Source organism: Nannobrachium achirus (assembly GCF_963921795.1).
Source record: "Nannobrachium achirus genome assembly, chromosome: 14".
NCBI lineage: Eukaryota > Metazoa > Chordata > Actinopteri > Myctophiformes > Myctophidae > Nannobrachium > Nannobrachium achirus.
This window is the reverse complement of record NC_137821.1, coordinates 14,270,058-14,342,146: the sequence shown is the minus strand read 5'-3', so window position 1 is coordinate 14,342,146 and position 72,089 is coordinate 14,270,058. Positions and strand designations below refer to the sequence as shown.

The window sequence follows — 72,089 nt, the reverse complement described above, 5'->3', positions numbered from 1 at the left end:
GCCCTGGGACCCACACTATTGAAAACAGCAGATCTACAAGCTCATGGCACGAAGCTATTTTCACTACTTCTTAAACATTTTGTTTTCTAATTTATGGAATTTCTTTGATTTTTCTTTGATTTCTTCATGAAATTACTGTGGAAAGAAATCATAGAATTTCATGAATAATTCATGAAATTTGAAAATGTTTTGAAATAATAACAATTAAAACCATTACGTAGGAAACATAAATTTAAGGGACCCATAAAAAAACGTGTCCGCGACCCACAAATGGGTCCCGACCCAGTCCTTGGGAAACTGTGACCTAAATGATGCCCAAATAGATATACAGTATATTTTTTTAGAACATTTGCATTTACAAAGGCTAAAAACACAGATCAAGTAAGCAATTTACTCCGAGTGAGAGGACATTATGCTCTCATAATGTCCGCAGTGAGGGTGTTATCGGACGAGGCGCAGCCGAGTCCGATAACACACTCACTCAGGACATTATGAGAGCATAATGTCCGACCCCGAGTGGTAAATAGCTTTTCTACCACTTTTTCCCGTATACATGAAAGAAAACACATAGTTGTAACTTGCAAGGATCTTAAGTTACAATCATTATTGCCTATAAAACGTCCGCGAGACAGCAGATAGTTCCACCAACAACATCTTCTACTCACCAACAGATGGCGCCAACTCCATACTAATCCATGCGTCTAGCTTACAGCTAAGCTAACGTCAGTTAAAAGCACCGTTCCGGCCGTAAATAGAGGCTGTTCGCTTCCAGAAAGGCATAGGTTCAGAGAAAAGGGGCTTTAAAGTTGGCGGATTGCATTGGATCCAAATAAATCGGCGACGATAGTACGCACGTTAGTAAACATAGGACCGCTGCGACCTTCATTTGTTGGTTGGGGGACTACCTCCTGAAGTCCCCGGATGTACACTGAGGCGCATTGATCTCGGACACACAACTTTGCGGCAGTTGTCCTCTCATAACCTCCGGAATTTAGCCAATCAGAATCCAGTATTTGAACACGTGACTCGAAAAAGTGGTAGAATTCATCTTTTGGAAGACTGCTGTGGGTAAATGCCCCCCCCCCCCCCCCCTTCCAAGGTTGGGAACGCCTTCATTAACCCCCGCATCTCCTGTCTCAGCCTGTCGCCCCTCCTGCCCCCCCACCCCCACCCCACCCCCACCTCCATCTTCATCGCCGTAGTGCTCGTCTTCATCAACACCTAAAGTCATCCCTCCATCCTGGACGTCGCCTGTCAGTCAGTCATGGCCCCCCCAGGTAAGGAGCCTGTCGGACCCGCCACCAACCACCCCCACCCCCCGATCTGCGGCGTCCCCACAAATTATGTGGACAGCACTCGCCCGCAAATCAAGTTATATAGCGAGAGGCGTACAGGAGAGACGACCTGATGTGTATAGGCAGGGGCGTCACAAGGGGGGGGAAAGTGGGAGTTACTAGGGCCCAAGGTGTAGGGGCCTTTGGCCTTAATTATTTTATACTTTAGCACAAGCTTGTAGATCTGCTATTTTTGAAAAGTCGTGAAAATGTGTGCAAAATGCAAATCTTTGAATATATGTATTTTTGAGCGGTGGTAGACCGCTCCATAGCATGGCCGTGTGTGTATCCGTGTATGTATCCGTGTATGTATGTATGTATGTATGTGTGTATGTAGCCTGAACTACCACTCAGTGACCAGAGAGGGTGCTCTTGAGTCTAGTCTGAGCATCAACTGCAATACTCTCTCTCTCTCTCTCTCACACACACACGCACACACACACGCACGCACGCACACACACACACACACACACACACACACACACACACAACCACCGCTCAGTTCACACGGGTGTGATTTTTTAAACAAACTTGTAACTCAAATTTTGCTTCTGGGGGGTCCATGGAACTAAATATTTTGAGATGGGGGTCCGTGGCCAAATACATATCATTTTGGGGGTCCTTCACATGAAAAGGTTTGAGCACCACTGACATAGAGATTAAAGAATGGAGGTCCGCACACAGCTCAATGCTCCACAGTGTTTATTTAAAACATAAAGTTAGACGACACCACTGACATAGAAACATAGGGTTTTCAAAGACTCGCACAAAGATTTTTCAAAAATAGCACATCTACAAGCTTGCAGCGCAGCACTCGGTGCCGCGCTGTGAGCTTGTATATCTGCTATCTTTCAATAGTTAAAAAAGCACAAAATAATGCGTTCCCGGTCTAAATGGGTTAAACCCCCTCCTCACCCTATGAAGAACCTTCATGGGGGGCCCGCAGTGAATCCTTGTACCCAGGGCCCAGAATGTGGTGCGACACCCCTGCTGATGTGTAGGTGCGGTGGTGGGCGATAGGCGGGGGTGGAGGGGTGGTGGGGGTTCAAGAGCAGACATGCGGCAGTGGGGGGGGGGGGGGGGGGGGGTCACAAGGGGTAGGAAAGTGGGACTGAGTTACCAGGGCCCAAGGAGGAGGGGCCCTAGTAACTTTAGCTATTGAAAAATAGCAGATATACAAGCTCACAGCGCGGCACCGAGTGCCGCGCTGCGAGCTTGTAGATCTGCTATTTTTGAAAAGTCGTGAAAATGTGCGCAAATCTTTGAATATATGTATTTTTTTAAGTGAACATTTGTAACTCAAATTTTGCTTCTGAGGGGTCCCTGGAACTAAATATTTTGAGATGGGGGGGGGGGGGGTCCTTCACATGAAAAAGTTTGAGCATCACTGACATGGAAACATAGGTTTCTTAGTTGGCACACATTTTCACGATTTTCCAAAAATAGCAGATCTACCAGCTCGCAGCGCGGCACTCGGTGCCGCGCTGTGAGCTTGTATATCTGCTATTTTTCAATAGTTAACATTCATGGGGGGCCCGCAGTGAATCCTTGTACCCAGGGCCCAGAATTTGGTGTGACGCCCCTGAGTGGGGGGGTCAGAGGTGAAGTGCAATAGATAGATAAATTTAACCACGGTATAGACAGTTGGAGAGAAGGAGGAGAGATATAAGACCTGGAGAGAAGGGGGAAGAGGTGATGTACCGACGGGGCGGAGTGAGGAAGGTGACAGCCAACGACGGGAGTGACTATTAAACCCCCACACCAACCCCCTCCCCCCCACTCCCAGATACATTATTCTCATCCTACTGGAAAGTGCAGCCCGCCACCACTACCTCATAACAGTGGTGGAAAAAGTATTACATTTTTACTTAAAGGGGTGCTGTCACCTAAAGGAGTTGAGCGGGGCAGATTACGCTGTGACATGAGCTTCTCTGAAAACGGTCTGAAACAGTCTGAAGCACACAGTGTAATCAAAAACAGCTGACCAGTACAGTAAGTAGTCATACAGTCAGGCTATACAGACAATTCATTTGATTGGCTTATAATTGCGCATCCCCACAATGACATCATAAAAATATTAACTTGTTTTTTTAAGATGATTCTTAAAGTGACAGTAACCCTTTAGGTGACAGGCCCCCTTTAAGTAAAAGTATCAATACTGCAATGTAGAAATACTCTGTTACAAGTAAAAGTCCTGAATTCAAAGTAAAAGTACTGTAAACAAGTATTGGTATTGAAATGTACTGTAAGTACCAAAAATAGGAAGTACTCATTATGAAGAATGTCCCATTTCTTACGTTTTCGAATGTATTTATTGCGACCGAAGGTCGCAGTTTCAAGATTCAAGATTCAATACTTTATTACCATGTCAACAGAGTTGATTGGAATTTGTTTTAGTGCAGCTCTTAAAACATACATAGAACATACATATAAACAGTCAACGCGGGTGGGAATGCATACAATGAGAAACGGCACATCATGTCTCCGTCCGTCCGTCTGCCTCGACGTGTACACTTTTTTACAGTCTATGGGTTTGCCGCTTTGACTTCTCTCACTCTGATGTCAGGGGAACCACACTAACAGAATCCCTTCTATGCCCATATATGGAGATCCCTGATGTCATCAATATTAAGCCCATATCTAACAGGACTTCATATGGGAATGCCCATATCTGTGTGGTTGGTTCACACAGATTGGTTCTACAGACAGGGATCTCCGTATATGAGCATAAAAAGGATTGTATGTACAGTATGATGTCAGATGTCATAGATGTCATGGGGACTTTCACATAACGAATTACTGAGTAAGCGTGGTTGGGGTCTCACAACATATTTCCATATACATTACATGGATCTCCGTATATGGGTACCAGGGGTCTCCATATATGGGTAACTGCCTGGTCCGATATACATCTCTGGCCAGATGGTTACAGCGAGGTCGCTTGTCGCCCTTAGTCGTCTTACTGGTATCCACAAGTTTACCATGAGCCTTTGCATGAGAGGTATCACTTCCTGTTCCTCTTAGCTGTTTCATTCTGACTGGTTGCTGTTGCTGCTGTGACATCTAAATCTCTGCATGGTGATTACTTGGTGCTTTGTTTAGAATGTTATCTAGCTTTCATGTATGGTCACTCTATCTCCACCGATATACAGTACACATTGTGTTCTGGAGGTCCGTGCCACGTGTCAACACTCTAAGATAGAAGCGTACTCTGACAGACCAGTCGACAGCTTTGACACATCCACTTCCATAACAATGGCTGGGTTTCTTGATGCCTTCACTGTGTGGACTCTGTGGAGAGCCTTCTCTCTCTCTCTCTCTCTCTCTCTCTCTCTCTCTCTCTCTCTCTCTCTCTCTCTCTCTCTCTCTCTCTCTCTCTCTCTCTCTCTCTCTCTCTCTCTCTCTCTCTGTCTTTCCTTCTATATCTCTGTGGTTCCCAACGTTTTCTGGATCAAGGCCCAATTTGAAAATGTTGAAAGCGATCACAGCCCCGCCCCCACCAATCGACGGATCCAACTTTTCTTTGATGCAGGCCTTCACGTTTTCAATTTAAAAAGAGTAAGGAATATAAAATAGAAGGCCTGAAAAAGCAATGTGTTAAAATCTGTATCACGTTCAAATATTTTAAAGTTTTTTTTTTACATTAATTTGAATTCATTAACCCATTTAGGCCTATAATTATTTAATGCTTATACTGTTATCTTTGTATCATTGTTTGTTATTTGCATCTCTCTCTCCCTCTTGCTTCTTGATCTTATTCAACCGTCTTATACACGCACAATGTCACAGCTAACTATTGAAAAATAGCAGATATCTGATATTTTTGAAAGATCTTGATTCTTTTGCAAGTATTTGAATAGTATTTGAATTGTTAACTCAAATATTTGCTTCTGGGTGGTCCCTGGAACAACATGTTTTGAGATCGGGGGTTCGTGGGCCAAATACATGTACTTTTGGGGGTCCTTGACATGAAAAGACGGATTTAGAAGACATTTATAGAACCGTGTCAAAAATATTCAAAGACTTGCAAGATTTTTCAAAAATAGCAGATCTACAGGGCCCACCCCCCACATGTCTCTGTCTCTACAGGTAGGTCTATAGATCTACACTATCTGCAATACATCCTACTCTATACTGTAATTGATCTCCCAGGGAAAGGAGAGGCTCTGCAGCGTCTGATTAATAATTAACCAAGCAATCTTCAGCCTGAGAGAGAGAGAGGGAGGGGGAGAGAGAGAGAGAGAGAGAGAGAGAGAGAGAGAGAGAGAGAGAGAGAGAGAGAGAGAGAGAGAGAGAGAGAGAGAGAGGCGGGTAGCCCCCTAACGAGCCACTTCGGTAGTTCAAACGTGGCAGGACAAGCAAAGGCAAAGAAACACAGGCACATGCAGAGAGAGAGAGAGAGAGAGAGAGAGAGACAGAGAGTCAAAACTAGAAATAGAGGGGTAAAAAAACAGTAGGACAAGCTATTCCCATTCCTATTCCTAACTCTTGTCTGAGATCCACTAGCGATACGGCGCATAGGCCTATACCGCTTCAGCCCATCCGTTTTGCTCCGCTGAGAATAGATCTGAGGATAAAAAAAACGAAAGAAATGGTAGTTTCTGAAAAAATAAAAAGCATCTCAAACATGTCAGACGGGGGGGAAAAAGAGAGAGAGAAATGATATCTGATGCACACGCTGCTGAGAAGACCGTCTCCCTGTTACATCTGCACACACAGGCCGTTCTTCACTCCCCCAAATGGATTCTCACGAGACGGCGGCGCTACCCAAAAGCTTGTGCGTGTATAAGACGGTTGAATAAGATCAAGAAGCAAGAGGGAGAGAGAGATGCAAATAACAAACAATGATACAAAGATAACAGTAATATTTTATCCAGATGTGCTTGGTTCTTCTGTCCACGGGCTGTCCCTCAGTTGATGACAACTCCACACATATTGTGCAGCCAAAAAGGTACACTGCTCTCCCAGAACATATTGAAGTGATGACTTATTAATGGTGGAATCTCTCTGTCTGTCTGTCTCTCCAGGTCTGTTCCAGAGGGCCATCGCCCAGAGCGGCACGGCCATCTCCAGCTGGTCGGTGAACTACCAGCCCCTCAAGTACACCAAGATCCTGGCCCGCAAGGTGGGCTGCACCTACACGGAGACGGCCGACCTGGTGGACTGCCTGAGGAGGAAGAACTTCCGGGAGCTGGTGGACCAGGACATCCAGCCGGCCCGCTACCACATCGCCTTCGGACCCGTGGTGGACGGGGACGTGGTGCCCGACGACCCAGAGATCCTCATGCAGCAGGTAGAACATTTTAACCCATTAACACTTGGGATGCTATTATTTTTGTAATTATTTGGCTACAGAGTGCCGCCATTCACTTACGCTTTATTTTGAAGTGCCCCGGATGCCACGATCGTGTCCATGTTGTGGAAATTCACGGTCTCGTAATGGTGATTAGTATGCATATGCATGTTTGGACAAAGCATGCCATTCAGAAGTCAGATTCTTGCAGTTAAAGGGGTAGTTCACCCCCCAAATTACTTTTTTTTCTTCTATTGATTACTCACACAATGGAGACTCAAGTTCAATAATATTGATTGATGACAAAAATGTGATTATGGAAAATTGACCCTGATGGTTTCCCCATCCAGTGCCATGCATTTGGGTCTCCATCCAGGCCCATGCATTTGGGTCCCCATCCGGAATCAATGGGGGTAAATTTACTGTAATCACATTTGTTGTCTTAGGAATGTGACAAATACAAAAAAATATTATTGAACTCAAGTCTCCATGGCGTGAGTAATCAATAGACAAAAAGTCATTTTGGGGGTGAACTACTCCTTTAAGTAAAGGAATGGAGAAAGTAGAGCAAGTGGAGCTTGGAGCAAGTCATTTATGAGAAGAGTGCATTACCCCACTTACCACAGATAACTTGCATAACCGACTCCATAATTACCCCCCAAAATATTAAATGTTCCATTAGAAATGTTCTCCATGGTTTGTTTGTTCGTTCATGCATTCCTTCATTCATTGGTTACAAGTTCCATATTTTTGTTTTTCAGGTGTTGCTAATTGTGAACTGATTTACTGATTTCCAAGAATTAGTAGTACATTGTACGATACAGTGCGCACGTTGATGGTTATTAACTGTCAACAAATTCTGTTGTCATTAACAGTGTTATAGAGCAGTGGTTCTCAACCTGTGGGCCGGGACCCCAAGGGGGTCCCCAAATTATTTTGGGGGGTCCCCAGGTGATTAACTTAATGTCCAACATTGTTTTCCTCACTCAACAGTAAACAAACCAACATATAAAGTTGAAGTTTATAGGTTAAATGCACATTTCTGGAGTGACAATTTAAGGACTTTTTATATTTTTAATACCTCTAAAATGACAAATTAAAAATTTACCAAATTGTTAAATATTAGAGGCAGACATTGTGAAAATAGCTGATCTTCATGCTCACAACGCCTCGCAATAGGGGCTGTTGGGTCAGATGCCATAATGCCAGATGTCATGATAATAGGCGAACATTCAATGAAAATATGCAAACATTTGGTGTAAATGGCCAATCTACAAGCCTGCAACGCGTCACGTTTGCGACTCGTCGGGAGCCTGTAGGTCGGCTATTTTCAGCAAAGAGATTTGGTGAAGAGGGGGTGAAAAGGAGGGGGCCGAGTACAGAGCTCTGAGGGACCCCAGGCAACACATACACAGGGTGTAATTGGTTAAATAAGAGTTCTATGTAAACATTCACCAAAGTGTTACAATGAAACAAACAGGGAATGTCCCGCTTTGGACATTCCCGTAAACAAAACAAATGAGTGAAATAAGTACACGCACCGGAATAAACCCACATTTGTTGTTTGCAACTCATTTAACAATGAAACACGGAGATAAAGGATCCTCCGGGGTTGCTTTCAAGGGTAGCACTTCAGATTGTAGGGCTCTAAATGAGAGCAGTAGATCGTCGAGGGATAAAACCGCAGCCAGCGTGAGACTGTTGTTATTGTCGCTGCTCGGTAATTAGACTAGCACTTTCTCCCTGTTAATTCAACAAAACAACTCCAAATCACAGAGAGATAACCAGAGGTGAACATCAGATATCTGACAGATTTATTTGTGCATGCGTGTGTGTCTGTCTGTCTGTCTGTGTGCGTGCGTGCGTGCGTGTGAGAACACACTGTTAATTGCCACTGCAAACACAACAGAAAAATACCACAACAAAGCAGCAAATGTTTATTTCTTTTCTCGTTATCTTGTTACAGTATGTCTGAGATAAGAATTAGAATTCGTAATATTTTTACTAGACACCAGGGGTCCTTGACAGCAGGCTTCCAGGGCGTCCCCAGCCAAACTATTTAATATAACATCATGCATTGGCCATTTTAAAATATCTGATCTGCAAGCTCACGCGCCGTCGCACAGTGGCGCGTTGTGAGCTTTTTTTTTCTTGAACAAATTTGACAAATTTTTTCTATTTATTTTGATATTTTCACAACACAAATCTTTTATGTGCTACCACCTGGCACAGATTATCTTCAGATGGGGGTCAGCAGCCGAATACAAATTAATTTGGGTGATTTGAACCACTGCAACCGAACATTGACCTGCCTCCCTCTGTCCACCAGGGGGAGTTCCTGAACTATGACATCCTGATCGGGGTGAACCAGGGCGAGGGCCTGAAGTTCGTGGATGACAGTGAAGACAGCGACGGCATCTCGGCCGCAGCGTTCGACTACACCATCTCCAACTTTGTGGACAACCTGTACGGATACCCCGAGGGTGAGGAAACCTTGATGTATTATCTGCTTATTGTAAGTCGCTCTGGATCAAGTGCGTCTGCTAAATGCCTAAATTGTAAATTGTGACGCTCAGTGGAAAAAGTAAGATTTGATATCAATACTGCGTTATAGAAATACTCTGTTACAAGGGAATGTCCGGAATTCAAAAGTATGAAAGTACGTTGGCATCAAAATGCACTTAAAGTAACAAAAGTTAAAATACAACTTTTGGCACGCATAAAATGGGGCTAAAGTGGTTCATGTATGTTGTATAATATTATAATTTAAATCAAAGTGCAAAGTAACTATTAACTTTTCAAATAATTGTAGTGGAGTGAAAAAAGTACCATATTTGGATCCGAGATGTAGTGGAGTAGAAATAAAAGTATTGGAAATTGGAATTATTCAAGTAAAGTACACATAACTCAAAAGTGTTCTTAAGTGCAATACTTGAGTCAATACTTGAGTCAGTATTGAGTCAATACTTGAGTTATTTTACATCACTGGTAACACTTCCTCAGAGCCTGAAACCATTTCTACTTGTGGTGTTGAGTGCTCCCGGCGGCAGGGGGACTGTGATATACCATGATTTATGGTCTTGAAAATCAGCAGATCTACAAGCTCACAACATGGCATGGATGCGAAGCTTTGTGAGTTTGTAGATCTGCTATTTCCGGTGAGCGACACCGCGGCATCTGTGTTGCCACGAACAGCACGTCGCGACAGACCCGTTCAAGAAGTTTTATTGTCGTTCCACACAAGTACAGAACAAAAATGTATAACCCAGGTCATGGTCAAGGCAGAATCAGATAAATCACACCTAAACACTACGATAAAACGCTACATGATACCTACTGTATGGTGCAATAAAGCATTTGCACTTACCCAATAAAATTGCACGTGCTCACTAAAAACGGTGCAATAGCAACCTCAGTAGTAAAAGCAGCAGCATTACAAAATAGTATTTCTACATTGCAGTATTGATACTTAAGTGAACATTTCAGTTCATAGTTGTGAATACAAAGCCCGCCACACCACACACACACACACACACGCACACGCACACACACACACACACACACACACACACACAAGCGGAGCACACACTGGACGCGAACGGCTGCGCAGCGTCGCGTCGCGGTATCGACGCACATGAAGTGCTGCACGGTAACCCCAACTGGATGCGGCGCGCTGCCACCATAGGCTGCCACACAGCACATCCATTTCCCCGGTGGAGAGAACCATGGGAGAACATGTTCAACGCGCGGCAACGCTGGAAAAATAGAACAGTGGCGTATCGGCGCGGCAGGCGAGGCGCCAGAGCCGCGACTGCGCGCGTCTGACGCCGCCGGTGTGGGTCAGTTCCTCCGCGTCCAGTGTGTGTTCCCCTACACACACACACACACACACACATACACACACACACACACACACACACACACACACACACACACACACACACACACACACACACACACACCAGGAGCCATTGTAACATGTACACGGGCAGGGATAACATTATGCAGAGTCCAGTGAAGTGGGTCGTCACAGCACTAGCTGTATAGGTAGGGTAGAGAGCGTGTCTGTTTAAATGTGCATTTTCTTTCTCCACGGTGCGCCTGGATGCTGGCCTTTCAGGCTCTGCTGGGTGGTAACGCTGCCTCTCATTGTAATATGATCCCCCAGGCTGTCTGCTTTGAATGACAGCGACACTTATTATGGATTCCACCAACGTTCTAGGGCCATGGTTCTCAACCTTTTCAGGCCGCGACCCCCAAAATAATCATATTTTAACTGGGGACCAACCCACCCTACGAGCAATAAGAGTTGAGGCATAACGTTTTATACAACACGGTTGTAGATCGTCTATTTTCACAATTTCTGCCTCTAATATTTGACAATTTCGCCAATGTTTAATTTGTCATTTTAGAGCTATTAAAAAGTCCTTACCTTGTCACTGGAAACGTGCATATACCCTCTATACACTTAAAACGTTGTTGGTCTGTTTACTGTTGAGTGAGAAAAGAAAACAATGGTGCAGTTAATTATCTGGGGACCCCACAAAATAATTTGGGGACTAATTTGGGGACTGGGGCAGGCATAGTTTCATTGAGTTTTACCTTTATGGTTTGGTTTAGGTTTAGTTTTTTGGGAAGTTAGGGTTAAGGTTAGGTTTATAGGCATAGTTTTACTGACAGTGTCACATGTACGCACACATGCATGTGACACTGTACACAATACTGTACACAATACACATACACACACAGAGGGAGAGAGAGAGAGAGAAAGAGAGATGAAACACACACTGAGAAAACAGCGTATTGTATTGAGCGGGGAGGAGTAGCTCAGTTAAGTAACAAACCCGAACCAATTCAGAAATGAAATTTCAATGAATTAACAATGGATTAACATGACTGCGTGAGTTGGTTACAGTGGAGCCTGAACCGATTGTCACTTACTCTCGACTTGTCGTCGTGAAATAGAGTTAAACTGAAATCAATCTCAAGACATGGTTATAAATAGCCTGTGTACATGATTCGGTGACAGATGTTTTAAAATGCGGGGGCATTGCATGCATATAGACAGATTTCTCAGAGCGGCGACCATAGCAGCATCGCTTCGCACAGGCTACACGCAGAGCTTTAGAAAAAGTTATATACGTGGAATAAAGCAAAATAAAATGTCATTACTGAAACATTTTGTCAGGCCACGTCCCGATCTACGATTTTATGAAACGGCAGGAAAGGGGAACCTTCCCCCCCCCCCCCCCCCCCCCCCACACACACACACACACACACACACACACACACACACACACAAACAATGTTTCCTTAGCAATCAGCACAACACAATCTTCTTACAATAAATGCACCGAATCTCTACGTGCATCGAGTCGGTCGTATAGGCGCATGTCCTTAACCACCAGAAAAGGCTCTAGCTGTGGCCCAAATTAGCCTTAGCTTGATTTGGCAAATTCCCCAAACATGCCATTTCATTAGTTATCTGTAGTCAGTCCACTTTTCATAGTCAGTTTGCAGTAAATGCCTGGGTACAGAGGCTAGCAACATTCATCAGACATTCCCTGCACATTGGAACGTTTAACACTGTACAAGGGCTTTCCACAACTGCAGATTATCATCATGGTGAATGATCATTTGGAAGCACATGCCCATATGCTTCCAAATGACTGAAATCAGCCGTGGCTACTGAGAACCTTAATCCATGTGCATAGATCAGCTGCTGCTCCTCTGTTTCAGAGTACATTAAAGAGTGATTCAGGCCCTATTGACCGTACATCATTATTGACCTTCTCAATCGTCTAGACTCTCTAGACCTTGAAATCACTTCCACTTTAAATTAAGCAGAAAGAATAACCATTCGGTGGTGTCTTTGGATAAACAACGCTCTGGCGTGATCTGCCGCTGCAGTTCAGCTCTTACAATGAACAGAATAGATTGCAATTAATCTTGACTACAACATTGTTATATTTAAGGTGCATGACTGCGTGCTGTATTTGCTTCGTTGAAACCTCCTCCACTCACCTGCGAAGTTTTCAAGGTTTTTATTATCATTGCAAACATTGCAGGCTGTGAAACGCTTGTAATTACAGCTTCCTCAACATTGTGGATAAAAGATTGATGAATAAAAAAAAAAAAAAATACAGTCAGAATTCTGTAAAAAATTGCAGAGAGAGCAACACAAATAGCAGACGGTGTGTGTAGCTGCCTGGGGCTTCAATCCAAGCTACCTGGAATTGTGTAATTGCAATATTCTCATTCTTTTGCATCACATCAGTTCTCTCCTCTGTCTTTTTTTTATTATTCTCTCTCAGGGGCGTCAATTGGGTATGGCAGGGGTATGCAGCTGCCATACCCTGGGTCCAGGGTGGAAAATAGAAGTTACTTTTAAATATAAATCCATGAATGTTTCTTTGTCTATCTGCGCTGGTTATTATGTTGTTAAATTACAGTAAAATAACTACTAGTAAGACACCCAAGGGTGGAATGCGACCTCAGGGTGACATGCAACCTCGCCCTAAAGGGCGAGGTCGCGCCAATTCTTGACAATCTGGCCAACCACAGCGTTTCTCTGACGATTCTAGTTGTTGTCATTCTGGGGGGAGTTTGTTCATGTTTTTGTGAGGGTATCAACCCTAGGAGCTCAGCACAATCATGGCACACTCACAGAATCAATGTTATGCCCATACATGGAGTTCCCTGACTATGTTATGTCAAAACATGCCCATATGTGGACATTACCAAATATGGGCATTTCCAGATATGTCCTTAATATTGATAACATTGGGACAGGGATCTCCATATATGGGCATGAAACATATGTTAATTAGTAAAGCCAAGCTTAGGTTTGATGCCTTGGGATTTCTATATTTGGACATAAGTGTGTACCCAATAGGTCATCATCTGGAAAGGTAGGGTGTAAATCAGAGTAAAGCAGGCTTTTGAGCTAGTTAGGGTCAGAGATTGATGACATCAGAAATCCCCATATATGGGCATAAAGGGATTTTGCTTTTGTGAATGCCCATCTATGGCATTTTTATTTTATTTTATCCTTTATTAATAAAAATACATGTATGTATCCATATACATATAGAGTTCAATATTGATGTTTTTGGAGAAGGTATGTTGTAAATGTATGCTACTTAGTAAGGGGCCTCGGGTTAGATACTCTTTGTATGGCCTCTGGAGGTCCTTGGCGTCGGTTAGTAGTATGCCCAGCACATAAGATGTGGGACGTCACAAAGCCTGCGGCCATGTATCATTTTCCATCAGGCCTGTTGGTTTTCACGCTCCAGTGCGGCGTTCATGCGCTGCAAGTCAATGGCAGACTTGGCAGTCAGACAGACAGCCATTGACTCCGGCCTAACAATGGCTACTTTCTATGACGGTAGTCCCATATGACATGATGGACTGGACTATCTCCATATATAGTGTTATCCACATTTCGTGTAGCTGCCCTGTACAGGAAGTGATGTCACAACTCGCTGACATCACACTGACATCACAGAGGCTTCGGAAGGACGGTCACGAGGCTTCGGACACTCAAGCGACACGATTCTTCAGAGTATATGCGACCTTCGGTCGCAATAAATGCAAAGTTTAACAAAATGGTCACTTTAACAAGGTATTATAATTATATTCTCCACACTTGTATTCTTCCCATCTTGACAGAATGGTATATTCCCAGGTTCTGCAGGTCAGCTGCACAGGTGCAGGTCAGCTGCACAGGTGAACAACCATTCCAGGCGGCCATATCCAGCCCAAGAAACCGTAGAAACCTGTGTAAAGAACTGACAAAATTCGTTGTTTTTTTCAGACATTGTGAAAATAGACGATCTACATGCTCACAACGCCTCGCAGTGCGAGGCGTTGTGAGCATGTAGATCAGCTATTTTCACAAAAGAACCGTGTTATACAAATGTAATGCCTCTTTTCCATGAGGACTCCCATCTTTGCCATACCCTAGCTTTTGCTGACGCCACTGTGTTCTCTCTCTCTCTCTCTCTCTCCCTCTCTCTCTCTCTGTTGCTTTCTTTCACACAGCTGTACAACTTCACACCTCCACGACCCTCATCTCTCTCTCACTCGCTGCTCTGTTTCCTCTCTCGCTGACAACTCTGCACTCTCATCTCTCCAACTCTTCTTTTTGCCTGTCATCATCATCGTCTCTCTCTCTCTCGTCTGGTGCTTTCCTGCCAACTCTCTCCACTGTTGCCTTCCTTTCCTTTGGTCCGTGCTTTGGTCTCCCTCCCTTCCGTCTGCCTCTCTCTCTCTCTCTCTCCTTCCTTTCCTTTGGTCCGTGCTTTGGTCTCCCTCCCTTCCGTCTGCCTCTCTCTCTCTCTCTCCTTCCTCCTGCTGTTCTCCTTCCTGTAGCCGTCTGATGTTTAACCTCGTCCGCCTTTTCCTGCTGTGACTGTTCTTTTCATTTCATTTCATTTCATCTCTCTCTCTCTCTGTCTCTCTGTCTCTCTGTCTCTCTGTTTTCTCCCCCTTCCTTCTCTGAGGAAGAACACAGAGAAATTAAGGTGCCAACTGGAACCGAAACGTTTTTTTTTCCCCAAAAGAATTATGCCATATAACTATTTTTCGTTCCAGAAAGAACCTTTCAGACCATCATGGTTCTATAAAGCAGTGTCTCCCCTTAACTCTGACAGTGTACAAATTATGGAACCAAATGGACCCGTCAGGGTTCATTTGTTTCCATTTTTACACTGTCAGAGTTACAGACTTGTATGGGTCAATTTAGACCCCCCTAAAGGAACCCACAGTGTCTTTGGAATCCACTTTGAGAACCACTGCTATAAAGAACCGGCTGTTTTCAAAAAGTGTTCTTTGAGGAACCATTTCTGTCCCTCAAAGAATTTGACAAAGAAGGTTCTAGAACTATTTGGAGGAACATGAGTAGGTGATGAATCTTAATGGAACCATGTAAGCATTTTAAAGCAGTCGTTCCCAAACTTTTCAGGTCGAGATCCAGAATAGAGAGATTAGATGTTCGCCCAAACGAAAAGGTTGAGAACCACTGTTTTAAAGAACCATTCAAGAACCATCACGTGGTCTGTGTGTGTGTGTCGCAGGTAAAGACATCCTGAGGGAGACCATCAAGTTCATGTACACGGACTGGGCCGACCGGGACAACGGCGACATGCGCCGCAAGACGCTGCTGGCGCTGTTCACCGACCACCAGTGGGTGGCGCCGGCCGTGGCCACGGCCAAGCTGCACGCCGAGTTCCAGTCTCCCGTCTACTTCTACACCTTCTACCACCACTGCCAGACGGAGACGCGGCCCGAGTGGGCCGACGCCGCGCACGGCGACGAGATCCCCTACGTGTTCGGCGTGCCCATGATCGGCGCCACCGACCTGTTCCCCTGCAACTTCTCCAAGAACGACGTGATGCTGAGCGCCGTGGTGATGACCTACTGGACCAACTTCGCCAAGACCGGGTAGGTGGATGATGTGCTGTAGGTAGAGTTCTTAAATTCTGCCCGAACCCGACCATACTAGAACCCGACCGACATTTCGGGTAGGGTAGGGCCTAAAATGTATGCTAATTAGTCGGGCCGGGTAGGGCCTCGGGCTCAATGAAAAAATAAAATATGTATTTTTATTATTTTATTACTATTACTATATGATAGACCCGACCATACCCGACGTTTTCGGGCCGGGTAGGGCCTAAAATGTATGCTAACTAGTAGGGCCGGGTAGGGCCTCGGGCCTGCCCAGTTGGTGTCAGACCGCCATTCCGAAACACCGCCATTCCGAACATTGACTAGGGTTAGGGTTAGGGTTAGGGTTAGGGGTAGGGTTAGGGGTAGGGTTAGGGTTGGTTAGGGTTAGGGTTAGGGTTAGGGTTAGGGTAAGGGTTAGGGGTAGGGTTAGGGGTAGGGTTAGGGTTAGAAGTCAATGTTCGGAATGGCGGTGTTTCGGAATGGCGGGGTGTAACCGCCCAGTTAGGGTCCAGTTAGGGCCGGGCCTTAATTTTCAGGCCCGTTGAGAACTCTAGCTGTAGGTGGATGTGAAAAATCGTGAAAAGTCTTTGAATATTTTGGACCCGATTCTATGAATGTCTTCTAAATCCTTCTTCTATAAATTCAGTGGTTCTCAAACTTTTTCAAGTCAAGGACCCCCAAAATTAAATGTATTTGGCCGCCGACCCATGTTGTTCCAGGGACCACCCAGAAGCAAATATTTGTGTTACAAATGTTCAGACAAGCTTGCAGCGCGGCACTCAGTGCCACGCTGTGAGCTTGTATATCTGCTATTTTTCAATAGCTAAAGTATACATTTATAAAATAATTCCAGGTCTTAAAGATGCGGTGCCATGATTTTTTCCCCCGTAAAACATGATGATCAGGTATTATGATTATACTAGGAGGAAGATTCTTTTCCAAAAAAGTGTACAGAAAGTGTTAAAATTATGTTTTTATGTGGCCACACCAACCAGTTGGTTGTTAGGTTGGTGGTGACCTAGCTGAAGTTAGCCACACCCACAGTGTTGGGTGTATGGTAAAAGGGAGAGGATGATTTTATAATGTCATTAAATCAGTGTTTTTCGATCAGGCCTTTTGGCTCAGAGGCTTTCAGCTTTCAGGAAGAAACCAAAAAAACACAGGGAAGGCATATTTGCACATTATAACCACACCCGGTGGTCTGTTAGAGTAATGTTAACTCAGACACATACAAAACAGAAATAATGCCAAAATATGGCACCACCTCTTTAAGAGGGTGTTGGCTTTCAGTTCACTTTCTTAAAATACTCCTGGAAAACTAACTCAGCAAAAAAATGCTGCCTTTTTCACAGGGCACCTGTCCTGCAGCAACAGAGAGAGGTTTAAAGGTTCAAAGTTATTTAAAGGGATATGGTATGTTGGAACAGGAGAGGAGGTTTTTACAACCGCGATGATCCGTGTGTAAGCTATGGTCCATAGAGAACAGGCTGGTTTGACCAAACGGGCGATATGGGAAAAGAAGCAGATATATATCCATGTTTCTGCAGCCAGGATGAATACAATTCAACGGGCACCAGAAGTCCACGGATGTAGTATTCCGTGAGGCAGGGGTCTTCAACAGGGGGTCCGGGACCCCTAGGGGGTCCTCAGAGATACTACAGGGGGTCCTCCAAATCTTTGAGTGATAGAAAGTTTTTTTTGCTCCTTTTTTTATATTAACAACTTCCATCATTCTGAGAACTTTAGCCAAAAATAGCAGATCTACAAGCTCACAACGCCTCGCAGCGCGAGGCGTTGTGAGCTTGTAGATCGGCTATTTTTGGCAAAGAGCTTTGGTGTAGAGGGGAAAAAGAGCAGGCTAAGTACAGAGTCAAATTCAAGTTTATTAGGTAATGACGGCTCAAGTGGTTAAATATCTGAACACACAAATTGACATGAATCCAAACTACATCGACGATTGTGCTGTCAAAAGATGAAACTATTTGGAATCTATTGACAGGTTGTGGGGGGTCCCTGCTTCATCTCTCTCTCAACTTAGGGGTCCTTGGCCTGAAAACGTTGAAGACCCCTGCCGTGAGGAATTATGGGAAACTGAGTTAACTTAACTCAACTTAACTTGTATTTTAATCTCAAATAACATGATATGTCTTCATTAAATGGTTGTACCATGGATGGTACTGCATGTGTCCTAATCCCGGAGCTGAATAAGTGTCAAAGTCAGGCCTTCGCCAAGGTTACAAGTGGGTAGGAGCCAAGGTTACAAGTGGGTAGGAGCCAAGGTTACAAGTGGGTAGGAGCCAAGAAACATGTTTTATTTTTCTCTCACTTCCCACATATAAGTGTGCGCACGAAAATAAACCAGCAAACACTAACCACTTGAACAGCATCCCTATTCCGGGGGAAGGTTCACCAAAAATAGCCGATCTACACGCGTTGTGAGCTTGTAGATCGTCTGTTTTTGGTGAAGAGAGTTTAGGTAGATGGAAAAATAACTCATCAAGTACAGTGCAAATCATGTCTGTTTTACTAAGTGTAGAGGGTCTAAGTGGTTAAGATTTAGGATTTCAAAGGTTCCTGACCGGACCACCCCCCTCTTATCTCCTTCCAGGGACCCCAACCTGCCGGTGCCACAGGACACCAAGTTCATCCACACCAAGCCCAACCGCTTCGAGGAGGTCATCTGGACCAAGTTCAACTCCAAGGACAAGCAGTACCTCCACATCGGCCTGAAGCCCCGCGTCCGGGACAACTACCGGGCCAACAAGGTAGCCTTCTGGCTGGAGCTGGTGCCGCACCTGCACAGCCTCAACGAGGACGTGCCCACCACCCGCCTCACCCCCGGCGGCGTGGGCCCCACCCACAGACCCTGGCCCAAAATCCGCCCCACCGCCCACCCGTACCCCACCTTCCCCTCGGACCCGGAGGGGGAGGGCTCGGAGCGGCCGCACCAGAACCTGTTCCCCGGCGACACGCGCGACTACTCCACGGAGCTGAGCGTGACGGTGGCGGTGGGCGCCTCGCTGCTCTTCCTCAACATCCTGGCGTTCGCCGCGCTCTACTACAAGCGCGACAAGCGCCACGAGATGCGCCGGCACCGGCTGTCGCCGCACCGCGGGCACCACGGCGGCGGGCACCCCGGCGCCAACGACCTGGCGCACAGCCAGGAGGAGGAGATCATGTCGCTGCAGATGAAGCACTCGTCGGAGCACGACGCCCACCACGACATGGAGCCGCTGCGGCCGCACGACATCCTGCGGCCCGCCTGCCCGCCCGACTACACGCTGGCGCTGCGCCGCGCGCCCGACGACGTGCCCCTGATGACGCCCAACACCATCACCATGATCCCCAGCACCATCACCGGCATGCAGCCCCTGCACGCCTTCAACACCTACCCCTCCTCCACCACCGGCCACAACAACACCCTGCCCCACCCCCACTCCACCACCAGGGTATAGGGGGCAGCGGGTTCTCTCAAGACTTTTTACATTTCAAAAAGGATCTCCCCCTTAACTCTGACAGTGTACAAATGGAACCGAATGGGCCCGTCAGGGTCCATTCGGTTCCATCTGTATGCTGTTAGAGTTACAGACTTGTATGGGTCAATTTAGACCCCCATAAAGGAACCCACAAAGTCCCTGGAATCCACTTTGAGAACCACTGGTAGAGGGAACGGCCTCGCACAGCGCCTCCCCCCCAGCCTAGGGACCCGCCAGGAGTGGCTTTAGCCACCGGACGACAACAACAAGGGTCTTTGGGCTCTTTGTTCCATTCTCTTACTCTCTCGTTTCTCCCCCCCAACCCCCCTAGAAAACAAAAACTCAACGGCAACAAACACCCAACCACCCGCTGTCAAAACTTCAGCAGTTCCCCTCCGTCGTCGTGTGGCGCGACGGAACTGCGTTGCAGCGGGGGTGGCCATTTGTGTTGACGGTGAAGAGGCGGGGAGGTGGTGGGGTTGACGACTTGGATATTTTTCCAAGGACGCTGTTTTCAAACCGAGGAGGACGCGCGGCGGCGGCGGTCCTCGAACTGCCCGTACGTGGGACGATGGCGTATCTATCGCCCTGCTCTCTGTGTCAGAACCCCCTCCACCCCCTCTCCGCCGCCTCTCTCTTTAGATACTCTGTCATGGTCCTTGTTTTACTCGGTGTGCTTCTATCCGTCTCTTTTCTACATCCCCCTCGGACCTCCCCACCCCCCCCCAGCTGTGTTCCCCCTCATTCACTCCCTCCGTTCTGAGGAGTCATAAACTGATGAGTCAAGTGTTTTTTTGGGGGGGGGGGGGGGGGGGGGGGGGGGAGTGAGCACGGTATAAGCATATACTGTAGCTGTACGTTGATAATATACAATACTGTCATTCTACCAGCATTCTTTGGTGCCAAGTACGTACCGCTGTGTTTGTTCCCCCACCCCAGGTGTGTGTGTGTGAGGGGGGATTGAAGAGAATTCTAGAATATTCCTATTTACTGTCAACTAACACATGCTGTGTCGTCATATGACAAAAGTGCCAAATCGGCTGCTGTTGTTGCGTCTTATCTTTGCTTTTTGTTTGGGTTTTTCATTTTTCTCCGGGCGTTTGTTTGATTGTTGCTTTTTTAATTTTTTTGTGGAACATTTCTTTTCTTCTTTTTTTTCGTTTTGTTTGCTGAAAACATAGATATATAGAAATGATATTATATATAGTTATATATAAATGTGTACAAATGGAGAAAGTATATAAATGGGGTTTCTCAGTGGGGATCTATGCATGAATTATTTTTAAAAAATGACGACGACGGGGGGCAAAAGGACACTGTATCTGTCAATGCACGTTTCCCAATCTAATCGACTCATATCTGTCTCCACTTTGACCATCTTTCTTTGTTACCCCCCTCTCCCCCCATGCCCACACACTCTGCAACAAGAATGCCGGAAAACCTCAACATCACCCAGCAAAACCTCTCCCTTGATCAATCATGAAAAAAAGTCACTGACACAACTTACATGACTTACGATGACGGCGACACCCATGAATACTATGAGTACTCGCCACTTGAACCCTGATGGCGTTCCAATTGGCATAGTCATAGTAGGCCAACATTCAGCAAACATAGCAGGTCTAGAAGCTTACAACACATAACGTGAGCTTATTCATCTCCTGTTTTCGGCAAAGAGTTTTTTAAGTAGAGGGAAAAAAGAGTGGGCAAAGTATAGACCCCTGGGCGGTCGACAGAGTATATTGGGTTCAAGTTGAATCTCTCTTTCTCTCTCTCCGTCTCTCTCTCACTCACACACACACACACACACACAACTCAGAGGTACCAGCCTCTCGATGTCGCGCCCCATCAGCCCATCCCAGCTCTCCTCTCTCGCTGCTTCTCCATAAACATCTTTGGGTTTTTAGGGTACGTGAAAGTATCAAAGCTGCAGACTGCTTGCCTGTACAGAATTATTTTTGTATCTCAGTCAACAAGCAAAACACAGGCAGCTTCTACTCACTTCTCACCGCACGCACCCCTGTTCCCAACACATGCATATTCTGTTTGATGTGTGAAACGCGTGCTGCGAGCATGTGTTCGCGTAGCGTTGGTGTGGACGTGTGCGTGTGTGCGTGCGTGCGTGCATATTCGCACCTATGCATGTGCGTGAGGCGGGCAAGCAAGTCGGCACCGACTGATTCACATAGGCAGAGTTAAGCTTAAGCACTTTAAGCCCAGCATCGGTAGGCCACTGTGGGGAAAGATTTTACTGAGAGTAGCGCTCACAGCGTTGTGAGCTTGTCGATCGGCGTGTTTCAGCGAAAGCTTTTGGGGTTTTAAGCAGGTTAAGTAAAGAGTGAACCGGGTGAGATAACAGAGAGAGAGAGAGACAGAGAGAGAGAGAGGGAGAGAGAAGCAGACGCCACATTTCCAGGGATCTCGCTCACGTCGCAAACACAGGTCTGCAAAACAAGAGCCCCCTACAGTAAGAATACTTAGACCCCCTGCTCCCCCCTACAGTAACCATGGAGAGTCACACTGTGTCCCACCACACCCGACCACCACACAATGTCTGACCTCAAGCAGCTCCGCTCTCATTAAAAAGGCTTAGCCCACTAAAACTAGTGACCTTTTTGTTGTATATTATTGAACTGTAAGCACACTGGGGGCCAGTGGGGGGGGGGGCGACTGGCAGTCCTCCAGAACAGAGGCCTGCCGCGCAGGGCTGGAAGATTCAAAAGATCAAATAAAACAGACAAATCAAATCAAACAAAAGGGGGAGCGGAACTCCTATACAGGGTAGTAGCAACAACACGGTCCACAACTGTCTTTTTTTGTTGTTGTTGTTGTTGTTGTTTGGGTCAGAATGCTTCGGCCTCCTGCTTGCACGAGCGCACACGCGCACACACACATGCACACACTCACAGATTCTCTACTGAGGAGAACGGACATGGATATAATGCGAGCGACGCGTCGGCCGCCCAACATTGATCGACCCCCCCCCCCCCCCAACCCCATTAAAACTGTTAATGCTGTTGACTGAACCCCCCACGGCAGCACATGGTAGCCTAATACATCCAACATGGGACAAGTTAGTTATAAACGGTGCTGTTTGCTTGTGTTCTAGCTTTAGCCTGTTTGATTGTTTGTTTTCTATTTTATTACTTGCCTGAAGGGCCCGGGAATGGGAGCGTTGCGCCTGTGGCTGCTCCTGGCAGGTGTTTTATAAGCCTACTGGAAAGGGAAATGTGCACAAACGTATAACACAAAAAACAAAGTGACTGTCTGACTAAAGATTGATGTCGGTAAAGGAGACGAGGTGCGCTTCGTGGGACCGGTGCCGTAGGATGGACAATAGACACGTCACTGGAAGAGAGAATGTGGCAGGAAAAACCGGGAAAAGACTCACAGCCTTAATCATCAAAAACAAATACAAAAGGGGACTGTGGCTGGCCATTTGCAAACGAGGACATTAAAAGGCATGGCAATCTTACTGTCCTCAATGTTTGCCAGGAGTCTAAACCACCTGCTTGTCTGTCCTACTAAGGGTCTCTGTGCCCCCCAAAACCATTTTATACTCATTCTTGTGAATACAAAGGCAGTGGGAAGCTGTGAAGTGAACTTCACCAACACCAACACAGCTAAATATGACACCTCCAGATGTGAAAACAGCAGCGAACGGTATTTTCTTTGGTCTGTTCCTTTTCCTTGTCTATTTTATAAGCTTAACACAAGAGGGAGCTGATAGTGACAGACTTCAACTACAGCCCCGCTTCCTCTGTGAATGGATATTATGTGAAGGATAAACCACACATGGCTGAAAGGAGAGAGACAGACACACAACAACTAAAGGATCAAAACTGTACATTTTTAAGTGTAAGAAACAGACAAAAATATTTGTAAATATTAAGTTTCTTGTTTTTATTTGTTTTTTTTGTTTCTTTTGGAGTGAATGAATGAACTACTTACTTTTGTGACAACAGAAAGACAACAGGTGCAGTTTGTAAAAATGAGCGTCGGCTCAAATGTCCAGCTCCACTCGAGTGATGAAACAATGTGCAAATACCACTGAGCTCTTTCCATAGAAGTGGCTACATCAGTTTGAAATATATGAATATTAAAAAGCTATTTATGTTGACAGATCTATTTGCTCTTAGTCCAAAGTTGCTAATCTCTGGGTAGACGACGTGATGAGATTCATCTCAGTTCCAGTTTCCCTCCCTCACGACGCCACATAAAGCTAGTCATGACGGAACTGTGTGCACTCTTGTCCAGTGGGTTTTAAATAGTAGACTATGTCGATTTTACCATCTAAAGGGTTTACGTTGCCTTACATGTGATGGGGCTTTCCCGATGTCTGACTTCTTATGGCAGTACACTCCCGTTTCAAGAAATATAGGCTACATGAAGTGATGCATTCATTGGGTGACTCTGGAGTGAAGGGTCTGGTCATCATTGCGTGTAAGAGCACTGACCTTGTTTGTAAGTATACTCTAATAACCTGGATGATGTTGGGTGTTTGGTCAGTGATTCTTTGCCAGCTCTAAACAGAGGCTTATTAAACACAAGTACAACTGAACGATCAGCTGACATGTAGCAGTGTTTACAGGTAGCCTCTTCATGTTCAAATATGAGGAAGACATGATGAGACTCTTCATAGCCACATTAGAATAACACTAACATTTCTCCCCTCAGTGTCCTGTGCTGCATTTTAATGACAAAAGCAGTATTTATTACATACAGTAGGTACACAGGATTTTGGCAAAGTAAACGTATGTTTTCTCATGCCAATAAAGCCCCTTTGAATTGTTAGATGATGTCTTTGCAGTGGCATTAAATCACTTCACAGGAATACATAGTACACTTTGTGGGTTCAGGGCACGATACCAAAGTTGCGTCCAAGACCACATAGGCTACTAACATATTGCGTACTACTACTGTAGCCTACTATTACAGGATGCCATTTTCAGCCTGCTATTTAATATCTAGCAGTTGGGTTTCACTTCGGATAAACGAAAAAATGCTTAGGCATACTAACTAGTATATGTTAGTATGTGATTTTGTACACATGCAGCTTAAATACTAACTAGCATACTATTTAGTATGCCAAATAACCTTCTATAGTATGTATGCCCAAAGTGAAACTAAATAGTAGGCTGAAAATAGCATCCTGTGTAGTATGCAGTGTGTTAGTATGCAATTTTGGATGCACTGTAAGAGTGTGCACATTGTAGTTTGTTTTGTCTCAAAGTGAACATCACTGAATGTGTGATAGACGGCCCCTGTCACATATAGGTAAACTGTTTGTTTGTTTGTCCGTAGCATATAATGACAGGCCATTGGCCCTTAAGAATGACCATAGACCCCCATCAGTTGAGATGAAAATCTGCCCTTTCTTCTTTGGTGTTTTTCAGTTATATCGTTTCAAGATTTCCCATTAGTGACTTTAAGCGACTGTGTGTGTGTCTTGAGTCTCTTGACGTAGGAGTACTGAAGCTTAACTCCTCACACAAACACATGGCTCATCCTCGCACACCTTTCAGCTGGTACATCAGCCCGGTGTTCATGACCACGCCTTGCACCTGTTGTCTTTGTTTTTACATTCTTTGTTCAGAAACCCAAGACCTTTGAGATGAATCAAAAATGTTAAATAATGGAATAAAAAAAGAAAACGATAAAAAAAACAAGATGATTATTAAAAAAAAGTAAAGTAAAACTATATAAATAAATAAATAAGGTGATGATATTTCTGTTTACTTTAGAAGTTATTACACTCTGTATGCTGTGATTCTGATCTGGGAAACATTAAAAGACATTCATAGCCAGTCTGCTGATTGTGTGTCATTATGCAGCCAGGTGCCGTAGCTGAGTGGTTCTCAACCTTTTCAGGCCGCGACCCCCAAAATAATCATAATTTAACTTCTCATGAAATAAATACATTGATTTGATAATCAGCTGTAGGATACCAAACATTTCTCACTTCATCCTATAACATCCATATGCTCAGGCAGGGCCACATCACATGTAGTGTGAGCTGATGGACACTAGATGGCGTCCAAACAGAAGGTTTCAGTCTGTCATTTACAAGTTTTCATCAGTCAAACATTTAATCACAGACTGAACACTCAAAGTCTCAAACACACACACCTCTGCAACATTAAAAGGTACACACACAATCACGTACCTCTACCATAAACAACAACAAATGTAGTTTTATTTATGCATGTTATGGGAGCATAAGAACAGTCAAACAAGTAGGCCTATTTTACTCCACCACCAGGTCTATAGTTTATTCCTTAAGAGATGTGTGACTGATTGGTGTAGTAGTCTAATGGTCAGACTCACAGGCACAGCACATAGATTCCATTCAAATCATCAGTTTAATTTAATTGTTATAATTGAAGACCAACATACAAATGAATAGTAATAAAACAAATCTACATAACGTGTGTGAGTGGTGCATGGTGTAATGGTCTATTAAATCATCTGATTTTATGTGCAACCATTCCTTGTTCAAATCCCACGCTTTATTATTCAATGCTGGAGTTTCAACTTAACTTTACAAACTGAAAGCAGTCATACAAAATAACTCTTGTAAGAGTAAGAGACCATTGCATTAAACAAACTACTCCTTTTAAGTCAAGAAAAAAGTGAGTATTTTTCCACCACTGCCAACTCTGCAGATGTGACACACATGTACTAACATTATCAGTGAGAAAATGCACATTTTAGTTGACACTTACCAATGTTTACCTTCGCGAGTCGTCAGTGGCTTTGAAGAAGACTTTATTGGAAGATTAATACGTAATTTCTATATTATCTTAAATTATAATCTATTTAAAACGTGCGTAACCTCGCGTCACCAGTCTTAAAACGTGAGTGAGATTAATAATAAAGTTGCGCCTCTTCTCCTCTCATCAGCAACCGGGTGATAGACAGCGCGATTACGCCAGACTGAACCAATCAGAGGACGCGTAGGGCACAGTAGGCGGGACCATTATGTTTGATTCGCGTCACTTTACAGGTTAAAGATCCGGTCTAGAACGGATATGGAACTGTGTTCTGTGTGAATGGCAAATTCCCGGATACAGTAGGCGGGTTTTAGACCGGATCTGAGCACTGGCACTGCAATGATTACTTTACTTACTTACTTTATTTGTTTATTTAGACGGGACAATGCATATTAATGAACACTACATGAATGCAATGTAAATAAGCCGGAATTAGCAAGAATGCTAAATTTCATCCGTAGTCCCCACATGAAGACAAAACAATACATACCAACAAACAGTAACCCTACTAGGAGAGGGCGCCTAAGAACATACATACAAATACTATTTTTCCTGAACCAAGAAAAAAACAACAAAAACAACACATATTACTAACAGTACCCTACATTAAAAAAGGATAGTTACAAATATACGTACATGGCATGAGCTGTAGGCCTACTCTTAGAACTATACATGGTCACAGGTTTGATTGTCAACTAACCATTTTTTTAGATTGAACTTGAAGGATGGAAATGACAAACAGTCTCTTATTGTTAGAGGTAGGTCATTCCAGATTGAACATCCCTGCACTGAAAGGGTGTTTTTTCCAAAAGCGGTTACCCGGTACGGTACTTCGCAATCCCCTCTAGTGATTGCTCTAGTATTGAGTCCTCTATCAGGCTTCCTTTTTATGAATTCCTTTAGGGGAGGTGGGCATAGACCATTTAGGGTATTATATATGATACTGACCTGTTTAAAAACCTTAAAATTAGCGAAACTCAAAAAACGGTACCTCTGAAGAATATTACAATGGTGATATGAGTGGGGTTTCCTATCGAATACCTTAAGCGCACTCTTATATAGCTGTTCAATGGGTTTGAGAGTCGTTATACCTGCGCAAGACCAGTTTGTGAAACAGTACTCAATGTGTGATAGGATCATGCATTGGAGATACGATTTAGCAGCACTAACTGCCAAAAAAGGTCTGATTTGTTTAAAGTTCTGAAGGTTGAACTTGATTGTGTTTGTAACCTTTTTTACATGTTTTTTAAAGGTTAGGGTTGAGTCTAACATGACCCCGAGGTACTTGAACTCTGACACAAGTTCAAGTTCCTCTCCACCCAGAAACACATTTGATGATTCCATCACAACTGGTCTTTTGGAAAAAGCCATGCAGACCGTCTTTTTTGCATTCAGGAGCAGGCATGAGTCTGTAAGCCAGTCCTGAACGCTGGTCAGAACAGAAGTTAAAACCGTTGACACCTCTGCATAGCTCTTTCCATGAGTCAGTATAACAGCATCATCTGCGTACATCTGAATATGTACATCTTTACATACATCAGGTAGATCGTTTATAAACAGAGAAAACAGAATTGGTCCTACTATTGATCCCTGGGGGACACCAACCGAGCAAGTGTGATAAGGAGACTTGATGCCATTTATACTAACACACTGTTCTCTATTTGATAGGTATGATGTAAACCATTTGATGGCCCCTCCATTTGATTGCTTGACACACACCGACATTGCAGAACAGCGCCCTCTGGAGTAGCAGCAGCAGAAACGCTCTTCATCTTGGATGGATGGAAGAACAGCTGTGACGAAAAACAGTTTGTAAAGTGACTTGTCAACGACTCCCAACAGTTTTACTGTGATTTCAACACTTTCCTCCCAGCAATAAGCAACAAAAAGAGGATGGACGAAAAGCCGGACTCATTGAATTGCAACTTTTGTGGACTTGCCTACATTTTACCAGGTAATTTGGAGACTTTTCCTTGATAGTTTATCGCCGTGTATCTGCCGCGAGGTTCGTTGAAACCAGAATGGCGGATTTAAGCACTTAATTGACGCCGCTGTTGTCTCAAACCTTTTCAAGGACCCCCAAATTAAGATGTATTTTGCCGCGGACCCCCACTGAAAATATGGTGTGCCAGCTAGAAATAGGGTCTGGGGATCTTATAGTCAAGGTTTGTGTTGTTAAAATGCTTCACACACATTTGGCGTCTGAGTGGTCAAACTGCTCCTCAAGGACCCCTGGCCCTGGGGGGTCCTCAGAGCTAGACCCCACTCCCTGGCTGAAGCCCACACACCTACTCAAATAGTTGCAACTTATTGCAACAGGTTGCAGTGGTCTGGACTGGAGCTCTGGACTGGCCAGCCTGAAATTCCTGAAGGGCCTACAAGTCACAATTCAAGTAAATTCAACATTTACTTGAGTAAAAGTATCAAGAATACACTTTAAAGTACCAAAAGTAAAGGCTACTCGTTATGCACAATTAAGGTCCAATTTCACACGTTTTCAAATGCACAAAATGTCTATTTTCTATTTCCAAATTGTCAATAGGTCTGAAGTGGTTTCATAATAATCAAAATCTACAAACTATAACTATAAAATAATTATAGTGGCGTTAAAAGTACAACATTTGCCTTGGAGATGTAGTGGAGTAGAAGAAAATTGGAAATACTCCAGATTTTATTTTTATTGAATGCTTTATTATTTAGCAGTACAGGCAGTACAATCAAAGGTTTTGCTCAAAGGGTAACACCACAAGAAGGCCTGCAGGGGGATGTGTTTCCATTGTGATTTCAGTGTGTGTTTTGTGTTGGTGTTGTGTACAGGGTTCCCACGGTCATGACATTCCTGGAAATATTTTGAAATTAGAAAAATATTTTTCCAGTACCGGAAAGGTTTTGGAATTGATCAAGGGTCCTGGAAGGTCCTGGAAAAAATAGCTATGCATTGTCTGTGGTTTAAACATGGGCCAAATTGTTAAATATTAGAGGCAGAAATTGTGAAAATAGCAGATCTACATGCTCACAACGCCTCGCACAATAGAACCGTTTTATACAAAATTCCTCAACTCTTAGTGCTCGTCAGGGTGCCGGGGTCCCCAGTTCAAATATGATTATTTCGGGGGTCACGGCCTGAGAACCACTGGCATACACTACCTGTCTTTGGGCATTGCACATAGGAGTAAGCGACTCTTTATTGAGCTGAATTATTGTTATATAGTCCTGGAAATCTGGTTAAATATTCTGGAAAAGTTTTGGAAATGAATTGGTAAAAATGTGTGGGAACCCTGTGTGTAGCAGAGGATGAAGCCATTGCCAACCTGCCCCTGGTGTTGCTGTGTGGTCACATCTTCTGCACCTCCTGTGTCACCACCCTGGAGGCGGACAACAGCATCCGCTGTCCAGAATGCAAGGTAGTTAAAAACCATTAAGTCCGGGAATGCATTATTACATTTATGCTTTAACTATAAAACAATAGCAGATATACAAGCTCACAGCGCATCACCGAGTGCCACGCTGCGAGCTTGTAGATCTGCTATTTTTGAAGAAAAAAAAAACCCTCATGTTTCTATCATCAGTGGTTCTCAAACTTTTTCATGTCAAGGACCCCCAAAATGATATGTATTTGGCCGCAGACCCCCATCTCAAAATATCTATTTCCAGGGACCCCCAGAAGCAAAATTTGAGTTACAGATGTTTGCTTTAAAAAATACATACAGTATTGCACACATTTTCACGACAAAAAAAGCAGATCTACAAGCTCGCAGCGCGGCACTGTGAGCTTGTATGTCTGCTATTTTTCAATAGTTAAAGCATTCAATAATTCTTGGCCTAAATGGGTCACAATCGACTGTGTGAATGATTGTTTATTCAGGTAAATTAGAATTATTTTCAGTCAATTTGTGGATATACTGTATAAGAAGTAATATAAATGATACTTAAAACTTCTCTACTAGTAAGACGCCTCAGGGCGACAAGCCCTAAAGGGCGAGGTCGCTCCACAGTGATGTGGACGTCAGGGATGTGGACCTCACATTTCGCTTTTTTTACTGGCTTGCAGAGCTGGTCAGTAGATAGTCAAGCGTAGTGAGGGACATTTGCGGGACCTATTCCTGGTTGCCTAAGAATGGCCATAGTAACAGCCAATGACAGGACAGGTTAGCGCTTCCAGGCTATGGGATCTCAATGGTAACCCATGCTAACTTGTGACTTGGGTGTGAAATGATGCTACTCTTTCCAGGTTGAATCAGCCCTGCCCGAGCTGGGCGTGGGCGGGATGGAAGTGGACCCCAGAGTGCTTGGCCTCATCTACACCGCCGGAATAAACAAAAAGAAAAGGTATTGTCATGTAAAACAGTGCTCTCAAACTTTTTCATGTCAAGGACCCCCTAAAATAATCTGTATTTGGCTGCAGGACCCCCGTCCCTATTTTGTGCCAGAGACCTCCAGAAGCAAATATTTGAGTTCAACGTGTTTGTTTTAAAACCTATTAAAAGATTTGCACAAATATTCACAATTTCTCTAAAATATCTAAATAATCGCATGGCACAAAAGAAATGAAAGTTACATTTCAGTTTTTGACCTATTCGTAGTTGGGGCATTCACGAATAGTGATTTTTAGTATTCGAATTATTCGACCTCAAAGTATTCGAATAGTCGAATATTCGACAGGACTGGCCAAACTGTCAACTATTAGTTATAAGTAAGCAAGAGGTGAACATTGTGAAAATAGCCGATCTACATGTAGACCGGCTATTTTCACAATATTTATCTGCGGAACCGAGTCACATTAAATGTAATACCTACAATTCCAAGTGCGTGTCAGGGTGGGGGTCCCCAGTTCAAACATGTTTATGTTGGGGGTCACAGCCTAAAAAGGTTTGAGAACCACTGGTATTAACAAATTAATCCACCAGGGGCATTGACAACTCAATCTTATGACTTCCTATCTAGCCAAGCTTTATAAACTATATATTTTTAAGAGAAAACAATAAAAATAAGCGAATATTCGACTTTGGTGAACAACGTTGAATAGTGACTTTGATATTTAATTATTCGAATCTTTGGTGAATGCCCTATTAGTAGTAATAGGTTATTTCCATTGTGTGGCCTTTTATCAGTTTTGATGTGTGTTGTGAACTGCTGCAGTGGTAACAAAGGCAGCAGAAATCTCAGAGGAGGCAGACATGGCCGGTCCTCACCAGTGACACAGGACGCCACTACTGAGGAGCCAAGCAAACCACAGGTAAATGAAAGGAATTGTCAAGTAGCAGTCACAGGTCTCTAGGCCAGGGGTTTTCAAAGTGGGTGACGGGGCACCCTGGGGTGCCGCGACGGCAGTCCAGGGGTGCCGCGAGATAAGTTGATAATATTTGGAATTTATTTGGACACTTGAAAAAATATTTAGTATAATTTTAAACTTGAAGTACAAAGTTATTTTCAGTCAGTTCTAACCAAAATGGCTATTATCTCAACGCTTTCCTCGCAAAATAATCACTAAAATATCGTCACTGTCGGGCAGAAACCTCGTTTCTCCAAGTTTCAAACGTGTACGTATTTTGGTAAAGCAAAGCCCTGCTTCATCATACAAGACTGTCGCACAGAACTAGTGAAAACAGCCGATCTACAAGCACATCGCAAGGTGTTGTATGCTTGTAGATCTGCTGTTTTCACTAGTTTAGTACATTTTATAGATGATAAATACAAAACGAACGGTTTTGGACATACAAGGTTTCACCCGACAACGACGATATGCTATAAATATAAGGTGCTGGGAGTGAAAATTATAATGTAGGGGTCCCTCGGATTAAAACAATATTTATGGGGTGCCCTGAGACAAAAAAGTTTGGGAACCCCTGCACTACTGAGGAGCCAAGTAAACCACAGGTTAATGAAAGGAATTGTCAAGTAGCAGTCACAGGTCTCTTGGTCATAGATTTGTATTGGGTGGACTGTAACCTTTGATATTGAAATAGATTGAGTGGAGGAGATGAGGGATGTGTATCAGTACTCGTTGCCTTTTTACATGGATGGTGTTAATGTAATGTATGTAAACGTGATATATGTTGGTTAATGTTAACATAGGCTACGCCAGGGTTCCCCAATTAGTTTTCCCCAAGGGCCGAATTATGTCTAGGGTACCAAGCCGAGGGCCACAACATTGCAGAGGGTGACGGTGGCGTTCCCACTACTCCAGCGACAGTTTTCGTCGTTGTCGGGTGAAAATCTTTTATTAAATTTATCATTTGAAAAATGATTTAAACTAGTGAAAACAGCCGATCTACAAGCACACGTTGTGTGCTTTTAGATCTGCTGTTTTCACTACTTTTGTGCGACGACCTTGTATGATTTGCGAAAGAACGTACAAATTTGGAGATACGAGATTTCCACCCGACAACGACGATATACTAGTGTTGTTGCTGCTCTTATACCACCATTATTACTGGGGTTGGTGTGGGCCAGACAGTATCCCCCAGCGGGCCGCAAATGGCCCGCGGGCCGCCTATTGGGGAACCCTGGGCTACGCCATTTAGACGTGCTGTTTGCATATGCACAAATGCTATACGCTGTTAATATGTAGTGGGACGAAGGCTCCTCGGCCTGCCGGTGGGGGCTCCTCACTTGATTTACAGAACGATTATTTTTAACTAGTTTGTATAGTTAAAGGTCCGTTAGCCTTTTTGAGCGGTGGTCACAACGCTCCTATACGTGGCCGTGTGTGTGGGTCTGTCTGTCTGCATCCGTGTATGTAGCCTACAGTACCTTTTCTGACCACACATGTTAAGGGAGGGGCGCTGTTGTTCAGGCCAGGCCCCCCCCCCCCCCCCCCCCCCCCCCCACACACACACACACACACACACACACACACACAGATGGATGGATGGATGGTTGGTTGGATGGATGATGGATGGATGGATGGTTGGATGGATGATGGATGGATGGATGGATGGATGGATGGATGGTTGGATGATGGATGGATGGTTGGATGATGGTTGGATGATGGATGGATGGACGGACGGACGGATGGATGGATGGTTGGATGATGGATAGATGGATGATGGATGGATGGATGGTTGGATGATGGATGGATGGATGGATGGATGATGGATGGATGGATGGTTGGATGGATGGATGATGGATCGATGGATGGATGGATGGATGATGGATGGATGGATGATGGATGGATGATGGATGGATGGATGGATGGATGGTTGGATGATGGATGGATGGTTGGATGATGGTTGGATGATGGATGGATGGACGGACGGATGGATGGATGGTTGGATGATGGATAGATGGATGGATGGATGATGGATGGATGGATGGTTGGATGATGGATGGATGGATGGATGATGGATGGATGGATAATGGATGGATGGATGGATGGATGGATGATGGATGGATGGATGATGGATGGACGATGGATGGATGGATGGATGATGGATGGATGGATAATGGATGGATGGATGGATGGATGGATGGATGGATGATGGATGGATGGATGATGGATGGATGGATGATGGATGGATGATGGATGGATGGATGGATGATGGATGGATGGATGGATGGATGGATGGATGATGGATGGATGGATTATTGATGGATGGATGATGGATGGATAGATGGATGATGGATGGATGGATGGATGATGGATGGATGACCAGTGGCGGCCTGAGTGACATGCATTTTATTATTAATATTTTGTTTAATATTTTTGTAATATTGTTTTAATATTTTTTATTATTATATATATATACATACAGTACATATATATATATATATATATATATATATATATATATATATATATATATATGTATATATGTTTTGCTGTTGCAGCCTCCACGACCACCGCTCAGTTCACACAGGTGTGATTTTTATTGTCTCCACCAGCTGAAGGCATGGGAGAGACTCCGTCTGTCCGTCTGTGTCCGTCCGTCCGTCTGTGTGTGTGTGTCCATCAAGTTTGTTACCAGCTAACTTCAGATTTGATCCAAAAATCATGCAAATCAGTACACAGTTTCTCTATAGTCATGTGATCAAGACGGATCTGTCCAATATTTCATATTCCATCCTAATTGGCTGACATTGGCTTCCAAAGCGCCACCACCAGGCCACAATAACATACCTGACCTGGTGGAGACCTGTGCTCGGAATAGCACTGCTTCTAGTTAATGTTGTTTTTTGTTATTTTCTGTCCTTTAGCCTTTTGCTGTGGAGAAAGTAGAGAAGGCCTTGGAAGAAGGATTGGCTCAGGCTGCAGAGAACATGGCCCAGTTGGAGCACATCCACCAGGTGAGAGAGAGAGAGAAAGATGCCAGTGTACAACAGCTGGTTCATATGGACAGAACCAGACTAAAATATTAGGGAAAACACTGAAGCGTTTACAATGCAAATGCTCGGTCAGAATTGAATACTTCTCAGTTTATTAGTTATAGGCCAGTGTCCCGAGTCCAGACCTGAACCACAGTCTAAATGACCTGTGCTAAGAGATAACATCTCGCTCAGCGGTGATTATCGAGTGATAGGAGACCGACAGGTTGATATGCCACCGACGCGATAGCAGTGGTGGCATATCAACCTGAAGGGCTCCTATCACTCCATAATCACCGCTGAGTGAGATGTTATCCCGCTTATTACCCGGCTACTCAATACAATTAATAATTTGACTCAAAACTAAAAACAAAACAAAGTATTTCCCTTTTTAAAGACGGCTGAAAGTGTTGCACAAGTGTTGCGCTGGGTGTCCCCCCCCCCCCCCCCCCCCCACGTCGCAAGGAAAACAAGGAAGTGCTGATCAAATAGAATCCATTTTCTGATACTGCGTCGTCTATTTCTCGCCTCAAATGTTTTTGAAAACATTCTTGAGAGCAACGTTTAGTTGTAAATGACGCTGTGTGTTTGTTTACATGGCTGTCATGTTGGATACAGCACTAAATTCACACAGCGCAGCCTGAGTGCAGCAGGTGTTCTGAGCCTTTGATTAGGCAGCGGTGAATTATAGAGTGGAGCGGTCATTATACGCCTATAATTCACCACTGAATTCAGCGCTTAACCAATCAGAATCAAGCATTCAACCAAGCCGGGTAATAAGGTTCATAAATATATATTTTCTAACAACAGCAATCTGCATAATATCAGCTATGTGCATAATAATATGGATGTAAAAAAATAAGTTTATGCTGTACTTAACAGATAAAAGACCATCGCCAGGAACCCAATGACTAATTTGTCCCCAAAGGGGTGGCCTGCCCTACACGTCAGCAATGTGTTGAAGCGTGGCTTAGGCCAGGGGTTTTCAAAGTGGGTGACGGGGGACCCTGGGGTGCCGTGAGATAATGTGATAATATTTGGAAAGAATGTGGTATTATAAACTTGAAATAGTTATTTTCAGTCAGTTCTAACCAAAATGGCTATTATCTCAACGTTTCCTTGCAACATAATCACTCAAATATCGTCACTGACGGGCAGAACTCTTGTATCTCCAAGTTTCAAATGTGTACGTCTTTTGGTAAAGTAAAGCCCTGCTTCATCATACAAGACTGTCGCACAAAACCAGTGAAAACAGCAGATCTACAAGCACACAACGCCTCGCATTGTACATTTTATAGATGATAAATACAAAACGAACGACGATATGCTATAAATATAAGGTGCTGGGAGTGAAAATTATAATGTAGGGGTGCCTCGGATTAAAAAAAATATTCATGGGGTGCCCTGAGATTAAAAAGTTTGGGAACCCCTGGCTTAGGCAATCAACATTTTGTGTACTGCATATTCTACTTTACTGTTTGCCCTTTGTTCAGAGTCTGCTGAATGGCCGCAAGGTGCAGGTGACCCGGGAGAAAGCCCGGCTGCAGAAGGCGATCAACGATGTTATCGAAGGGACCATTCATTTGCTCCATCAGAGGTATATCAATATAATAACATTTTTTAATCTACAACCTAAAATTCAAGACTCATAGGCCCAAATGTAAAGTGGGCTTTTAGATCACCCCCACGACGAGTAGGGCTGGGACGATGATCGTTATTATGAAATCATCCTCTGTCATGCACTGGGATCAATGCACATTTTATTTGCCGAGCTGCATATCCAGTACCATTTAAACCCTCAAATCTCAATAATTGTTCAAACGGACCTGGAAATAACATCTTTTTTTCACTCTCTACCAGATCTCTTAACACATTCCCTGCCATTTGTAAATACCTTCGTACTCTCATATGCCTCTGTCTCCATAGACTTCCATGTAATTCATAGTGCACGGATCATGCACACCCATGCCTAGATCATGTACCACGTGTGTGTACATTGCTCACAGCTTTCAAACAAAAAAATCCTAATGGAAATCCGTTAGGCATTCATGAACTAGCAGCCATTATGTTTTCCTAAAATGTAAACAAAGATGGCTGCCATGTTTGAAAGATGGGGTTGCTATGGGGGTTAAACATGCAATTTCGCGATTGCTATCATGCCTACTACATCTTTTTTTTTTTTTTCAAAAACTGGAAATTCTCTGGACTATCGGGCCTGGCAGGTAGAGACATTAAAATATTCTCGGGACTATCGGGCCTAGCAGTGAATGAGTTTTAAAATAGATCTACATGCTCACAACTCATTGCAAAACATGATGCATGTTGCATCGCTTGTAGATCTTCTATTTTTTTGGCAAATGTTCCCACCCAGATAATGGATGTTGGGAATATTTTGATTATCGCAATAATATTGTAAATCGCACTTTCATATTGTCCCATCCCAAACCACGAGGCCCATTTTAAAACATATTCAGGGTAGGGCTGTCACGATTAGGACAATTTACATGACGATTAATTGTCACTCAAATAATTGCGATTAACGATTTAATTGTGTATTTGTCGTTGACAATTACATTTCTGTTTGGCTTGTAGGCTTTGAAGTTGCACATTGCAGATATGACACATAAACCTAAATATACAACGACATTACTGACATATTTGACAACTATATTCTAACAGAACTTTGGTAGTGGAAATGGCTCACAACGGCGTCGCGATGCGTCACGTTGTGAGCTTGTAGATCGGCTATTTCCACTGTTTTAGAAAATGTTTGAAAATATATTAACATTTTTCAACATGGAAACGATTATGACGATCATGCAAAATAATTGTGATTACCTCCAATAATTGCGAATAGACGATAATGTAATAATTGTGACAGACGTAATTCAGGGTTGACTTCCTTGGCCTGCTGGCAGCAGGCTGAGAACATACTCCTCCCCTGCCATTCTGGTCTGGCAGAAATAATAAAGAGGTGTTTAACAGAAGATCTATTCATTTATACATGAGCACCCTAGGCCAGGGGTCTTCATCGTTTTCAGGCTAAGGACCCCTTAGTTGAGAGAGAGATGAAGCATGGACCCCCACAACCTTTTCATAGATTCCATAGTTTCATTGTTTGACAGCACGATCATCAGTGTATTTTGGATTCATGACTATTTGTGTTTTCAGATATTAATACTTAAACACTCAATACCAAATGAACTTGACCTTTCACTCTGTACTAGTCTGCTCTTTTTTCCCCCTCTACACCAAACCTCTTTGCCGAAAATAGCCGACTGCGAGGCGTTGTGAGCTTGTAGATCTGCTATTTTTGGCTAAAGTTCTTGGAATATGGAAACTAGGGTTCAAGTTGTTCATAAAAAAAAGGAGACAAAAAAGTTTATCACACAAAGATTTGGAGGACCCCCTGTAGTAACTCTTGAGGACCCCCTGTTGAAGACCCTTGCCCTAGGAGGCCATCATGTATGCCTAGGCTGCCTAGGCTTCAAATCCAGATCCAGACATCCTTTGCTGCCTGTCACTCCCCACCTCTCTCCCCATTTCCTGTCAGTCTACTGTCCTATCAATAAAGGCATACAGGGGGTACATGTAAATTCCTCTGCCAACAGGAAGGAGGCGCTGTTATCTGACCTGGCCGACATAGACGCCTTTTTCGTCTCTACCAACGCGGAGGTGTCCCTGGTAGAGAGAAGGATGAAAGACCTGGAGATTGCCATGCAGAAAGCCAGACAGGTGCAGCGCTACCCTGCCCTGGAGGGCTACTGCAACCTGGAAACGGTATGGGAGAATGCTTTGTTTAACACAGAATTAAACATGGTATAACTGCAGTGATAGTAGTAGTAGTAACATCATCAACAGTGATGGTAAAAGATTTTTGCGCGCGTGTGTGTGTGTGTGTGTCTCAGGTGCTGGAGATTTTGCAGAGGCCAGTGGATGTCCAGTCTATTGATCAGTTCTGTGTTACCATGGACTCTGGACTGAGGTGAGTCATTAGAGACAATGAGAATTGTTGTACCTTATGTGCGTAGGTATTAGGGGTGCAACGATACACAAAATTCACGGTTCGGTTTGGTTCGATATTTTGGTGTCACGGTTCGATACTTTTTCGATACAAAAAATAAACAGAAATGTCCTTGATTTATAAATGTATTTTTATAACTATGTATTTTTTTGTTTTAACTTTGAACAATACGGTACCCAACCTATAGGGTAGTGGTTCTCTAAGTGGGCTCTGCGGACCCCTAGGGGTCCTTGAGGGGGTTCCAAGGGAATGTGGATGTGGAGTGGTATTGTATTGCATTGTTCGGTAGAGGGTCATTCGGTTCGATATTTCTCGGTTCGATTCGATTTTCAATATTCGGTTCGATATGTTGCACCCCTACTAGGTATGTGTGTTTGTGTGTATGAATCAAGGTAAAAAATATCACTGCATCTGTCTGAAGCATGGTGAATTCATGTTCTGTCTCTTCCTCCATTTTGATTGGTCCTTTGAAAGTGACAATGATGAGCATAGCTCCTCTCTAAACGTTGTGTGTACCGGTATGTACTGAATGTTTACACACACACACACACACACACACACACACACACACACACACACACACACACACACACACACACACACACACACACACACACACACACACACACACAGTGAATTAATATGTGTTGTGTGTACTGTATGCGTGTTCCAGCTGTGTACTCCAATCAGACAGTCTGTCCAAGTGCCTGAACCTGTTTTTGAAGCTGGAAGCAAATGAACCCAAACCGTGAGTTTCCAAACACATGAACATAATGCTTGGGTCAGTAGAGCCAATAGAACTGTTTCTTGTTAGTCAGGACGTGGGGGAACCACCAAGTCCAAATTATTGTGCCAAATGTACATAGAGAAACATTGTTCTTTGTTACTTTTGCTATGATTATTAGACATCACATTTGTGCATTATTAATACAAAAAACGAATCCTCCTGTGATTGGGATGTTTTCTTTTATTTCCTTTAATTATACAAAAAACGAATCCTCCTGTGATTGGGATGTTTTCTTTTATTGACATAAATTATTCTGAGGGGAGTGAAAATAGCAGATCTACAAGCTTTTGTGAGCTTTTAGATCGGCTATTTTCTGCAGAAAGCTCTGGCGTAGAGGAAAAAAAGAGAAGACTAAGTAAAGAGACTATGAGGTCAAGTTTACTAAGTACTGTCTGAGTTCTAAAAGTCTGAAAATACACTGGTGATAGTGCTGTCAAACACTACTACTATATGAAATCTGTGAAAGCGTTTAATCTGCAGCACAATTGTATACAATTATGTCGTGGGCGGGCAGCTTCATCTCTAACTCAGCTAAGGGGTCCTTGGCCAGAAAAAGTTTGGAAACCAGCTCTAGATCAGTGGTTCTCAACCTGTGGGCCAAATCATTTTGGGGGGTCCCCACTCCCCAGATGAATGTGCAACATTATTATCTCACTCAACAGTAAACAAAACAACATAACGTTTAAGTGTATAGAGGGTATTGCACATTTCTAAAGTGACAATTTAAGGACTTCTTAATACCTCTAAAATGACAAATTAAACATTGGACAAATTGTCAAATATTAGAGACAGAAAATGTGAAAATAGCTTCATGCTCACAATGCCTTGATAACGTCTCGTTGCGAGGCGGTGTGAGCATGTAGATCTGAACCGTGTTATACAAAATCTAATGCCTCAACTTTTAGTGCCCTTCAGGGTGGGGGGTTCCCCAGTTAACTCTTACTGTGCCAATCCCGAACTAGTTCGGCTTTATTTGTCCTTATCAGGGTGCCGATCCCGAACTAGTTCGGTTTTTTTTTTTTTTTCGAGCCGCGCCGCTGGCCGTCATCTGTTTACACGGCCCGCGAGAGCGTCGCGCCGCCGATATTTACCATCCACTCCAATGCAATCCAGGATCTTTAGAGCTCATTTTCTCTGTTCCATGCATATCCATGAGGTGTGCAAGGTTTAATCATGGCTAAATCGCCGAAGATAGGGCTTCTAAAATGCTTGGTAGTCAATAGCTAACTTCAAGCTAACTTCATCCTGTTCCTGTACATGAACAAAGGAAAGTGTTCAGGCGAGTCATGGCTGCACAGGGCTTGTGCATATACCAGCACTTGTCAATGTAGCATTCTATGGCCATTGGGCGCCCTCTAGTGGTGAAAAGGTGGCACAGAATGAGTTAAAATATGAGTATTTAGCAGGGTCGTCGCCTGAAAAGGTTGAGAACCACTGCTCTTGATGGTAATGAAGTCTTTTTTTTTGTCAGTCTGACTGAGGACAGAGTTCCCAGCAGGCAACAGGAGGCTGCCCCCAGCGGCAGAAAGACCCCCTGGCGCTGGTACCAGCCCCCTCCCGTCCGCCGCAGAGAGTTCTTCAGGCGGCGGGCCGGCAGAGCGGGCGGTCGCTGCCCCGCCCCAAGGCCAGGAACCCCTCACCCCAAGTCCAGCCACGCTCGGCGGCAGCAGCAGCTTTATCCTGCTGAGGTTGACACTGGACCAGACGTGGTGGTGGAGGAAGAGGACGACATGGAGATGGAGGAGGAAGGTAGAGGGGAGGGATACATAGCGTCGTTGTCGGGTGGAAACCTTGTATGTCCAAGACCGTTTGTTTTGTATTTATCATTTAAAAAAATGAATTAAACTAGTGAAAATAGCAGATCTACAAGCACGCGAGGCCGCGAGGCGTTGTGTGCTTGTAGATCGGCTGTTTTCACTACTTTTGTGCGACAGCATTGTATGATGAAGCAGGGCTTTACTTGGTGAAAAAAGTACAAATTTGAAACTTGGAGATACGAGGTTTCTGCCCGACAGTGACGATGGGGGAAGTAGTGGGAAGTTATTTTATTTCTATAGGTGAGTCCCATGTCTCTAAATCAGTGGTTCTCAAACTGGACCGGGTCCCAGAATGCTTTTTGGGGGCTCCGTCCTCGGATGATTTGCTTAATGTGCAACATTGTTTTCTCAGTCAAACAAAACAAAAACACCATTATTGCATCAAAAGTACAGTAATCAACAAACTATACTATGAAAATTGTCAATCATGGGCCAACTTGTCAATTATTACCTATAAGAAAGAGGCAAACATTTTCACACCATTTATCCGTGGAACTGAGTCAAACGAAATGTAATGTCTCAGTTCAAATAATGGTTATTTTGGCGGGTTGCAGCCTGAAAAGTTCAAGAGCCATTGCGCTAAATTAAATCCTTGTTTTTCTTCACTTGCGTCCTTTCCTTGCATATTAGTCCCTCCCACAGAGGATGCATGGAGGAAACGAGGCAAGCAAAGCGGAAACGAAGAAATGTCGAGAGAATGGGGACTTGGTTTTCCTCTGAAACGTCATTTAATGCGGCACTCATTTCTGATAACACCGATGAGCTCTGCACATTAGACACACAAAACACCAGCTCATTAATGGCAATTTGTAATAGAGCTGTTGTGTAATGGCATTATGGATGTGTTTTTGATGTGCGCTCAATATATGTTTTTAATTTCTTCCAGAATTGTCTCGTTGGGCTGAATATGTGAAAGGTGAGAGCAAGCAACTCTGATTAGGGATATTATGTCTTTTAGCCTAAATGTCTTAATATACCATGTGCTGTTTACATTTCAGACTAATAAAGTATTCAATCAAACAACAATTCTTTTAAAAATATAATAGCACTTAACTAAAATGCCTACCATGTAAATGATAATAATGGCAAAGAAAAGGATCAATTATAATTATTAAACACTTATTATGGGCATTTCACAATAGGCAACCATCCCAAAAATAGCTGATCTACAAGCTTAGAATGTGTTAAGATGCGTAGTGAGCTTGTACAGTAGTGATGTGTCGTTCATGAGTGATTCGTTCATAAGAATCGAATCATTAGCATGACTCGTGAACGATTCGTTCAAATCCCTGAAATGGGTCGTTCACACTTTCGTTCACACCCCCGCCCCTCATCCTAATAGCCCCGGCCGGCAGACGGGAACGCGACGGCGGGCTGTACTCGCGACGTACTAAAAACGCTTCCGCGATTGTGTTTTTCACGGGACGATCGCGCTACGAACGAATCATTTGAACAAATCTTTTGAACGGATCAATACCGTGAACGTGAACGAAATGATCCGTTCACTGAAATGAACGGGATTGCCCATCACTATTGTACAGTAGATCAGCTATTTTGGGTGTAGAGGCGAAACAACCCTGGTCAACGAAGTATATATTAGGGTTTTAAAACATTCCCATTGATGGTCATTCATTGTGTCAGACATTTGGAACCCTCTGGTCCTTTTTGCAGGTCCACCCCACGCTCTCAAACCCACGGCTCCTGGGCTGGCCGGTAATAAAGGGAAGAGCAAGTGGAAAAGGAAAGTGGAAACAACGCCTGTCCAAGAACCATGTAGGACAGGTATGGAGGAAAATACCACTGTACAGGGTTCCCACGGTCATGAAATTCCTGGAAATATTTTGAAATTAGAAAAATATTTTTCCAGTACTGGAAAGGTTTTGGGATTGATCAAGGGTCCTGGAAGGTCCTGGAAAACATAGCTATGCATTGTCTTTGGTTATTGATTTTGTTAATACCTCTGAAATCAACCAAATTGTCAAATATATAGAGGCAGAAATTGTGAAAATAGCAGATTTACATGCTCACAACGGCGTTGTGAGCATGTAGATCGGCTATTTTCACAATAGAACCGTGTTATACAAAATTCCTCAACTCTTAGTGCTCGTCAGGGTGCCCGGGTCCCCAGTTCAAATATGATTATTTCGGGGGTCACGGCCTGAAAAGGTTGAGAACCACTGGCATACACTACCTGTCTTTGGGCATTGCGCATAGGAGTAAGCGACCTGTTATTGAGCTGAATTATTGTTATATAGTCCTGGAAATCGGGTTAAAATTCTGGAAAGGTTTTGGAAATGAATTGGTAAAAATGTGTGGGAACCCTGACTGTATATTATCACCGTTTCACTCGTATCACATGTTGATGCTGTGGAGGAACATGCAAGTGAATCCATGTTATCAGTCTGGCTAATGGCAGGCTTGCTATCATGTACTGTTTGTCTCTTCCAGAGTGCCAGTTGGTGCAGGTCCTCTATGTGGTCAACCCAAACCATTTCTACGTGCGCTACCATGCTGAGAGGAAGCACCACGTCACGCTTACCAGGAAGATCAGCGAGAACTGTTGTGGAGACGAGAGCCTTTTCTCTCTTAGAGACACAATTAAGACCGGTGTGTGTGTGTGCGCTAGGGCTGTCCTCGACTCGGGATTTTTGAAATCGACTCGAGTCGAGGGGTTCATTCCGACGCGTCGACGAATCGTTTTATAGTCTACTTTGTGTAAAAAAAAAAGAAAAAAAAGTGTTGCTTTAAACGTCCACATCAACAAAACACAATAATACATTAAGATGAATTGAATGCACGGTGTTTTCGGTGATATCGGTGCGCGAGCACAAACATTATCTGCATAGCAATGTACAACACACCGTTAAAACAAATAAAACGTCTCCGCTGATCAACTCTGCCCCGTCTCGGCAGCATCCACTGCCGTGCAGTAGAGATGAGACATTCGCGAACGATTCCGCTCTCTTGAACGGTTCTTTTAAATGAACGATGGGATCCAGTCCGCAGTCGCGGGACACGGAGCACTGACAGAGTAATGAGTCGGTGTCGAGAACGGATTAATTTCAGAAACGGATCATAAATAGCTGGAGGTACAGCTCCCAGCTGGAGCCCTCAGTGTGGACATGTCATGGACGCAAACACAGCGAAACAAACTACAAACATCATCATGGATTACTTACAACACTGGAACAATTCAGAAGCACTATAATTATAAAATGTAACTAGTAGCCTACACTTGTGTATGTTAATTTGACTTTAGTAGATTGTTTAATTACTTAGTGGACGTGCGTGTGTGCTGTGGCACAGTGGCAGGTTATTCAATATGGGATTTTGACAGCGTGCTTCTCCTCTTAACGGAACACCGTCCCGGCTCCAACGAAGCGGCGGTTCTGGCCGTTCCGTCTCACTTTCACCCCTACGCTGGTGCGAGACAATAAATAACTGTTCGCCAATTGCTACATCTCTCAATTGGAAGTACATGACACCAGTCCAGCAGTGCACCGCAGTAGTAGGCTAACTGGTGATATAAAAATATATATATTTTCGACTCCTCGACTCAAACAATTGGGGTCGATTCCCGGGGCTTAAAACGACGCGTCGATTTTTAGAGGACAGGCCTAGTGTGTGCGTGTGTGTGTGTGTGCATGTGTGTGTGGTAATGCTTATCCCCCATAGTACAGTGATCAAACATATGAGAACACTCAAACAAATGATTTGGCTGCAGACCCCCATCTGAGAATATTTTGTGCCAGGGAGTGGACCAAAATACAAGATTTGTTTCAACACTTGGAAGTTGTGTTGAAAATAGCAGAACCACAAGCTCACAACGTGATATATCAAGCTTGATATTTTGATTTGCCCTTTGATGTGCCTTCCTTGGGCACAAAAAGTTTGAAAACCACTGCCCTAGCACACAGTCAGAATGATCATCAGTCTTTTCTGTGTTAATCTAGTTAAAGGAAGGTCCTTACAAAATGAGAACCATTTTCTACCCTTGTCTATTAATCTAGTCATAAGGAATGTCCTTACACATACAGGATCATATTATAATAGCAGATATACAAGCTCACAGTGCGTCTACTTCTACTATTTTATCAAATTATTAGAAAAATCTTGAAAGAACTACTGGTAAGACATTTATAGAATCGGCCTCAGGTCTTAATGGTTTAATGTTCTGTAAGTCATGAGTGTACAAACGCAACCAATTCAATCTTGATTTATTGGGGTCTGTGGCCTAATGCACACGTGGTGGGACGATTTACTTCCCGATTCAATCTCGACACCTATGGTGCCGAATTCAATTTATGTTGCGATACAGCGATAGTTGCGTTTCAATATTATGATTTATTGTGTTTGCTTTGTATATGCTATAACATTTAAATGTTCTAGTACAATACAAACCATTTGAATCATATGCTTCAATGTCACCAGATGACGTCCGTCAGTCCTTCTGACATGAAAAAAAGAAAGAAAAGGAAAAACAATAATGACGATTGTGAACTTGCTAAGATTCGATTTTAATATTGTGGCTTTAACAATCGCGGTGTTTGAGTGAAACGGTTTTTATGCCCTCCCTTAATGCATACTATACTGGGCGTTAGAAAACTAGATGATCTTGTAAAAATCAAAAATCAAACCTCGGTTCGAAAGTGAAGCGGTGAATTTGAGCTGTTCCAGATCTGTTTTTTATTCTATGTGTTCTAGATCTATGAATTTAGTGTACTCAATCCAATGTCCCGTTTTTTTGCGGTGGTCAGAAAGTGAAGGCATGTTTTTTTACAGTGTAGGCAAGCAGAAGCACTGTCTTCTATCAATGGATTTACACTTTTCTTTCTTGCACAGTTGCACAAGTGATTTATAGGGGCATGCAGCTCGTTTTGTGTGATAACGGCACTGATCACACAACAGCCTATAGCACGACAGTGCATGCGTGGACTCTCTCTCTCTCTCTCTCTCTCTGTTTTCTCCGTGCGGTTTGTAAGTTTCACTTTCGGTTTAGAAATCAGCATCGCTTGCTCTGTCTGTCTGGCTCTCTCTCTCTCTCTCTCTCTCTCTCTCTCTCTTTCTTTCTTTCTCTCTCTCTCTCTCTCTCTCTCTCTCGCGCGCATGCGCAGATCCTGTTCGTACTGGACGACGGTGAGTGAGTGAGTGAGGACAAGGCATAGGACAGACATGACCATATATTGGAAGCGGCTAGTCACCGCTTCAAAAAAGGACATTTTTTGTTTGTGTGCACCATAAGGACAGAAACGTAATGAATGTGTATGTGTGTGTGTGTGTCCAGGTGGTGTGGTGTGTGTGAGAGCCAAGGAGGGTGTGTGGTGTCGGGCGACAGTAGAAGAGATAATGCAGCGGGGCACACAGGAAGTAGTGACCTCTTGCCCCGTCACCAAGATCTCCAGCCTCAGAATGTTCCTGGTGGACTACGGCTTCGCCAAGTACGTCCGATTCGAAAGGTACGTACAGGAGCGTCACGGGGGGGGTGGCGGGGGGGGGACGACTGAGTTACTACGGCCCAAGGTGGAGGGGCATTAAAACACCGGCCGAGCGTATTTTGTGGGCAAGCTTTCCTATATTCCCTTGCGCTTAACTCTTCTAACAATCAACACTTTGTTTTCTTCTCAACTGCTTCATCCTGCCCCCACCCCTGCACCATCACCAAGTGAGAAGGGGATGATGATGACCGATGACTCCATACTGGAGGATGTTCATGAGCACCTGAGGAAGGTGGGAGAGTTGCTGCAGAAAGAGCTGAGACGCTTGGCTCCTCAAGCCATCAAATGCTCCCTGAAGGATCTGATCCCCGTCGACCTGGTAGGAACACTGACGTTTGGGATGCACACAGTATTGCCCGATTTTTGCAAGAGAAACGAGTTGTCAGGTCTATGAATTGAAATCAAGCCCAAAAGTGTTACTTATCACTTTACATCAGCTGTTTGAAAATAGCAGACCTACAAGCTCACACAACGTGTTGTGACCGCCGCGCTGTGAGTGTGTAGATTTGCTATTGTCAAAAACATAAGCAGAAACCTTGTATAGGGGTCCCTCAACGCGTCGCATCGCTTGTTGATCGGCTATTTCCACTATCAATGTTCTTTTTTTAAAGGAGCTATAGTCAACTTTTTCATTGTAGGGCCGACACTTTGTTTACATCCTAGTCTATAGACTAGAATGTAAACAAAGTGTCGGTCTGACAATGGCCAAAATGATTATTTTATCATTATTGTGGTCGTTTTTGAATAGAAACACATATATGAAGCTTATTTTTTTATAAAATATTTTCGAAACATTATTTTTATTTTAGCATCCGTTTTTCAAGAAAAAGTTGACTATAGCTCCTTTAATATAAAGTCGTCAAATATGTAATTTCTTCGTATATTTAGGTTATGTGTAACGTCTGCCATGTACAACTTCAAAGCCTACAAGCCAACAGAAATGTAATTGTCAACGACAAAAACAAAATGAATCGGCATGTAAATTGTTATAATCGTGACAGCCCTGTGTGTGTGTTCCCAGATCAGAGGCTGGAGCAGGGAGGCTCGCTCAGAGTTCCGCAGTGTGGTGGGCTCAGCACTGGTGGAGATGAAGCTGTACGGACAGGACAAAGACTGTCTGCTGGTTGACCTCGGGAAGGCTCCCATGGACAAAGCCAGCAAAATGCCCATCTCTGTTAGAGAATACCTGATCTTCTTAGAAGTGGCCAGGTTTGATTTTCTTTTCTTTTTTCTCTTTTTGTTGAGAATTTGATTTTATTGTTTAGAAATAACCATTGGGTGAGTTAAAATAACACCTGATGCCGATTCTACAAATGCCTTCTGAATCCATAGTTCTCACACTAAAGATTACAAAAAAGAATACAATGTTTAAGAAGTAGTGAAAATAGCCCATATACAAGCTCACAACGCGGCACGAAAACGACGCATTGTGTGCTTGCCTTGTAGATCTGCTATTTTCACTAGTTTAGGTCCCTGCCAAATGTCTCATTTCTCTTTTGGGTCACGGGTTAAAAGGTTAGGAACCAATTGGGTAAAGTCTTAAGATTCAAATGGACTCTTCCTCAGGTTCTATACCCCGCTGCCCTCCAGTAGGACCCCTCTACAATACTACCCTTGTAACTACCCAAAGGTGGGCAGGGAATGCAACGCGGTGGTCACTCATATCAACAGCCCCTCAGACTTCTACATACAACTGGTAACACACACACACACACACACACACACACACACACACACACACACACACACACACACACACAACCGTAGGGCTGTCACAATTATTACATAATCGTCTAATCGCAATTATTTGACATAATCTGAGTTATTTGACATAATCGCAATTATTTGACATAATTGCAATTATTTTGTGATAATCGCCATAATTGTTGTCAAAAGTTGTCAAATGTGTCATATCTGCCATGTGCATTATTTTACGCTTTTTGTGGTCATTTTTGAATAGAAACACATATATGAAGCTTATTTTTTTATAAAATATTTTCGAAACATTTTTATTTTAGCATTCGTTTTTCATGAAAAAGTTGACTATAGCTCCTTTAAGCACCGTTGGTCCGACCAGATTAACATTCACCAGGTTAGCATTCACCAGCATCGGCAGGTTAGCATTTCACCAGGTAAGCATTCACCAGCGTTAGTTTTACTGAGGTTAGGGTTAAGGTTAGGTTTAGGTCCTTCCCCCTGACTTTCGTCACCTCCGCGCAGCCAATCACAAGCTTCCGCTGCCTTAACCCAGTTGCTTTTTTGATACACTCGGACTGAAAGACCTGCAAAAAACACTCTCCCGCAGAATAACATTGGGTTGTCTTAAAATCGTCTTATATAATGTAAGCTTTGTGGTCCAAGAATTAACAAACTGTCTCGGCGACATTGTCAGGGAGGTGGCTCTGTATCATTTACGATAGTCAGTCACTCATATTTGATACAGAACATGTGAGAAAGTAACTGTTCTCGCCATCATGTTGATCCTTCATATCCATGGGTCAAACAGACAGAATCGTTTGTTTATTTTTGGAACACAGTTCTTATTTGACGTGCTATAAAAAAAGGTCTTGCCCGGTAGACAGAGAGCTTTGTCTTCTGGCTCAACTCTCTTTTCGTCACAACAGTGCGATTCAGCTACTCTGCTACTCCGATTCTCCAGCTGATCTCTTGCTCCGTCTTCCCCTTTCATGCGCATATATAGATCCTTCTCGAAAAATTAGAATATTGTGTGGAAAAAGCATTGCAGATGCCATAGCACCCCAAATCATAACCGACTTCGGAAACTTCCCATTGGACTTCTAGCAACTCTGATTTCAGAAGGTTGACATTTCTCTAATAAAAATCCTTGTTTTGAGTGGTCTCGTGTAATATTGTAATATTTGAAATATGGACTTTTGATATTCATAAGCTGTATGCCATACAAATTCAAAATTGTAACAAAAAAAGGTTTGGAATAATTCACTGAATATCCAATGTATCTAGAATATATGAAAGTTTCAAGAAATATATGAAGGTTTCAAGACAATTTATTTTTACACAATATTCAAATTTTTCGAGAAGGATCTGTATATAAACTGTTGTGCAAATTAAAGAAATCAAATCAAAGATGCCTGATCGATCGTCCATCCCTATAGAAAAGTCCTTCCGTCTATCTCTCTCCTCCTCCCTCCCAGATCGACAGCATGGAGTTCCTGTTGCTGTCCAATAAGCTGCAGGAGTTCTACTCCAGCCTGCCTGAGGCTGAAGACAACGACCTGCAGCTCTACTGCCCCGTCCTCCAGCAGGCCTGCGTGGCACGCTACGACGACCAGAGCTGGAACAGAGCCAAGGTCATAGGTAAGAGTGTGTGTGTTAAGCTGGTTGCACACTACACTGCATGTTTTTGTTGCGTTTTGGAAATCCGAAATCCTCTAAAGCATTTTTCAGGCCAAGGAGAGAGAGAGAGAGAGAAGAGAGAGATAGAGCAAAGGACCCAGTGGCGACAGTTGCGAAAATCGGAAAAAATCAACCCTGGTTCGAAAATAAATACGAAACGGGCGGCAGTGTTCAAACGTGATTGACATAAACGTGAGGTTGATTTTTTTTATTCACGCGCTCCGAAATTCACTCCGATATTCGGCCCGAAAAACGCAGCAGTGTGCAAAGACCTTTAGTGTTGATTAGGGATGGGACAATTTCATGTCACGATTATTGTGACCAAAAAAATTGCGATTTACGATATTACCGCAATAATCCAAATATCCCCAACATCCGTTATCCTATTTGCCAAGAAATAGCTTTACAAGCTCACAGCACGTTGTGAGCATGTAGATCTGCTATTTCTTTTGGCAAAGAGATATGGTATAGAGTGGGGGAAAAAAGTATGTTATTTCCAGGTCCGAGTTACCAAGAGGGTTTAAACTTTAAATGTACCGGATATGCAGCTCGGCAAACAAAAGGTGAATTGATCCCAGTGCATGACGGAGGATAATTTCACGATAAATTTAGATCTCTGTGATACGATAATAGCGGTTATAGTCTCATCCCTAGTGTTGATTTCGCTGACTAAAACTATGACAATGAAATGACTATGAAAAAGCTAAGACTACATATATTGACTTTCAAATATATAAAATGTCATCAACAAATAAAAACTTGACTAAAATGTCAAGGAGGGACTTGTGGAGAAGAGTAGAACTAAAATACTTTTTTTTTTTTGTTTCTGCTCTGAAAGTAGCTAATCTACAAGCTCACAACGTGACGCGTTCCTCATTTTGCTGGGGGGGTCCCCGGCAAAATGAGTAACAACCACTTTAACCCTATTTTTATAGTTTGTCTGTTCTAGCTTGTACATCGGCTACTTTTGAAACCTTTTTAAAATCTTGAGGAATGGCAAGAATTTTTGTGTGACGTCACGTCAGCTTTCTTGATACGGTAACACAGTCCTGTGTGGTGTGTGTGTGTGCGTGCGTGCGTGCGTGTGTGCGTGCGTGTGTGTGTGTGTGTGTGTAGGACATCCTGGGGGCAGGAAGGTGGAAGTGATGTATGTGGACTTTGGAAACACGGACATCCTTTCTGTCAGCGAGTTGAGGAAGATCAAGGATGAGTTCTTCGCCCTCCCTATCATGGTTAGAGCCAAGTTGAACATGTTTATTTTCTGTAATGTAATAAAATCTTCACTGTGTTGGCTCGCATCACATGATTTCCCTGATGACAGCCTTAGTACTTCTGTATATAGCCCAGGTGGTGGAAAAAGTACCGGTACTCACATTTCTTGAAAGTAAAAGTATCAATACCACAATTAAAGGACTTAAAATACCGTTTTAGTACCTTTGGTCAAACATTGGACAAATTGTAAAATAGCAGATCTACATGCTCACAACGCCTCGCAACAGCATGTAGATCGGCTATTTTCACAATGGAATGAATCGAGTCAAACTAAATGTAATGCCAACTCCTACAATTCCATGTGCTTGTGCAGGGTGAGGGGTATTATTTTTGGGGGGGTCACGGCCTGAAAAGGTTGAGATCAACTGCTCTCCAGCAGTGTCCAGGTCTAATGTGTCGCTGTGTCCCCCTGCGTTCCCCACAGGCCATTCAGTGTTGTCTGTCCAACGTGCTTCCTCACGACGGAGTCACCTGGAGTGAAACGTCTATTAAAAGATTCCACAGCCTCACTTTCCAGAAGCCGGGGGTCACTGTCCTGGCCACAGGTACTGTACTGTTGAAAGCCAAGGGCTCATCATGGTCGTGAAATTGCTGGAAATATTTAGAAATTGGTCACAATCTCGGACACAAGGAAGGATTAGATGTAGTATATTCATTGTCGCTGTCGGTGGAAACCTTGTATATATGCAAATATGTGCACTCCCCGGCCAGAGATGCCCCCACCATCCACACCTTCAAAACTGGCCTCAAAACCCACCTCTTTCATGTTGCTTTCCACAGCTAACCCAGTTTATGTTTAATTGTTTTTAAATCGTTTTATTCCCTGGTCTTATTTTTTTTTTTTTTTTTAAGTTGTTTATTCTAGCTTTGTTCTCCTTTGCCCCATGTAAAGCGTCTTTGGGTACTCAGAAAAGCGCTATATACATTTGAGATATTATTAAGTCCAAAACCTCTACCTTTTTATTATTATTCTAAATAAACAAAATAGTGAAAATAGCTGATCTACAATCACACACCGCCTCGCGACGCGTTGTGTGCTTGTAAATCTGTTATTTTCACATTGCCGAAAGTGACGCCATCTTCTTTTTTGTATCTGTAATATTATATCTGTATTGTAATCCAGCACTTGCAGAATTTTACTGATCAATTGAAAATTCCTTTACTGTCTTTGTATATATGTCCATTGTATATATGTCCATCTTCTGTCATTTCTAGTCTCTTTTATACCTGACACCAGTTGAGTATGTGTAAGGTCTTTCACTAACTGTCCCCCATGTAGCCAGGGTGCCCAGATCCAAGCCATTACCAGTCTCTCTGTATGAGAGTTCCGTTGATGGACCACTGACCAACATAAACGAGTTGCTGATCACAGAGGAGCTAGCCTGCTTTAGAACGTGGTGAGACCGTTGTTTGTAGATCCTGCACTTTAACTTCAATTTCACACAAAGATACACCTTTATAAAGTACGTTCAATGTCTTGACATATACTGTACACATATGAATCTAGACAGACATGAATTTTCCTTAAAATACGAGTCCACATCTCTATTCCACCCACCACCTTTTCTCCTCTGCCTCCCATGGATTAAAGTTCTCTGGCGCCACAACTTATTAGTTATTTTAAGATTAAAGGGTTAAGCCTATTTAAAGTGGTCAAACTAGCAATAGAATCCGTGTTCAATCATCCAGAAAATCCTGATGATCGCAGATATGTTATAAAAGAAAATGCATTTTGTTAAAAATAAATAGAAAAGATTTTTTGTGTGTCAGGGCTGGTACTACAATTTCTTCAACTGTTTGGCTGTATGGCGACCAAAACATAATTCATGAAACACGGCACTAGTGCGGGGGGCTCCTTTTCACAGTGTTTCACACAGCGCATTTTAGGACTTGGTCTAACAAAACCTTTTCAGTGGTGAGATTTTATTTTTGCTGTAATCTACGCTTTCCTACCTTTCTGCACTCTCCCTGTTGGGGCTGTCACGATATGACATTTTACATGACGATTAATTGTCACTCAAATAATTGCGATTTAAGATTTAATTGTGTTTTTGTCATTGATAATTACATTTCTGTTCGGCTTTTAGGCTTTGAAGTTTCACATGGCAGATATGACGCATAACCCAAATGTACAAAGAAATGACTGACATATTTGACAACTTTCTGCTTAAAAAATAACAATGGTAGTGGAAATAGCCGATCTGCGACGCGTTGTGAGCTTGTAGATCTGCTATTTCCACTATTTCTGAATGTATGAACACTTTTCAACATTCACGATTATGACGATTATGAACAAATATTTGCGATTATGTCAAATAGTAACGATTAGACAATTATGTAATAATTGTGACAGCCCTACTCCCTGTCCTACCCACAGTGTCGGAGACAAAGACCCAGAGCCTTGTGTTGAGGACTCGCCGGTGTGGGACCCTCCACTGGAGGGCCTCATAGCCTCCGGGCAGGAGTCTGTGCCCGTCAGCGGGGGGGCGTCAGACCGAGGAAGCCTCAGAGACCAGTCCCTGGACACCGTGGCTTTGCGGCCCAATCTAGAGCTCCCCACCAGCCTCGATGAGCTCAAAGTCAGGGTCACCCATGTCAACTCTCCCGGAAGCTTCTACGTCCAGCTCACCCGGAACAGTCTCCAGTTCAAAAAGTGAGTGGTGTGGACAGGGCTGTCACAATTATTACATAATTGTCTAATAGCAATTATAATTGTCTAATAGCAATTATTTCACACGATCGCAATTATTTTGTCATAATCGTGAATGTTGAAAAATGTTCATACATTTTCAGAAATATTGGAAATAGCAGATCTACAAGCTCACAACATGTCGCGCGTTGTGAGCTTGTAGATCGGCTATTTCCGCTATCAATGTTATTTTTTAAGTGGTAAGTTATCAAATATGTCAGTAATTTCTTTGTGTATTTAGGTTACTAGAAGCTGGGCCGCCCGAGTCGGCGACCTGGCCAACTCGGAACAATGTAAATAGGGAATGAATGCCCCGCCCTTTAATGCAAACCCCATTATACCTGTTTTCATAGGACCCGTTTTGACCATCTGTCTGCCTGTGTCCATTTATGCCCATATATGGAGTTATCTGTCTGTCTGTATGTCGCTGTCCATTTTATGTCCATATATGGAGATCACTGCAGTTATAGTTCTGGGTCCATTTTATGCCCATATATGGAGATATCTGCGTCCATTTTATGCCCATATATGGAGTATCTGTCTGTGCCTCCAACTGTGTTGCAGACACAGTGCCGGTTCCCCCTTTAATGCAAACCTCATTATACCTGTTGTCATAGGACCCGTTTTGAACATCTGTTTGCCTGTGTCCATTTATGCCCATATATGGAGATATCTGTATCTGTCTGTCTGCGTCCATTTTATGCCCATATATGGAGATCTTTGACCATCTGTTTGCCTCTGTCCATTTATGTCCATATATGGAGATATCTGTATCTGTCTGTCTGCAATCCATTTTATGCCCATATATGGGGGCATTCATTTTATGCCCATATATGGAGAACGCGCGTGCCCGTGGGACGAACGGTTCTCGAGATACGCGGATTACATACATACATACACACTCACAGAGATTTTTTGTTGACTCGTGTGGCGTACGTGATGTCAGAGCCTTTTATGAAGTGATGTCACAATGAGTCAGAGCTTTCGCCGATTTCCTCCGGAACAGCCTGATGTCAACAATCAACCAAATAAACCAACAATCAAATAAGGAGATTCCGAACGTTTCGCGCCGGTTCGGGAAAACCGCGCGTCGGGTCGGGTCGAGACCCGGCACTGCACTCCGTGCCGCGGCGGGGAACGCGCGTGCCGAATCTGAAGCCGGTGGGACGAACGGTTCTCGAGATACGCGGATTACAGACACACAGACAGACAGACACGCAGAGACTTCTCGCATTTATAGATAGATGAGTCATATCTGCCATGTGCATCTTCAAAGCCTACAAGCCAAACAGAAATGTAATTATCGACGACAAAAACACAATTAAATCGTTAATCGCAATTATTTGAGTGACAATTAATCGTCATGTAAAATGTCTTATCGTGACAGCCCTAGGTGTGGAAGGTCTCCAATCAATGAGACTGGGCGGGGATCACCGACAATATTCTCAAGATGACTATTGTTACCTTAGTAGTCATACTGGCCAGTCTGTTTTGCAGCATTCTGCCCGTAGTTTAATACAACATGTATAGCAGCCAGCCGCTCTGGTAGGCAGCTGAATAAAATGTTCTTTACCAGTGCCATCTGATGGTTAAATATCCATTGCCAACTTGTGATCTGCCTTGGTATTTGTTGCATGTTTTTTGAGCGTGAGGGACATTGTTCCTTTAATAGTTGGAGCATGGAGAGAGGGACTGGCATAACAGCCACCACAAATTGGATTAAAAACATTACATTATGACTCAGCCTACACATAAAGCATGTGTAATGCAATAACCAGATGTGCCACACTGGAGACTAATAGTGATGTATTTGTGATATGACAATATGGATGAAAATCGTTATATTGTGAAAAAACAAAAATGTTTTTGTGTCTTGTTTTGTGTTCTGGTTCTTTAACAATTTCCTCTTTAACAGTCCGATTCCTTAACAGTTCTCTTTCACAATTCCTATAGGGAACTCAGACAGTTCCATGTGTAAACTCTCAAGAGTTGATGCTGTCCGTGATATTAAAAGGTTTGAGAACCACCGCCGTTGTAATTGTATAGCAGCCAGACATGAAGTCTACATAACTATCTCTGACAGTTTGATAAACCGCTTCCAGAAACCATTCCAAAATATGATGGAACTGACTCCGGTACCTCAATGTTTGATCCGGTTCCTATGGTTGTGGCTCCCAACCCTAGCGCTCTGCAGGCTATAAGCCTCTACGTTGTGTTCTATCCAGACTGTGTGAGCTGTTGAAGCAGGACTATGTTTCTACGGAGGCCCAAGACATCCAGTGGGAGGCGGACATGTTCTGTGCTGTGCTGAACAACGGCTGCTGGGAGAGAGGACAGATCTGCAACACTGTTGCATCCACCAACATGGCGGAGGTATCCCTGATCTTCTGCTCATGTTACTTTCTCTCTGTAGAAGTCAAATGTGCACGCACATCTTACAAAAAACCTCCCGGGTGCTGAGCAAAAATAAGTACATAGAGATAAAGAAGAAGGTTAAAAAATTCCTCTGGGAGCTTCAGACGGTGTGCGGGCCTTCTTCTTTATCTCACTTTCTCTGTGTAGAACACTATCCTATAGATAAAGCTTCCATTCCCTCTGGAGCCATTTCATATAAGGCTTTTCAGGTCCTCAAGTTAACATTTCAAAACCCAAAGGAAAGGTCCATGCAAAGACACTGACATCCCATGGTTCTTATCAAAACCTAGTTGAAAACCGTGTTTTACACTATCCGAGTTAGGGTCTTGACAATCTGAGTTCCCAGAGGTTCTTTTTCTCGCCACTAGGGGGGCGAGAAAGGGTCTTGATTGCTGCTTTGTCTCTCTCTCTCTCTGTATTGTCATTCATAACTTTACTCAGATATGCAGAACAAAGTTACAGAATTGCATAAACTCCACTAAAATAATTATTGGCCAAACCATTTAAAATATAAAATGTACTTGACATATAATCATATATTCACACATATCCCAATTATATTTCACATGAAACATAGGATTACACACATTGATATCGCACATACTATTACATTGCATGTGTACTTCCATTTCTAATTTGGGGTGGGTAAAACAAAGTGATGAGGCACACATTCTACAAGCAGTACAAACTCATCTAAATCGTGTTCTCTGTCTCCCTCTGGTGGGTGTTTTAGGTGAAACGCTGTGACTATGGCAACAACCTGTCTGTGCACACCAGCAACCTGAGGCCCCTACAGGCTTCCCTGGTTGGTTCCCTGGCATTAGAGTGTACCCTCTGCAACATCAGGTCAGTGGACACAAACTTTATATGTTGTAACTGTTGGGCAGAAACCTTGTATCTCTAAGTTCCAAATTTGAATGTTTGTTCGTAAAGGTAAGCCCTGCTTCATCACACAAGACTGTGGCACAAAACTACTTTAGATAATAAACACAAAACTGACTCTTTTGGACAAACAAGGTTTCCTTACCCGACAATGTACTGGTTTGCTATCATGAACTCAAGGAGCTTGCGGATCTGCTACTTTTGATGTGTGACGCTGGTGTATGATCAAGTAGGGTGTTAAATTACGAGTGTAAAAAACACAAAAAGTCAGAATATGGCGATGGGAGGTTTCTGTCCAACAGCGATTCTGGTCTCCATCGCGTGATGGCGAATGATACTTTGAGTGACAGTTCCCCCAAACATTATTTACTATTCTGTCCCCCAGTGTACGTAACTCTGAGTCGGCTCACGCGACTACGCTCGACACGGCGACTCGCTCGGTGGTGTCTCACATGGCTCAAGGTGGCCTGAGACGGCGCGCCTCCGTAGCATTTGTTGGAAAAGTAATGTCGGTGTCCATGTTTTCTCGCTCTTGTATTCAGCCAATGAGAACGCAGGGGGTGCAGCTCCTGCCTGAATGTAGCTACGATTCGCTATTACGCGTCTCCATCGCAGCCTTAATTGTCACCCTGTAATTTCTGTCCCGCCGTCCTGCAGGCCAGCTGGAGGCAGCTCCACTTGGACGGCCACCTCCTGTGACTTCATGTCCTACTATGTGACTGGAGCCATGGCCACCATGACCATAAAGGTCTGTGTCTCTCCTCACGTCTCTTCATCTCTCTTGAAACTCTCTGCAAGTCTATCTACTATGTCAGTGGTTCCAAACTTTTGCATTTCAAAGTATCCCCTTAACTCTGACGTGATAAAAAAGTGATAATGGTATGTGAAATGGTGTGTATTGTGGTGACTCTGGCATTGCTTTATTCCACGTGGTGTTGTTGCAGGAGCTGTCAGAGCAGCGCCCCCTCCCCGTCTCCCTGTGCTGCTCCAACCAGGCAGGGAAATACACCTGCATCGCTGACTTCCTGGTCAGCGAAGGCCTCGCCCTCAAGGAGAGGAAGAAAAGGTAAAAGAGACATTAACTACAGTAGTTAATGTTTGACAGGATGCAATGTTTTTATTTAGCATTTGAAGACCTTGTATGAGAAGGGAATCCTCCCTGTCCCTCTACTTCCCTCATCAGTTGTTCTCAAAATTGGGTCCAGGCCTTTGAGGGGGTTCCAAATGGACCCTTACAGGTCTGTAACTGAGAGTTATGTGGGTCCTTAGGCTTAGAATTCAAAAGTTAACAGTTCTACTGCCAGATTTATTATTTATTTATTGGGGCTGTTGCCAGCAAAAAGCAGCTTACCTTTGCGATGTTATAGAAAATTATCTATTGATTTATTTCCAAACTAATTATTTTTACAATGGACGCTCATATGTGTACTTTAGCCAAGCTGGCGGCAGAGGGAAGCCTTATGCAAAGAATTAATGTGAATTGGGCTGCTCCGCTTGCCATCCATTCAGAGCATAGAAATGCATTTTCTAGATCAGATCCACAGAAAACAGCCAGGAAGTGATTTGGGACTCCATTATTGCTTATGTGCGGTGGATTTTTGAGAGCAGCGTTACGGGAGATGTTTTTACTGTACACAGCGGCATGACCCCTCATCAGCTTACAGTCATCAGACAAGGTAAAAAGAACGAGCCGTATTGGCAGCACGCTTGGGTCAAAAAATTGGGGCGAACGGTAACGTCCGAAGCAGTAAATGAGGCATTTTTCTAAACCAGCCCCTTGGTCTTCTCCATACCTGTTGTCGTAGGTGTGCGGTAGCTTGTTTTCAATTGTAAAGTGGACCATCTGGACCCCTGACCTGTACTGTAATGTGTTCTACTCCCAGAGAGACTCCCACGAGTCCCACGGTGAAGACGGAGGAAGGCGTCTCCTCAGGGCCCAGAGACTCTGGTGAGATTCAAGAGGACGTCGTCCCTGCTGTTGATGACAGCCTCACTCCTCCACCAACACCACCACCACCTCCTCCTCCTCCACCTTCTTCTCCAGCCCCCTCCAGCCCCACCCTGCCTGTTGTCATTCCCAAGTATGCACCCAAGCCTGCCCCTCGCACTGCAGTGTCTGCTGAGAAGGTGAGTGCGCCGCACAAGCACACAAAATATGTCTGTGGCAAATACCCATTTTCTGTTTTAGACACAATTATAATGTTCTTATTTTGATCATAATAACCAATTACTGAACATCAAATCTCCAGGTTTTCTTACTGAATCTGTATGATTTACTACAACATTATGGCACATTATGAGTTCACTAGTACTTAGTGGTTCTCAAACATTTTATTTGTAAGGAGTCGGACCACCATAACTCTTGAGTGTGTACAAATGAGTTAATGACCCATTAACTCGTTATAACAACAAAACAATTTTCCACCACTACGCATTTTCTTCAAAACACACTTTTTATTGGGACTCCCAGCATATATTCGGCACAGCTTCTCTCTGGAGTCGTGTGTTCCAGCTATATTGGACAGATGTTTTAACATTCCATTCGGGTTGGCCACTGTTTGCTTCCAGTGTTTGCATGCAGGAGGGGCCCATTTGGCCAAAAAAATGAACTATTCTCTAGGGGTGCAGGAAAAAAAAATCGATTTTAATTCGAATCGTGTTTCTAACATGGTAAGATTCAGAGTCGATTCTCATTTTACAAAAAAAGATTTTCTTTATTAAATATTATTTATTAGAAATTATGATTTTTTTTTTGTATTACCGGTATGTTTTTTTTTATTACGATCATTTATTGTCGTGTTTGTACAAGTTAAAAGAAAGCATAAAAAAAGAAAGTATGAATAAATTAGACATGTTGTCTTGGATTTACCTTTGTTTGTTTACATTATTGCAATAAGTTGATAAAACCTTTACAATTATAAAAGCTACGTAAAAATGTACTCTGCTTTCATGCCAGCAGACTGGAGTAGATCCCGATATATGAATTGAATCGAGAATCGTTTTGAATCGAGAATCGTTTTGAATCGAGAATCGTTTTTAAATCGGAAAATAATCGTTTCTGAATTCGAATCGTTTGGATTTGAAAGAATCGACCCCAAGAATCGATTCTGAATCAAATCGTGGGATACCCAAAGATTTGCAGCCCTTCTATTCTCAAATCGTGAGTGTCTGATCCGTGTGTGTGTGTGTGTGTGTGTGTGTGTGTGTGTGTGTGTGTGTGAGTGTGTCTTGCACAGGTGAAGACAGCATTGTACCAGCCTCCTGAGCTGCCATGTCACGGTCCCGTCAGGTTGAGCATCTCTGCCGTGGGGGACGATGGTGTCATCTATGTCAGGACGTATCACGCTGGTACACACCTTCTGTTTCACTCATTAGAACAGGGTTCCCACGGTCATGAAATTCCTGGAAATATTTTGGAATTAGAAAGATATTTTTCCAGTACTGGAAAAGTTTTGGAATTGATCAAGGGTCCTGGAAGGTCTGGAAAAAATAGCTATGCATTGTCTTTGGTTATTGATTTTGTTAATACTTTTTGTTAATGACAAATTAAACATTGGCCAAATTGTCAAATATTAAAGGCAGAAATTATGAAAATAGCAGATCTACATGCTCCCAACGCCTCGCAACGTGAGGCGTTGTGAGCATGTAGATCGGCTATTTTCACAATAAAACCGTGTTATACAGAATTCCTCAACTCTCTTCAAATATGATTATTTCGGGAGTCACACTCTCAGCCTGAAAAGGTTGAGAACCACTGGCATACACTACCTATCTTTGGGCATTGCGCATAGGAGTAAGCGACTCGTTATTGAGCTGAATTATTGTTATATAGTCCTGGAAATCGGGTTAAATATTCTGGAATGGTTTTGGAAATGAATTGGTAAAGATGTGTGGGAACCCTGTTAGAAGTTCTGCTGATGGCACAGCCACACAGTAACTTTAGAGGTCCCACAAGGTATCACGCCTTAGTCATTGAAACATTAATGTAGCTCAGGATAGTTGGATTCAGTTGGATTCAGAAATCAGAGACGGGATACTGAAGACCAATGAAAAGGTTTGAGAACTAACTGTGCTCGACTGTTAATTAAGACCTGACGCCGATTCTACACATTGCTTCTAAATCAGTAGTTCTCACACTTTCAAGATCTTTCAAAAATGTTCCAAAATAGCAGATGTAAAGGTTCGCTGTGCTGCACAAAGTGACACAGTGTGAGCTTGTATATCTGCTATTTTTTGAATAGCCAATGCAAAAAAATATTGCATCCTTTCACATTTGTGTGTGTGTGTGCGTGTGCGTGTGCGCGCGCGTGCGTGTGCGCTTCTTAGTGCACCAGCTGGAGCAGCTGAAGCCCAGGATGCAGCAGGACATGAAGACGTTGCCTCCAGTGCCCAGACAGTATAAGTCTCACAGCTGGAGGAGCGTCCAGGGCTGTGTGGTCATGGGACCAGACATGCACTGGCACCGAGGACTGCTGCTGGAGATCATCAGCGGACACATCAGGGTCAGGCTCGTATACAGTGCATACACCAGGGTTCCCCAATAGGCGGCCCGCGGGCCATTTGCGGCTGTCTCGCCCACACCAACCCCAGTAATAATGGTGGTATAAGAGCAGCAACAACACTAGTATATCGTCGTTGTCGGGTGGAAATCTTGTATCTCCAAATTTGTACGTTCTTTCGCAAATCACACAAGGCCGTCACACAAAAGTAGTGAAAACAGCAGATCTACAAGCACACAACGCCTCGCGTGCGAGGCGTTGTGTGCTTGTAGATTGGCTGTTTTCAAAACGTACTTTGACGTACTGTATGAAGTTTCCACCCGACATAGACGATATATACAGTCGTGGCTAAAAGTATTGGCACCCTTGCATTTGTTTAAAAAAAAAAAACACAACACACAATCGTCTAGATTGCGCACAGTGAAGGAACATCAAGGTCTCTGAAGATGGACTTGGAGCCTTCAGATTGTCCATGTTTGGATACAATCTGACCTCTGACCTCCTGACAATCCTCTCCTTTTGTATTTGGTCCATGCTCAGTGTGTGACACAAAACAGCAGAATGAGGGCTTTACTCCATTTAAACTGGGTGTATTAGTGGTTACTAGTAAAGATTAAAGTCAACTTGGACTCACCACATGTGAGTTCCAGGTGAATAGCCTGCTTGAAATTCAAGTACAGTGTATTTAAGTATTTATGCAAGTTTCTCTGTAAAATGAGCCAGGATTCTGTATTTATTCTAGTTTTATGTTGTGTTCCTCTGCAAACCAAATACTGTATGTTAATGCAAAGTATGTTTTTGTTTTTTTCTGTTTTACAAATGCAAGGGTGCCAATACTTTTAGCCACGACTGTATATCTATCAATCAATAATCAATCAATCTGTCTTTCTCCTCCCCTCCCTCCCTCTCTCGTTATTTTGTATAAAACGTTTTCTTCACTTGCTTCAGTGCAATGCGCCAACCTCACAGAGACAAATTCCTTTCACATGCAAACATATCTGCCAACAAAAACGTGTGTGTGTGTGTGTTTTTCAGGTGCGTTATGTGGACAGTGGTCAAGTAGACAACTTTCCATTTGGTAATGTGTGTGCCACATTGCTGTGTGAGGACGTTCCTCAGCTCTGTATCCCCTGCCAGCTGTATGGACTCATCCCAGTAAGACTGTGTGTGTGTGTGTGTGTGTGTGTGTGTGTGTGTGTGTGCGTGTGCGTGTGCGTGTGCGTGTGTGTGTGCGCGTGTGCGTGTGTGACAGCATCATTTAGTGCAGGGGTCTTCAACGTTTTCATGCCGAGGACCCCTTAGTCGAGAGAGAGATGAAGCAGGGACCCCCACAACCCATAGATACCATATAGTTTCATCGTTTGACAGCACAATCATCGTATTTTGGGTTCATGTAAAAATGTTTCCAGATATTTAACCACTTAAACCGTCAATACTTAATAAACTTGACCTATCACTCTGTACTTAGTCTGCTCTTTTTCCCCTCTACACAAAACCTCTTTGGCAGAAATAGACGATCTACAAGCTCACAACGTGAGCTTGTAGATCTGCTATTTTTGGCTAAAGTTCTCAGAATATGGACGCTAGGGTTCAAGTGGTTAATATAGAAAAGGCGAAAAAAAGCTTCTATCACACAAAGATTTGGAGGACCCCCTGTAGTAACTGTGAGGACCCCCTAGTGGTCCCGGACCCCCTGTTGAAGACCCCTGGTTTAGTTTGATAGTGTGGGTGTGAGTGATATGTGTGAGTACAACATTACACTGTGTGTATGTCTCTAGGTGGGCATGGAGTGGCATTCTGATGCAGTGGCTCTGCTCAGAAACCTGCTGGTGGGTCGTTCTCTGGACATGCTGGTCATGGTAAGGTCCTGACAGCTCCACAACACTTGCAGACACAGTACACACAGTGCAGTGGAGAAAGGCTAACATTTTCAATGTTGTCATTTAAATGTGATTCATACTGTATAGGCCTATGACTATGTATGTGACATTGTTATGATCTGAAAGTACATTATGTCAGGAGATGTAGTTACGGCCCTTGGGTGTTTTAATATTTTCTAATGTGGCCCCTTTTGGAAAAAGGTTTGGAGAACTTTGGACACCCCTGCTTTGTATTCAAAAGATCAGCTCCTTATCCAGACATCAGTCATATCAAAACTTGACTACAGTACCTCTACTGTAACCTCCCGGCATGTGCACTTAAGCCTCTCCAAATGATCCAGAATGCTGCAGCACGACTGTTCTTCTACCAGCCATATTCCTCCGTTCCCTCCATCGGCTACCAGTTATTGCCAGCACAGAGTTAAAAACACTGATGTTGGCCTACAAAGACAACCCCTCCCGCTCACTCAGATCAGCTAACACACAGACTCACTCCCAATCTACCGCTGTAATCTGAAGACTTTCTGTGTGTGTGTGTGTGTGTGTGCGTGCGTGTATGTGCGCTAGGAGCTGCCTTTGGAATCGCGTGGCTCTGTGACAGTCCAGATCTTCCTGGATGGAATAAGTCTGAGTCGGATCATGTGCCACCATCAACATGCCATTGTGGACATGACTGTTCCATTACAGGAGGTGTGTGTGATCATTATCTACTGATTTGACATGGTAATGATTATGCTCGAGATAATTTTCAAAGCATTGTAAGATGTGGGTTGACTTGAACATTCTAGCCAAATGTTTATGAAGGAAGCTCACTCCTCCATGATTTAACAGCACAAGGACGTTTAGCCAGCATTGACTCCGTTATGCAGGTATGTTTAGTAATGTTTTAATTGAACATGCTTGAAATCTAAAAATATATTCACTGAAAAAGTTAAATACAATACACAATGACATGTATTGACAGCACATGTGGTACTTTAACATGACAAGCTCTTCTCTAAAGGTTGGCTCAAGTGCATCCAGTAGTTGACACAGGATTGTATGTCTCTGTATACTGTAGGAACATGTCATCACATCCACTGACGTCTCCCTGGATGAGTGGGATATAGACACTGAGGTATTGTACTAGCACTGATATTAACTTTTCCACTGCTATGGACGTACCTGAATGTTTTACTATGAACTGTGAAACACATATTTATTTGTTCCATGTTGTTGATTGCTAAGTAAGATCTCGACATGGCTTAATGACAACAAATTATCAATTCACCTGGGAAAAACTGAGTCCATCCTCTTTGGATCAAATCATAACCTCAAAAAAGTCGATAACTTCACAATCAAAGTGGGTGACAAGGTCATAACACGAAAAAACGAAATCTCTTACTTAGGATGTATCCTTGAAGCTAATCTTTCCAGTGAAAAGATGACTTCTAAAGTAATAAATAAAATCAACCAACAAACTCGTTTCCTACAGAGGATCGCCCCAATGGTCAATTTCAACACACTGAAGACCATAGCTGGTGCAATAATCCAGCCCCTCTTTGACTACGTAGTCCACGTATGGTATCGTGACGCCCCACAAGCCCTGAAAACTAAACTCCAAACAGCCCAAAATAAACTAATTGGGGTCCTCCTTAACCTTCCCTATCAGACTCACCTCACTGCTACTCACCAGTTAAGAGTGGGGTGGCTCAGAGTAGATGACAGAGTACAGCAACTTGCAATGGGCCTGGTGTACAAGATACACTACACCACTATGATACCCAAGTACCTGTCAAAATACTTTATAAACATTAAGGATGTCCATAATTACAACACCAGAGGCAGCGCCACAGATCACTTTCAACCCAGAGTCAAAACCAACAAAGGGTCAAACTCTTTTTTTCTGCTATACCACCAAAATGTGGAAAGCCTTACCGAAGGTCATAAAGGAGTGTGGATCACTAGCATCCTTTAAAATTGCCCTGAAAAACCACTTGCAGGCAGCAGCCGTTCGCAACTGGTAAAAAACTAACCTAGCCCAACCCTACCCTCCCCTGCCCCTTCTTTGTATATACTTACTTACTTACTGTTTAGACTCTTTTTTTGTTCTCTCATTTTTCTTTTCTTTACATATCTACTGCATAGTACTGTGTTCTATTCGTCTGTCATTCAATGTTATATGAGATACTTAAATGGTTTCCTGTGGAAATAAGCTTAGTCTTTTCATGGATCTCCTTTTAGTAGACCTTGTACCAGTGAACTGTACCGTCATGAAACTGTACCTTTTCCTATGCAAACTTCTAATAAAGTCTTCAATCAATCAATCAATCAATCAATCAATCAAAATCTATTTACTTTGATTTACATGCTTGCCACTCTTAATTCCTTGACCACTTACCTTGGCAAATGTGTATGGCACTTATTCAGACTTTGTAAGTCAGTTTGTAAATCTGTTTATGAGAATGTATTGCTGCCCTGCAGTCCTGCAGCACTCACAGACACCTTTCATATGGCATTGAATACACTGTGTGGTGATGGGAGAAGGTTAAGTGATGCTGCTTTTACATCCAGGGTCTAGAGATGGAACATGAACCCGTGCTGGGTCCCTTCTCCTACCCCAGCCTGCCCAAGGAGGGAGAGCACTTCAGGGTCAGGGTCAAACATCTCTGCACCCCCAACGAGGTACCGTACCAGAAGACACTGTGTTCTTTTACAGTGTGATGCAACGTTAACTCCAAGGATAAGCTTAAGATGCGCTCACACTAAAGATTGATCAGGGAGATGAGATTTGGGGTTGGAAACGACAAGATTGAAGCACCATTATTTTCAAGTCTAGTGGTCTGTGCACATGCTTAACTCATTGCATGCCAGGCCCGATAGTCCCGAGATTATTTCAATGTCTTTCCCTGCCAGGCCCGATAGTCCCGAGAATTTCCGCCATTTTGAAAAAAAAAAGATTTTTTTTTTCAAAAAATGTTTTGGACCCCAAAAAATGTAGTAGGCATGATAGAAATCGCGAAATTGCATGTTTAACCCCCATAGCAACCCCATCTATCAAACATGGCAGCCATCTTTGTCTACATTTTAGGAAAACATAATGGCTTGTATCTCATGAATGCCTGAACGGATTTCCATTCGGATTTTTTTGTTTGAAAGCTGTGAGCAATGTGGACACACGGTGGTGCATTATCTAGGCATGGGTGTGCATGATCCGTGCACTATGAATTACATGGAAGTCTATGGAGACCAGAGGCACCATAGAGTACGAAGGTATTGTTAAATGGCGGGGAATGTGTTAAGATTCTAGAGAAGAAAAGATCATCCAGATTATGTGTGGGTGATGCTACCGGATTTGTGTGTGGTGCAACAAGGTTACTAATATTACACAGCTATAAAGTAACACATATATTTTTGAAATGAGGCAGGTTTTTCACAGCAAATAAATGTATCAACCTGTATGAATGAGGCACCACCAAATGAATAGTTAAAAGTGAAATATTCCGTGACACATTTTCTGATTTTATGTGTCATGCTCCCAGGGTGTAAGAATGTCACAACAAAAGGAGAAAGGGACAGATAAAACAGACATGATGACATGCATATGTTGTCCTCTGCAGGTGTTCCTGGTGCCTGTGGAAGAGGCAGATGCTGTGTTGGTGAATGGAGAGACACTGGAGGAAGCCATGAACAAACTTAATGCAAATAAAGACACCCTGCGACGCCTCTCCAACTACCCCTTGGGTAAAACACCTTGTTGTAACCTGGTTTACAATGCAGATCTGTTGTATAGCTTAGTGCAGTGGTTCTCATACATTGTTGACTCGAGGCACGTAGGCACCCTTGTAAATATCTTACATTTATATGAAATATGTAAATCTTTCCCCCTAAGATAAAGTATGTCATAAGGAAAACTTGAGCTGACATCTGTTTCCATTAGGACATTTTAACCACTTAATTTGGGGGTGTAATATTCACCAAATATAGACGATCTACAAGTTCACAGCTGCTATTTTTGAGAGACTGTGTACTGTAGACTGTAAAAGATTGCACCAAGTACAGTGCAACTCAGGTCCATTTTAAGTGCTTGAAGTGATATTGATAAATTCCAAATATTATCAAAGTATTCTGAGTCACCCCTGGAATTGCGTCACTGTGTGTGTGTGTGTGTGTGTGTGTGTGTGTGTGTGTGTGTGTGTGTGTGTGTGTGTGTGTGTGTGTGTGTGTGTGTGTGTGTGTGTGTGTGTGTGTGTGTGTGTGTGTGTGTGTGTGTGTGTGTGTGTGTGTGTGTGTGTGTGTGTGTGTGTGTGTGTGTGCGGTGCTTAGGAGGTGTGTGTCTGGCAGAGTACGGTGATGGCAGGTATTACCGGTCCAAGATGATGGACTTTGTCAGTGTGGATCCACCAACGCTGTTGGTGCAACATGTAGACTTTGGCTCGGACGACACCGTGCCCACCTGCAAGTAAGATCCATGGCTTTATTAATCAAAGACCCCATGGAGGCATGATTGAGCAACAATGGCCTGTTAAGTTCCTCTTTATAGTCAATAGTGTTTTCTTTTTCTTCTTATTTTCTTTCTTTTTCTCATTTTCTTTTATCAGAGCAAAGGTTTTCAGTTAGTTACTTTTCACAGCACTGTACAAGTCAGGACAAGTCATATTTATTAATATAACTTATTTAAAAACAACGGCTTTTGACCCAAAGTGCTTTCCTATCAAGGATGACCAGCGACATGAAAACTCACAGTAAAACAGACGCACACTGAAAGTAAAACTGTATCCACGAGTTTCCGCAGGAGTTTACTGGAGACTATCAGGACCAAACTTCCGGGTTTAACAGCAGACATACAAGCTCGCGTCGCAGATGCAACCCGTTGTGAGCTTGTAAATCGGCGGCGGAACCTCTGTGCAGACGTTTGCGCAATGCACTATGGGGCGTTGGAAACTCGTGGATAAAAAATGGTTAAACACATTAAACTGTATCAAAAATAGTTAAACACATTAAAACATTAAAAACAGCGAGCTGTTGAGATGAAGATCTAAGTGCCCTTGGGGCAGAGTACAGAGTTTGTAGATCAGTGATGTACTGTGGAGATAATCCATTTAGGGCTTTAAAATGTACAAGGTATATAGTTTCCTATAGATAAAAGAAGAAGAAGCGCTGCGTGGGTCCTTGAGTAATACAAAAAACTGTAGACAGGTGCTCTTTGGAGAGGGTATATAGATATTAGGACAAGAAATCTAGTTCCATTCCAATGTAACAAAACATGTGCAGAGATGAGGTGGGGAACTTAGAAAGGATCCAAGGCAGCTCTGTTTAGTACGAGGTAGAAAAACAATTTATTTTAAATCATGGCAAGGATTAAAAAACGACCAACGCGTTTCGGCCAAGTATATAGTTTCCTATTTGTGCGTGTCCATACCCTTCTCCCCCAGGCTGCGTCAGATGCCTGCAGAGCTGCTGAGGTTTCCTGCCAGTGCTCTGAAGGTGCTTCTGAGTGGCTTCAGGCCTCCCCGGGTCAGCCAGGAGACGGAGATGCTGCCCTACAGACCGGAGTGGAGCGTTAAGGCCGCGCAGGTCATGATCGACCTGCTGCACGGAAAGATAACCGCTTCAGTCGTGGTGCGCACACACTGATTCCCTGATTCATTGTTGCATGTTTATAGTAGCAGTTCTCAACCTTTCAGGGTGCAACCCCCCCCCCCCCAAATATTTTAACTGGGGACCCCCAAAAGAATCATATTTTAACTGGGGACCCTGAAATAATCATATTTGAACTGGGGACCCTCCGACCCTGATATGCAAATGGAATGTAGGAGTTGAGACATTCAACTTTCGATCCAAAAAAGCTACTGTATATCGATTTCCATCTCAGGCTCACAAAGCGAGACGTTGAGCCTGTAGATCTATTTTCAAAAGGGTTGCCTCTATCTTATATTATTTGACAATTTGGCCAATGTTTCAGCGGTATTTTATAGTATAGTTTGTTGATTACTGTTGATGCTGTAATGATCTCTTTCCTTTCTTTCTTTTTGAGGTATTAATAAAAAGGTCTTAAAAGTCTTAAAATTGTCACTTCACTGTCATCATAATCATGACCCACAGGTTGAGAACCACTGGTTTATAGCACAGTCCACTTGCACACACTGGCTGAAACGTGTGCAAACATCACTAAAGGGTCGGATATGCGTCTGCTTCTTGCTGGATGGCTGTGGTGATTTAGCATTTCAAAACTACATCTTGAAACTTGACGCTTTTTGGCATGCAATACTTAGCGTTGTCATACTGTGTAACTTTTTCATAAACAAATGTTATTTGTGATATAGTATTTCACATGTTTGTTTCTAAACTGAATTCTGGCAATCCCAGTTTTAACAGATCCCAGACAATAAATGAATATTACACAGTATGACGTCAAGAGTTAACTATGTTACACACAGTGACTAGTTAATGACCTTTTGTCCCTTCTTTCCTCCCGTACATCGCTCCAGGCCAGAGAGCCAGAACTGACAGTTCTGTTGTATGATGAGAAGGGAGAGCTGGTCCACTTACCTCTGGTCAACAGACTGCTGGCTGACTCAGACAGAACAGAGACAGAAGTCTGGTGCGTTTGGTTCATTAATATTCATCCCTAGAAAGGGAGACAAGCCACATGCTCAATGCTTTGTTGTTATTCACTCTTTGAGCCCTGCATCGTGTTTGTGGCTTGTACTCGTCCTTTAGTGAAGTTGTTTTTTCTTCTGGTGTTTTACCACGTCTTCAATTAATCTATTGATAATCTTCCCTCCCTTCTAGAAACGTGCAACAAGTTAATCCAGTTTGATGACGTGCTTCAAGCGGATGCTTTTCAGTTAGTTCAAGTGTACATAATGTTTTTGTACAGACGTGCTTCAAGCGGATGCTTTTCAGTTAGTTCAAGTGTACATAATGTTTTTGTACAGTGCAAATTCTTGTTTCTTCCGCTTAATTTGTTTTTCTGTGAATGTTTATTTTCTGCATACAGATCAAACTCTTAGTATGTTCAATTCAAGGTCAATATACCACATTTTTATCTGTCATTTGTACAGATAGATTTTATTTTAGTTACCTTATGTTGGCTTACTATCTCTGTATATAAATGTACAGAGGTATAGTTCTTCTCCTTTTAAATATTGAACAAAGTTTCTCTGTTATCTTAAACATTGTTCCAAATGTTTGTTTTCTGTTAACAACAGATTAAAATTTTCAGTTTTGTTGTGGACTGTTTTGGTTGTTTTTCAGAGCTGGATCTTCCCATTCAAAAAGCGAATAATCTATGTAATAACTTCATTCTGCATAATGGTATTGATGAACCCTGATACTGGAGTACTGCAGTACAAAGAATTTAGCCAATCTAAATGCCCCATTTATACTGCGTTGTACAATGGTATTGTGTGCTGAAAAAGTACATCTACAAGGTCACCACACTTTGCGTTGTGGGCTTGTAGATCAGCTATTTGTGTTGCCTAACAATCATACAATGGGGCAAGAGGTGTTTTTGAAAGGACTTGATTCGTTTTTTGTATTTGAAAATATTGTAATATGTTCTTCACTGAGTGCAGTGATGATGATTGTGTGATATAGAATGATGCAGGAATGCTTTAAAATGAATCCCAAGACACACCTGGACAACAGTGTAACCTGCTACTCTCCATCTCCACAGCCCAGAGAAATGTCTCAGCAGCAGGTGGTTGAGCTGCAAATGTTGCACAATGTGTTGCACTGAGGAAGACTTGATGTTCTTCACACACACTGTCCATTCTATTCTTACACATACTCAGCCTTATTTAAAGGTCAAGCCACAGACCCACATATAATGGTCACCATATAATAACCACTGCACACTGCTTGAATGTTGCACAAAGACACTGGAATATACTGGATTACAAATGCAAACCAACCTGATGCTTGGGGCAATAGTGCTTATTCTGTTTGACATTTTATGAATTCTTATTCAACCACTTGAATCCTGGTGTCCCTATTCTGGGCATATGTCATCAAACACAGCATTCTGCAAAAATAGCTGATCTACATGCTCACAACACCATGCAGTGTGATGCGCTTGTAGCTCGGCTACAGATCTGTTACAGATCTATGAAAAGAATAGAATATATTATATAACCCAGGGCAGGAATTTCATGAAGGTCTGAGTGCCGTTGCCCCTCAGTTTGGCCTTGTGCCCCTCAAACCAACGGCATGACCTGAGGCCACAGTGGCCTTAATGCCCAGCTGACTCTACCACTTTCTCCTCTGTCTTTCTTGTCAATATGTAGACAGTAGACACCAGTGTCTCTTTCTTGTCATGTAGACACCAGTGTCTTTTGTTG

General features: G+C 43.3%; 2 protein-coding genes across 3 annotated transcripts in view; both read left to right on the top strand.

Annotated features, from left to right (window-relative positions):
• nlgn2a (neuroligin 2a) overlaps positions 1-19,532 on the top strand; it is a gene marked incomplete at its 3' end in the record, with an annotated part of 269,076 nt that extends 249,544 nt beyond the window's left edge. For both annotated transcript variants that reach the window (XM_080741965.1, XM_080741964.1), the window contains 4 exons: positions 6,362-6,627; positions 8,957-9,110; positions 15,705-16,071; positions 18,686-19,532. In XM_080741965.1, the coding sequence (XP_080598091.1) occupies positions 6,362-6,627; positions 8,957-9,110; positions 15,705-16,071; positions 18,686-19,532 (1,634 nt within the window). The remainder of the gene's footprint in view (positions 1-6,361; positions 6,628-8,956; positions 9,111-15,704; positions 16,072-18,685) is intronic.
• A 5,520-nt stretch (positions 19,533-25,052) lies between these two features.
• LOC308297830 (RING finger protein 17-like) lies at positions 25,053-71,488 on the top strand (the record flags this gene model as incomplete). The annotated part of the gene is made up of 37 exons (XM_080741397.1): positions 25,053-25,119; positions 29,615-29,730; positions 30,558-30,655; positions 31,466-31,562; positions 34,523-34,612; positions 36,124-36,227; positions 38,242-38,410; positions 38,539-38,615; positions 39,328-39,402; positions 40,913-41,190; positions 42,145-42,174; positions 42,930-43,040; positions 43,707-43,865; positions 46,543-46,714; positions 46,922-47,072; positions 47,775-47,962; positions 48,320-48,449; positions 49,927-50,089; positions 51,245-51,360; positions 51,825-51,945; positions 52,680-52,797; positions 53,778-54,053; positions 56,315-56,462; positions 57,238-57,350; positions 58,044-58,134; positions 58,331-58,452; positions 59,270-59,513; positions 60,623-60,734; positions 61,713-61,888; positions 63,005-63,040; positions 63,664-63,744; positions 66,319-66,429; positions 67,365-67,488; positions 68,074-68,206; positions 69,180-69,366; positions 70,236-70,343; positions 71,426-71,488. 37 exons carry the CDS (start codon positions 25,053-25,055, stop codon positions 71,486-71,488), a joined length of 4,755 nt encoding a protein of 1,584 aa, XP_080597523.1.
• Between the last annotated feature and the right edge of the window lie 601 nt (positions 71,489-72,089).